The 72089-nt window shown below is 36.7% G+C and overlaps 1 long non-coding RNA gene, 1 other non-coding gene and 2 pseudogenes across 2 annotated transcripts; 2 read left to right on the top strand and 2 right to left on the bottom strand.

The window, feature by feature from the left end:
- Positions 1 to 33829: 33829 nt before the first annotated feature.
- On the bottom strand, positions 33830 to 33974 carry LOC113300661 (annotated as a pseudogene).
- Positions 33975 to 34154: 180 nt separating this feature from the next.
- LOC113293497 lies at positions 34155 to 37416 on the top strand (annotated as a pseudogene).
- LOC113300677 lies at positions 36749 to 36868 on the bottom strand. Its single transcript, XR_003335884.1, has one exon. It is a non-coding gene; the product is annotated as a U5 spliceosomal RNA (small nuclear RNA).
- A 19905-nt stretch (positions 37417 to 57321) lies between the features above and the next one.
- On the top strand, positions 57322 to 58106 carry LOC113293844. Its single transcript, XR_003332609.1, has 3 exons — positions 57322 to 57580; positions 57927 to 57979; positions 58062 to 58106. It is a non-coding gene; the product is annotated as an uncharacterized LOC113293844 (long non-coding RNA).
- Positions 58107 to 72089: the final 13983 nt, after the last annotated feature.

The raw sequence follows: 72089 nt of genomic DNA, 5'->3' as shown, positions 1-72089 counted from the left end.
TTTCCTATTAGACACTTCAATTTGGCCACAAGTTTGTGGGTGGTAAGGTGTAGAAACCTTATGGGTAATGGAGTATTTCTTCATGAGTCTCTCGAAAGAATGGTTGCAAAAATGGGAACCTCCATCACTAATGATTGCTCTAGGCATACCGAATCGAGACAAAATATTGTCTCTAACAAACTTGATCACAACGTGGTGATCATTTGTCTTAGTAGCAATTGCTTCAACCCACTTAGACACATAGTCAACAACTAATAAGATGTAAAAGTTTCCATAAGAATTGACAAAAGGACCCATAAAATCTATACCCCACACATCGAATATTTCTATTATTAATATAGGACTAAGTGGCATCATATTACATCGAGTCATCTTTCCTAACTTTTGGCATCTATCACAACTTTGAAAAAATGGGTGGGAGTCCTTAAACAGTGTTGGCCAATAAATACCGGATTGCAAAACCTTCGCAGCTTTTTTCTTAGAACTAAAGTAACCCCCACAAGCTCTAGAATGATAAAAAGTCAGGCCAATGGAGATCTCGTTGCCAGGAATACAACGATAGATGATATGATCAGGGCAATATTTGAATAAGTACGGATCATCCCAGAAAAAATTATTTTACCTCAGACAAGAATTTAGCTCTATCCTGTTTAGACCAATGGTCGGGCAATTTGACCAGTTACCAAATAATTGACAATATCAGCAAACCAGGGTAACATAGAGATGGAAAATAATTGTTCATCAGGGAACGTGTCATGGATCGGTCTCTCATCATCTCTAGTCTCATCAATGATACGAGATAAATGGTCATCTACTATATTTTCAGACCCTTTCTTATCACGAATATCTAGAGTAAATTCTTGGAACAATAATACCCATCTAATCAACTGTGGTTTTGAGTCCTTCTTTGAAAGGAGATATTTGAGTGCGGCATGATCAGAATAAACTATGACCTTAAGCCCTAGGAGATATGATCTAAATTTCTCCAAAGAAAAAACGATGGCTAACATTTCTTTCTCAGTGGTTGTGTAGTTCAACTGGGCATCGTTTAGGGTCCTACTTGCATAATAAATTACACTAGGTACTTTATCACGTCGTTGGCCAAGGACAGCACCAACCGCATAATCGGACGCATCACAAATGAGTTCAAATGGGAGGTTCCAATCGGGTGGTTGTATGATAGAGGCAGAAGTCAATAATAATTTAAGCTTCTCAAAAGCTAAAACACATGCTTCATCAAACACAAAGGAAGTGTCTTTAGCAAGTAGGTTCGGTAGAGGTAAGGAAATCTTGCTAAAGTCTTTGATGAAACGACGATAAAATACAGCATGGCCAAGGAAATATCTAACATCTGTTACATTCTTAGGTGGTCTTAATTTTGAAATTAGTTCAACCTTGACTTTATCAACTTCTATTCCCTTAGAGGACACCACATGTCCTAACATTATTCCAGATTTAACCCTAAAATGACACTTTTCCCAATTAAGGACTAAGTTCTTTTCTTTACAACGTTCTAGAACTAGTGTAAGGTGGTGCAAGCACTCATCGAATGAGGAACCAAAAACGGAAAAATCGTCCATAAAGACCTAGAGAAATCGCTCGACCATGTCCGAAAAGATACTTAGCGTGCAACATTGGAATGTTGCGGGTGCATTTCACAACCCAAAAGGCATACGCATGTAAGCAAAAGTACCAAATGGACATGTGAAGGTTGTATTCTCTTGGTCTTCCGGTGCTATAGGGATTTGGTTATTACCAGATATCCATCTAGGAAACAATAATGGTTGTGTCCATCTAATCTTTCTAACATATGGTCGATGAATGGTAAAGGAAAGTGGTCTTTCCTGGATACTGAGTTCAACTTACGGTAGTCTATACAAACTCTCCACCCAGTGGTAACACGGGTAGGGATCAATTCATTATTCTCATTGGAAACTATTATACTCCCAGATTTCTTTAGGACAACTTGGACAGGGATGACCCATTTACTATCAAATATGGGGTATATGATACCCGCATCTAATAACTTGAGCACCTCAGTGCGGACAACTTCGTTCATATTAGGATTTAAACGTCTCTGCATTTCTCTTGAGGTTTTGGCAGCTTCTTCTAGGTAAATGTGATTCATACAATCTGCAGGACTAATTCCTTTCAAGTCTGTTATGGTCCACCCTATTGCAGTCTTATGCTCTCGGAGAACACTAACTAGTCTACTTTCCTGATCGGGCTCTAAATCAGAGGAAATTATGGCAGGAATAGTATTTTCATTACCAAGAAATACATATTTCAGTGTATCTGGTAGCGGCTTTAATTCAAGGGTGGGTGCCTTAACTGATGATGGGAGGGGTTTATCTATGATCGGTGGAAGAGGTTCTGGTTTAGGTTTCCATTTTCCATAATTCATTACTGCCGCGGAATCTAATAACGCATTAACCTCTTCGAAATGTTTATCCTCATCATAATAGGCTCCAAAGTGTGCCAAGCACGCCTCTAAAGGATCACTAATACTATTAGTGATAAAGGTATTCTCAACTAGAGAATAATCATGCACATGGACTCATAGTGTTCAGGGTCCGGTGGGGCTTGTAATGCCTTAAAAACGTTCACTGCGATTTTCTGATTCCCAAAGGAAAATTCTACTAGGCCAGTTTGACAATGTATGACTGCATTTGCAGTAGATAGAAACGGACGACCAAGGATGATTGGGATATTGATATCTTGACTAGAAACAGGTTGAGTGTCTAAAATCATAAAGTCAACCGGATAGATAATGTTTTCTACTTGAACCAAAACGTCTTCAACTCCACGTGGGATTTTGACTGACCTATCGTCTAACTGTAGTGTTACCCTAGTTGGTTTCATCTCCCCTAGTCCAAGTTGTTCATATACCGAGAAAGGCAAAATATTCACACTATTCCCAGATCTAATAGAACATTGTCTATGGTTTGTTTACCCATGACACATGTGATAGTAGGACAACCAGGATCTTTAAATTTGACTGGGTACTTTTGTGAGATTATAGAACTAACTTGTTAGGTCAAAAATGCCTTTTTATGGACACTTGCATCTCTTTTGACATTGCACATCTCTTTTAGGAACTTAACCATAGTAGGTACATGTTTAATTGCATCTAACAAGGGCAGGTTGACCTTAACTTGCTTAAAGATGTCTAGGATTTCAGCATATGTACTAGGATTTTTCTTAGCGAGTCTTTCAGGAAATGGTGCAGGCGGTATGTACACTCTCTCAGGAATATCTTCCTCATTTGGACTCTTAGCACTCTCAGGCCCATTAGGGTCCTTAGACAAAGTTTGGTCAACTTCAGTCTTACTTTCAGTTGGAATACTATCCTTGGGTGGTTATACCGAGTTCTCTAGAGTTTTACCACTCCTAAGGGTGATAACTGCTTTGACATGTTCATTGTGGTTAGAACTACCTAATTTATTACCCTGGTTAACTCCTTTAGTGTTTGGAGTCGTTTGGATAGGAAATGTACCATTTTCCCTATCATTTAACCTATTTGACAGTTGACTTATCTGAGTCTCTATGTTGGAAATAGATCGGTCACTGTTTTGTTGGTTACGTTGAACTTCATCGATCCTCTGTCCTAAAAGTTTAAAACTTTGGGTAGTTTCGGCATTATTTCGGGCACTACCTTCAATAAAGAGTCTTAGGGTCTCCTCTAGAGACGACACGTTTTGTTCAATTGGGTTCGGTTCTTGGGCTTGGGGATGGTTCCTAGAAAAACCTGGTGGTGGGTTGCTAGATGGGCCACCCTGATGGGCACCTTTAGACCATGATAAATTCGGGTTATGTATTCAACCAGGGTTATAGGTATTAGAGTATGGATCAAACTTAGGTCGACCCTCATATTTAGAGTTCATACCGCCATGTAGGACACTAACCTGGTCACAGGTAGTTTCTCTATGGTAAAACAGAGGACAATGAGGTCCAATATGAGTTTGATCACCACATATGGTACATGGATAGGTTCTGGGCTCACTGTTACAACTCATAGTCTGGTTTGACCCTTGGTTCGTCTCTAAGGCCTCTAGACGCCTAAGGATATCATACCCATTATCGACTCTATTGACCATATGGATAGGATTTCTAGTTATTTCGGGCTCCCTCATTGAAGCCCATTGACGAGTCTTTTCAGCTAACTCTATGAACTCGTCAAAACATTCATCTGGGTCTTGATGGGTAAATTATCCACCACTAATTGTTTCTACCTGCATTAGGGTTTCACTATCAAGGCCCTCATATAAGATTTGGGCCATGTGGGCTTTATCAAAGCCATGGTGCGGGCATTGGTATAACAATTCATTAAACCTTTCTACATAATCGTGTAGCTGTTCACCTAATTTCTGCCTAAAGGTTTGGATAGACTGTCGAACAACAACAGTCTTATGGTCTGGTTAGAATTTCTTAACGAAAGCCTCTACAAGCCCATCCCAGGTAGTGATTGTTTTAGAAGGAATGATATGATACCACTCACCGGCTCTCTCTTCTAGGGAAAAGGGAAACAAACGCAACCTAACATCGTCTTTGGTGACATTCGGATAACTCATGGTGTCACAAATCATCTCAAAGTCCCGGATATGGGTATATGGGTTCTCATTCTCTATCCCCCTAAACTTACTTAGCATGCCAAATGTCCCAGGTTTAATATCAAATTTAATGATAGTGGCCGGTAAAACAACCCCAGGTTCATGCATCACTCTAGACGAGTTCAAACTGTCCCTAAGGGTTTTAACTGGGACCTCAGCCTCCTTTTCATCATTTTCATTAACCATTTCGGCAAAAATAGAAGTACTGCCTATATCGGTGTAACGGGTCGGTGTCAAATTATAAAGGTCGTTCTCCTCAAGTCTTTCTCCTACCCGTTTCCAACGTCGCATACACAAGCAAGAATACTAGTGAAGCAAGAAAATCGTGCACATGCAAATGCAGGGTTTACTAAATTAGGTAAGCTTGGGATACCTCAGCAAAATATACCTAAAGATACGAGGCTGAGGCTTGTGGAATTTCGGCTGGTAACTCCCAAATGGCCTCAAGCACGGGTTCAACTTACTTTTCCACGGGTTTCCTAAATTCGGTAATCTGATGATGCAATTGGTATGTGCAACGTGTATTTTTTTGATTTGTTTTTTGATTTGAAAGAATATATACAAAAGGAAATAAAATAAAAAAGATAGGGTTTTGTTACTTACCTCTTTTGGTAGGCAACTGCACAATAAATATAGAATATCACCTGCACAATAAAAATAAGACAAATACCCAAGTAAAATCAAAGAAAATAAAAAAAAATACTAAAATAATAAAATAATATACTAAAAAAAAATCTAAACCTAACCTAAAGGCAAGTCCGCATCGGCGGCGCCAAAAACTGATGTAGTTTTAAAGAGTGGTAAGAATAGGGATTCGTTGCTCGGACTTTTTAAAGGATGGGTTTAAGATTAACTAAAAGAAAATACTAAGACAAACTAATTAAAATGGATTGTTGGTTTATCAAGGAGAGATGATTCTAGGGTTTTGGATTCGACTACTTCCAATATTTGCAAACTCAATAACAATTCCTTTGACAAAATACTCATAGTTTACTCAAAACAATTTCGAACCCAATCTCATGCTTTGGAAGATAAAACGTTACAAGCTCTTTTTATGACTCTTGTCACTATTCTAAGGCCTAATTCTCCTTCGCTTATAAAATAACGGTAGAAACTACCCAAAACAATTATCACGAAGCATATAAAGAAGAGAAATTTTTTAAATAATTAAAAAAAACAGTATTGGAGTATTTTTGTCAAAGAAAATAATTACTAAAACTTACGCATTAAAAATAGCTTCTTCCAAAATCCTAGCAAAGAAATTTAGCTACTCATGGATCGAAAATTGGAAAAAATCTCATTAATCATTGTATTCAAAAAGATATAAATATGCTTACAGGTAAAAGAATTTCGTCAGTACGATGAGAAACCCAATCAATAATCTCAAGATTACGATGGATTCTTCACCTTTTTATATCTTGCTCACCAAACAGTGGACCAATTATTGGATAACTCCCAAACGTGAGCAGCTTAACAAACAAAGACTTTGACTAAAGGACAAAGAGTCTAAGAACAATTAATTTCTTCTCCTATTTCGTCTGTAGCTAACACCTCTATTCACTTTTCTCCAAAGACAAAAAAAGTAATCCCGTCCTCCTCTTCTCAAGCGCGCATATATATATATATATATGGGAAAATGATTAACATCCCCGGGTTGAATCCTGATGCCCATCCCGAGAGTGGAATGTGTGAGAGGGAGAGGGTGGATCCCATCCTTAACCCACCCCGCTGCAGTCTATCACTTCCCATATATATATTTAGCCACAATTATCTTTCCTCTTTTAAAAGTTCCCACCACGTCACTAACCAATGAATGGATACCACGTGTTAAATCCTCTTATTTTTATTAGCTTTGTAGCCGTCGACACCAAATACCGTATCAATTCCGCGCCTTCCCAACTCGTTCCAGTTCTTTACATCCCAAGTGAGACCATGAGCTACTGTTTCGTGTTATGACGTACGAGCTTGGCCCAAAAGTGAACATTTTTATCTTTATCAACTCCTCCGAATGCTTTTATCAACTATTCTAGGACATTTCTGGGGGTGCCTTTAACACTTTTCTGGGTGCTTTTAGTAGTTTCTCGACCAACCATCTCTTAACTCTCATATCCGCTCTTTTCCTCAATTTTTATACATCACTAAGGTTGCCATGCTTTTCAGACGTAACTCGCATCACTAACGACGACATGCCTTTCAGATAGAGAAGAAGAAATAAAAGTAAATAATGAGAAATAAGTAGCCTCCAACAACAGTTGCATATGAAATGACACTTTAGCCCCTTTTAAGCGACGTTTCTTCTTCTTTTGCTCCAAAGTACCTAAAACTCAAAATCAAACATAAAATACATAATTTACAAGAAAACATAGCAGAGAAAACATAAACAATAGATAAATATTAAGGTGTTTTAGGCACCTATCAAATATTGTGGGTTCATGACTATATTTCTGACATTAAAGTTTATGCAGGATATACCACTAGTGCAGAATATGGAGAAGCTCTCGCAGTAAAGAGAGCGTTGGAGTGGATGAAGGAACTAAATTTGGACCAAGGTCAACTGCAGACTGATTATAAAAATGTGGTGAATTTTATGATAAATAAACCTTCAGCTTGTGAATGGAGAACGATACATATTCCGAAGGAAGTGAAGGTTCTTTTGGAATTGGGTTAATACTGTACAAAATCGCTGACTCAGATAACAACTCTTGGACGGAAAATGTAATGAGGCAAGATTTCACTAATTTTATCTCTGTAAGGGAGGTAATTTAAATTATGATCTTCGCCAGAAAAGGTAACGCAAATTACCCCATAAGTAGTAGAATAAAATATGTAAATAGAAATCTTCGCTCGGAAGTAGATGAACTAGCAAAATGGGGAAGATATAAGAAAGGTATTTTTGGTTTTTCTAATTCCCTCCACGACAGCCTGAAAAATTATATTAAAGAAGCTTTCGTAAAAGGCTGAGATATTTCAGCGTGTAACTTTCCTTTGCTGGTAATGAAATGGGTGTTTTATTAAAAAAAATTTTTTTTAAAACGCCCATTGATTTGTGGCAGAAAGTAACTTCTCCAACGCAGACCCATTTGGCGCCACAACCTTGTATCCAGAGTTCAACCAAACCCTTGAATGTTGAAAGTCGGACCTTCATAGTGGTTAGCCACTTAGCCTAATAGTTTGGTTGAGTTGGTCAGACAAATGAAGTTGCACCAAGAAGTCTGGGAATATCCATCTTTCATCGTCTCCGGGTGTGTCCCGATGAAAACTTGAAAACTCAACATGGTACACGTGTCGGCTCCAAATCTTTACGGTATTATCAATAAACGTGGCAACAAACCACCAAACCCTACGAATGGAATTCATGAACGTGCGCAAATTTTTTCAAGTATAAAAATAGAATTGGATGTCCCGGTTTTGAGGGGACGCACAACAGCCCCAAGTTTTGATTACAAAAAGTAAATAAAAAATAATTACACTGGGAACTGGTTTTTGATCTTATTGCATTGCCAACTAATTTTTCATCAGGACAAGTGAGTAGTGACAGCAACGTCTAGTGAAATGCTCAAATACAGTAACAGATGGTTCGTTAGTGGGTTCAAGTCACAGTGATAATAACTTATCCATATATTTTACTAGAAAGACATCCTTAATTAGATGGAAGCAGATTCAGCTGTACCTGTAGGGTGTCCTACAATACAAACATATACTCCATTTGTTTCTGAAAGATCGTCCTCTATTCCATTTTTGGTCTGTTTCAAAACTGTGTCCAGTTTCTGTTTATAATCATATTTTTCCAATTAAGTCTCTAACATATCCTTAAATTTTTTTATATTCATAAATTCTTTTTTTAATGGGACCCAATTTAAAATATTAATGAAAATCTGTATAATTAAGGAAAAAAATATATCCTTTAATCTTTTCTGAAGACAATATATGTATGGTTTCAAATTAAATTCTTTATTAAGATTATACTCCATAAGTGTACTATCTTAATTGATAATGTTTCTATAAATCGATATGTTTTAGTTTCTATAAAGTTATAAGCTCTGTAGAAAAGCTCAACATTAGCTATTCATAAATCTAACTATAGGTTTATAATAACATGCCATAAATTTATAAGATACATGCCCACACATAACAAGCAATTTATCTAAGAGGATCATCGCAGTACTCTCAAGTGGTTTGTCCACTCTGTTTAACTTACAGAAGTTGACCTTGAAGTGCTTCCATAATTGACAGTTCACGTTCAAGTACTGCTACATATGACAGTTGCATTTCAATTACTGAAATAAAGAAAGAGGTGCGTCATTCAAAGAAAAGAATGAAATTTGTTATTAAGAAGAAAAGCTTTACTTTCAGTTAAGGTTGTTAAATCGTGATCCATTTCAATAATTATGAGTCCAACAGTACGTTAGATCATCCACTGCGGGTTCCAGGATATATGATAGAGCATAAATATTATATACGCGAATAAAAACAAGATCTTTAGTGAATAATTAATGTTTTTAGATTGCTATGTTGGAATTGCAGCTTCTTAATATCATTACTTGAACATCATAACAATTACTTTAAGCGGAAATGAATTCAACACCCCAGGAATGGAGAAGGATGATAACTTGCTTTTGCAATGCTCGTTCAACTTTTTCGTATATGCAATCTCCCCGAGTACGAAAGTGGTGTAAAAGGAAAGAACTACCTAAACTAGCCTGCAAGTGCACAGGGAAGTTGAAGCAAGAAAAAGTAAATAAGGGTTTGTCCACAGGGACTTGGAGGATTTGCTAAAGTTTTCTAAATTTCTAAGGTTATCTGAGTTCAAAGGAAGATACTAAGGCTTTTGATTCCACTACTTGACCCTAGGCTAAGGAAATTATGATGCAATGTATGTCTTGGTCTTTCCTGAAAGATTACAATGAGGATTCTACTAACTATCCTAGCCAAATTACCCCTAGCATCAGTTGTCTTTAATCAGCACAACTAATCACAGGCATTTAGCTTCTCTAGCTAGTTTGGCTTAAGGCAGTCTCTCTAGTGGATTGAATTCTTGGCCAAAGACCTAGATCCACTCCTAGTATCAGCTGTCTTCTAACAACACAGGTGATCACAAGCAGGTAGCCCATATGACTAAGCATTCATCCTAAGGCAATTCAGCTCAATAAAAGAACATACAAATACATTAACATTCCTAGCATATGATCAAGAGCTTCCTCTAAGCCCTAACAAGTGAATTAGAACATGGACATGCTTGTAATCATGATACTAACAGGTATAAACATGCTCCACATTACACAGCATACAATTCACATTCAACTTTTATGCATAAGAGAGATTCAACATGAATTGAAAATGAATTGCTAATAGTGCTCACTGGCTAGCCCAGAGATGCCCAATTTTACAACCCCTAACACCCTTTTATAGTTACAACAAAATAAATTTAAAAATCCCCAAATCAGTAAAATTATGGTTTCACCAAATACCCAATTCACTCACCTAACTCTCTGATTCCTTCTTCTATTTCGTCGGCCCATGCTTCCTCAACGTCTTCTGCTCCTTCCCATACTTCAATTACAACTCTATTTCAACCTATTCTACCAATTTCACATCTAGGGTTCATGAGATTGGTGAGGCGTGAAATTGGTGGAATAGAAGTCTATAGAGTTGGTGAAAGTGGTAGTGATGATGGGTTTTAGGGTTGGTGTGTTATGATGAAGGATGGTGGTGGTGGCAGAAGGAGCAGGTGGTGGCGATGATGGAGAAGGTGGTGACAGTGGAGTAGTGGTTCTGCAGAGGTGAGGTGGGGGAAGATGGGTTCGATGGGAAAGAAGGAAGGGTGCGTTTGGTTTGGTAGGGGAAGGTGTTAGGTGCTCGTGTGTTTGGCGAGTTTAGCAATTGTTGATGAAAAGTGAGGATGTGACGTTGGATGCGAAGATGATGGATCGATCTAACGGCGAGACAGAAGGAAGCGAGGAGCGACCGTTGGATGCGGAAGTACAACGAAACTGACGGCTCAAGATGGAGTTAGGTGCTGTAGTGTTTGACAGGAGCTTCAGACTTTGATGTACTGGTGATGCTGCGACCATAGGATGCTGAGATGATCCAATCTGACGGCTAGAAAAGGAAACGGGTATGGATATAGGAAATGGATTTGGGTGAGGGTTTTGGGCCTTGGGTATGCCAAGCCCATATCTCCTTTAAGAACAATTCTTCCTCTTCAAGCCCACTTCTAGCCTTTTGGTCTTGTGCACAACATTCTTCGCGGCTTCCTTGCGTGATTCCTCCCGGCTTTTCACTACTTTTCTGCTCTTTTCCGCTCCGCAATTCATCTAACTTTATTTGTTACCTAAAAATGCAAAATTAATTAAGAAAAATATTTATTCTTGAAAACAATGAAAATACAGAATATGGGATAAAATGTAGAATTAACGCACAAAAGATGAATTAAATGCCAAGAAAAATATATAGAAATATGCACTTTTTAGGACTCATCAAATACCCCCAAACCTGAATTTTACTTGTCCTCAAGTAAAACAAAACTAAGGAAATCCTACCTATACCACTGTCGCTGGTCTCTCGAATGCATTTAGCGTATGCACTAAGCCTTTTAAACCACTAAGTGTCCCTAGTGGACGAGTGAAGTCTCGTGAAGGTTTGCTTAGAACGTACCTACAAAGTTCTAGGTCAAAATATAAGCTCAGATTCCATCAAATGTGACATGTGCAAGACAGTTTAAGCTCACAGCAAAATGGAGATGTCAATCTAGCTATCAAAGGCACAATCCTAGCACTGATAACAAAAAAAGACATGTGATAAGAGTGTAAAGTGTATCTACACATGTGTAAAGAAAGATCTGAAGTTATGACTACTAATCACCAAGAGATAGTTTCTCAGGCTAAGAACCAAGGTCGAAATCTAGCTAGCTGTCCGGACTTTACGAGAATTGTGAATGAGTTGGAGGTATTTCACAATTACTCGCGTTGTACATCAATGGCATACACCCTCCTTGCTTATTACAATAAAACACAAAAGATGACTCTTTACATGACTCTTATTTACATTGACTATTCTCTTTTTATTTTTAGAACAAGAGATGATGGAATTGAAAAATACTTGATTTTTTTGTATTTTTCTGAATTTTTTTTTTTTTTTTTTTTTTTTTACACAGAGAAACACTTTTGATACATATACAAAAGGAAACAAAAGATTACATGACACTTTGCAAGAGGTAGCCCTTTTTGATGCACCCAGTTAAATTCGATGGTTGTCTTTCTTAATGTAACCTCCACCTTCTATCCCAACCAACCAAAGAACAAGCTAGTCAAGTTTCGTTCAGTATTCTAAAGTGATTGGCAATCGTAACTTCCTATCCAACACCTTGAAGATCGAGGCCATACATGTATTGGTAGATCGTGCGCGTGCAAATTTCTTATCACTATGTGAATTGTGCTAGAATCAGGGTGCCTAAATATCTAGACTAAGACTCCTAATAATTACATATTTGCACAAGAGTCAACATTTCAAGGTAAATGAGCTCCATTTTTATGTTTTTATCATTTTTCTAATTTTTTTGGAATTTTTATTTTTTCAAAAAGATGGAGTTTTGTTTTTAATTATGGCATATTATCGTGGTATCTACTCTATACCCCCAAACCTAAACTAAACATTGTCCTCAATGTTTCAAAATATGGAAAGAATTATAAAACAATATATGAAGAGGAATATGCTGAGTAGAGTAAAAGGAGAGAGAATACCCGATTGTACGGCGAAAGCTCGATTAAAACTCCGTTATTCGAGGCAAAAATCCATCATATTAGGAGTCACAATGGATGAGCACAAAATATATACAAAAGGAAATTTAACTAACACATTATCTACAAGAAAATTTTGGTTTTTAATGAGATTGGACTTTTTGGGAAAAATTTGGTTTTGATGGGAAAACGAAAATTTTTGGTTTTTAGGGAAAGATTTGGAAAACTTTTTGGTTATTTAGGGAAAGAGTGGACCAGATTAGTCCACATAGACTGGGTCCTCCAGGTTGGTTGTTTCAATGTCGGGTGGAATGGCTCAAGGAATGGCTTTAATCTCTGCCCGTTGACTTTGAAAACGTTCTTGTTGGAGACATCCTCCAGCTCTACAGCTCCATGAGGAAAAACTGTGCGTACTAGGTACGGACCCTTCCATCTGGAACGCAGTTTTCCTGGAAAAAGATGTAATCGGGAGTCATACAGCAAGACTTTCTGACCAGGAGTGAAGGATTTGCGTAGAATACGCTTGTCATGAAATATCTTCATCTTTTGCTTGTACAGCTTGGCACTGTCATAAGCCTCATTTCTCAATTCTTCCAACTCGTTGAGTTGAAGTTTCCGTTGTGCACCGCCTTGTCGAGAGAAAAGTTAAGTTTCTTGATGCCCAGTAGCTCGATGTTCTAATTCCACAGGAAGATGACATGGCTTTCCATACACCAGACGATAGGGGACATGCCAATTGGTGTCTTATAAGCTGTTCTATAGGCCCACAAAGCATCATTCAATCTCAATGACCAATCTTTCCTGACGGGTTGACCGTCTTCTCCAGAATGTGCTTAATTTCCCTATTAGAAACTTCTACTTGTCCACTGTCTGAGGGTGGTACGGAGTGCAACCTTGTGGGTTATGCCATACTTGCGTACTAAAGACTCAAAGTACTTGTTAGAAATGTGAACCACCGTCACTGATATAGCTCTAGGGGTACCAAAACGTGAAAATATGTTTCCTTAGAAATGAAAGTACCACCTTGTGGTCATTGTCTGGTTGCTATGGCTTCTACCCACTTAGAAACGTAATCAACAACTAGGATGTACAATTGCCTTCAGAAATAAATGGACCCATGAAGTCATCCCCCACACAAAAATCTCACAATCAAAATGGGGTTCAATGGCATCATGTTTCTCCTCGAAAGCTTCCTAGCTTTTGACAGCGTTCACAAGCAACACAATAATCATGGCAATCCTTGAACATGATGGCCAATAAATCCACACTGCAAGATCTTTGCAGCGGTTTTCTTGGCACTGAAATGGCCTCCACATGCTTGGTCATGACAGAAAGATATCACATCTTTCTGTTCCATGTCGGGTACACATCTCCTAATGATTTGGTCTCGGCAGTACTTAAACAAATATGGGTCGTCCCAAAGGAAATGTTTAACTTCAGCCAAGAACTTGGAGCGGTCTTGTCTCGACCAATGTGAGGGCATTCTACCTGTAGCAAGGTAGTTAACAATGTCGGCAAACCAAGGAAGGTTTGTCACAGACATCAATTGTTCATCAGGGAATGATTCTCTAATCAGCTCAGATTCATCAATAGACTCACTAGTTAATCGGGACAAGTGATCAGCAACCACATTCTCACAACCTTTCTTATCACGGATTTCGATGTCGAATTCCTGTAATAAGAGTATCCATCGAATAAGGCGAGCTTTAGCATCCTTCTTAGAAAGAAGATACTTCAAAGCCGCATGGTCAGTGTATATGATGATCTTAGATCCTATCAAATAAGATCTAAACTTGTCTAATGCAAATACCACGGCAAGTAACTCCTTCTCGGTAGTCGAATAGTTGAGTTGAGCATCATTAAGAGTTTTACTAGCATAGTATATCACATATGGTAGTCTATCAACACGCTGTCCTAAAACAGCGCCAACGGCGTAATCAGAGGCATCACACATGAGTTCGAACGGTAGTTCCCAGTCGGGTGGTTGGACAATAGGAGCTGAGGTGAGGAGAGTCTTGAGTTCTTCCCACGCCTTCACACACGCAGCATCAAAGTTAAAGACAACATCTTTGGCAAGTAGGTTACACAAAGGGCGAGAGATTTGGCTAAAGTTTTTGATGAATCTCCGGTAGAATCCGGCGTGACCTAAAAATGATCGAATCCCCTTCACAGAGTGGGGTTGGGGTAAATGTTGAATGAGGTCGACTTTAGCTTTATCTACTTCAATTCCTTTTTCCGATACGATGTGTCCTAGAACTATGCCGGATTTCACCATGAAGTGGCATTTTTCCCAGTTTAAAATCAGATTCTTTTGCTTACATCTTGATAGCACAAGGACTAGATGGTCCAAACATTCGTCAAAAGAAGACCAAACACAGAGAAATCATCCATAAAGATCTCGAGAAAACTATCTATCATGTCTGAAAAAATGCTCATCATGCAACGCTGGAAAGTAGCAGGTGCATTACACAGCCCGAAGGGCATACGTCTAAAAGCAAATGTCCCAAATGGACACGTGAATGTAGTTTTTTCCTGATCTTCCGGTGCAATGTGAATTTGGTTATAACCGGAAAAGCCATCTAGAAAACAGTAGTGACTGTGTCCAGACACACGTTCTAGCATTTGGTCTATGAAGGGAAGGGGGAAGTGATCTTTTCTTGTTACTGTGTTCAACTTCCTGTAGTCGATACATACTCGCCATCCTGTGGTTGTACGTGAAGGGACTAACTCATTCTTTTCGTTCCGAACTACAGTAATGCCTGACTTCTTAGGCACAACTTGAATGGGACTAACCCATTTACTATCTGAAATCGGATATATGATACCCGCATCAAGTAGCTTCAAGATCTCACTCTTAACAACGTCTCTCATGTTAGGATTAAGTCTCCTTTGCATTTCCCTAGATGGTTTGGCATTCTCTTCAAGATTAATGTGATGCATGCAAATGGTGGGGCTTATCCCTTTGAGATCTGAGATGGTCCATCCTAAGGCTTCTTTCTGCTCCTCAAGTACTCTCTAAAAGCTTGTTTTCCTGTTCTATGTTTAATCGTGAAGAAATGATAACAGGTAAAGTATCAGAAGGACCTAGAAATGCATACTTCAAAGTATCAGGTAATGGTTTCAATTCCTGTTTGGCCTTAGGAGACTCATCCGAAGATATAACAGACTTCTCAGAAAGTGGGAGTTGTTCCACTGTAGTCTGCCATTTAGTGATGTCCATTTGAGGTACAGATTCGAGCAAAGATTGGACTTCACCAATGTATTCCATCATACAACTCCAAGTTAACATCTTCCAAACATGCTTGCAGGGATCTTTTGACATAATGCCAGTCAATGAATCTTGTATCAAACTCTCAATCATATTGACCTCATGTACATCCTCATCATCAAGATTCACATGCTGTTGACTAACATTAAACACATTCAGCTCGACAGTCATGTTCCCAAAAGACAGCTTCAACACTCCATTACGACAATTGATGATCGCATTAGATGTCGCCAAGAAAGGACGTCCTAAAATGACAGGAATGTGACTATCCGGGTTTTGTACAGGTTGAGTGTCTAAGACAATAAAGTCTACAGGAAAGTAGAACTTATCAACCTTAATTAAACATCCTCAACTACACCTCGAGGGACTTTGACGGATCGGTCCGCCAATTGGAGAGTTATGGGTGTTGGCTTCAATTCTCCAAGACCTAACTGCGCATAAACAGAATATGGCAGGAGGTTCACACTTGCACCTAGATCTAATAAAGCTTTACTGACCATGTGGTTTCCTATAGTGCAAGAAATTGTTGGACAACCTGGGTCCCTAAACTTAGGTGGAGTTTTGTTCAGAATGATGGAACTCACCTGTTCAGCTAAGAAAGCACGTTTGTGCACATTAATCTTGCGCTTTTGAGTGCACAAGTCTTTGAGGAATTTGGCATATGCAGGGATTTGCTTAATTGCCTCAAGAAAAGGAATGTTGATGTTGACTCTTTTGAACAGTTCTAACATCTCATTGTAGTGGGTGCTTATCTGTTGGCGAACTAACCTCTGAGGATATGGAGCAACATGAGCATTAGGAGTTAGAGGGGTATTCACAACAGTGGGATTGTCGGCTTCGCTAATGTACTCAGGTTCCTTTTCTAAGTTGGAGGTGTTCTTTGGTGGTGTAGGCAATGATATGCTTGGCTCAGACTCATTTGATTGTGGTATGCCTACATTGTTCTCAACAATCTTACCACTTCGGAGAGTGGTGATGGAATGGGCTTGATCGGGTGAGGTTTCATTGCAAGATGATGTTCCTGCTTGAAATATCCTCTTTGGATTTTGTTGGGGCTGGCTAGGAAGTTTACCCTTTTCTCTTGTATTCAGTGCATCGCAAATTTGACCCATCTGTAGTTCTAGAGCGGAGACTCGTTGATCAGTTGCTTTCTCATTCTTCATCAGATGTTGGGTCAATTGATTGATACTCTCTTCAATGCTAGACAATTTCTTGTCAGCAGTGTATTGAGGGTACGACTGCTGTTGAGGATTTTTAGGGTATTGATAGCCTTGATTGTTTTGATAGCTTTGAGTGGGTTGAGATGGTCCTCCTTGATGGGTCCTTTAGACCATGAAAAATTGGGGTGGTTCCTCCATCCTGGGTTGTAGGTCTGTGAATAAGGGTTATGCTCTTGTTTTTGAAACATAGCATGTGCCTGTTCTAGCCTAGATTCTTGGAATGCATGCATTTCCGGACAATCACTGACCTGATGGTCAGAACCGTTACATATATCACAGATAGCCATTTCGACATGTTCACAGAAAGCAGTGGTAGAAGGTTTTACGTTTTTCTGAAGTTCTAATGCTTCTATTCTTCTTGCTAGTGCTGCCATTTTTGCATTTTCCTCAAAATTAGACTCAATTCTATGGACCTTATCTACAGGTGTAGTCTTTCTAGGTTCACGAATGGACTCCCATTGTTGAGTTTTTTCAGCAACTTCAATTAGGAAAGCCCAAGAGTCATCAGCACTTTTATCTGTGAAGAGTCCATTGCACATAGACTCTACAATTGTTCGGGTGGAGACATCTAAACCTTCATACAAAATTTGCACAAGTCTCCATTTCTCAAAACCATGATGGGGACACTTAAGCAACAATTCATTGAATCTCTCAAGATATCTAGCTAAGGTTTCACCTTCTAATTGTACAAAGCTGTTCAGATTTTGACGAATTGTCGCAGTCTTGTGATTAGGGAAGAACTTTTTGAAAAACTCTTTTGTGAGGTTGTCCCATGTCCTAATTGACTGTGGATGTAAGGCATACAGCCATGACTTGGCCTTTTCCTTCAAAGAAAAGGGAATAGTCTCAATTTTAGGGTTTCGTCAGACATCTGAGTGAAACGTATAGTTCCACAAATCTCCTCAAATTCTCTCACGTGATGGTAAGGGTTTTCATTTTCAATTCCTCTAAACACGGGAAGCATTTGTATTGTGCTCGATTTTAGCTCATAATGACCAGTAGCTTCTGGTAAAACAATGCACGAGGGTTGGCTTGTCCTTGTGGGGTACATGTAATCCTTGAGGCTACGGGGTTCTTCCATTATCTCAGGTTGGTCCGGTGTGTTTTCCTCAGAGGATGTGGGTATGTCAATTGGGTCTATTGGATTGACTCTAATTAGTCGGTTTGATTGGTCTCTAAAGGTCACAACCATATCCTAATAAGATCATTGATCGATGAAATAACATCTAACAAGCCCACAGTCAATGAAAAACACGACCTAAAATTTGGTTTTGTTGGGTTTTGGTTTCACAATGGGTTTAGAGAAATTTTGGATTAATTGGGACAAAGCCCAAACAACTAAAAAGGCTTTTGGTTCTTGGGTTCTTTGGAGAATTTTGGTGAGAAAAATCTTAACTCACGGCCCAACAAATTTCTCTCTTTTTGTAAGGTTAGGAGCCCAATGGTTGGGATATAAACCTATAGTCCAAAATAAAGTGCAAGCCCACAAAAGAAAAGAAAAATAACAAACAAAAATTACAAGCCATAAAAGAAAAAGAAAAAGAAAAATAAAAATTATTACAAGCCCAAATAGAAAATAAAGAAAAAGAAAAATAAAATTATTACAGGCCCAATATAAACTTAAATACAAGCCCAGATAAATTTAATGAGGCCCAGTTGGGTTAGCTCATGGGTTAGGCTTACTTGATTTTTGGAGGGAGCCCAAATTTGGGCTTTTTATCCCTTTTTGTTGCACTAGCCCAGTTGGGCTTGGATCTTCCTTAGCAACTTTAGCAGAACTGCTCCAACAGCAGCAAGCAGCAGCTCCACAGCAACAACAACTGCAGCAGCAGCTCCACAGCAGCAACAGCAACTGCAGCAGCAGCTTCACAGCAGCAACAGCAATAGCAACAGCAGCTGCGATAACAGTCAGTGCAAGGTAGTGCAAGGCAATGCACTTAGTGAAGCAAGAACAAGATCAATGCAAGAGCAGGAGCAAACAGAAAACAGGAACAAGTTGCAGGTCAGGACAAGTAAGATTAACAAGAAAGAAAACAGAAAACAAGCAAACCGCTACCGAGTCCCCGGCAGCGGCGCCAAAAACTTGGTGTAAAAGGAAAGAACTACCTAAACTAGCCTGCAAGTGCACAGGGAAGTTGAAGCAAGAAAAAGTAAATAAGGGTTTGTCCACAGGGACTTGGAGGATTTGCTAAAGTTTTCTAAATTTCTAAGGTTATCTGAGTTCAAAGGAAGATACTAAGGCTTTTGATTCCACTACTTGACCCTAGGCTAAGGAAATTATGATGCAATGTATGTCGTTCTTTCCTGAAAGATTACAATGAGGATTCTACTAACTATCCTAGCCAAATTACCCCTAGCATCAGTTGTCTTTAATCAGCACAACTAATCACAGGCATTTAGCTTCTAGCTAGTTTGGCTTAAGGCAGTCTCTCTAGTGGATTGAATTCTTGGCCAAAGACCTAGCTCCACTCCTAGTATCAGCTGTCTTCTAACAGCACAGGTGATCACAAGCAGGTAGCCCATATGACTAAGCATTCATCCTAAGGCAATTCAGCTCAATTAAAACTAACATACAATACATTAAATTCCTAGCATATGATCAAGAGCTTCCTCTAAGCCCTAGCAAGTGAATTAGAACATGGACATGCTTGTAATCATGATACTAACAGGTAAACATGCTCCACATTACAGCATACAATTCACATTCAACTTTTATGCATAAGAGATTCAACATGAATTGAAAATGAATTGCTAATAGGCTCACTGGCTAGCCCAGAGCTGCCCAATTTTACAACCCTAACACCCTTTTATAGTTACAACAAAATAAATTAAAAATCCCAAATCAGTAAAAATTAGGGTTTCACCAAATACCCAATTCACTCACTTAAACCTTTGATTCCTTTTCTATTTCGTCGGCCCATGCTTCTCAACGTCTTCTGCTCCTTCCCACTTCAATTACAACTCTATTTCAACCTATTCTACCAATTTCACATCTAGGGTTCATGAGATTGGTGAGGCGTGAAATTGGTGGAATAGAAGTCTCTAGAGTGGTGAAAGTGGTAGTGATGATGGGTTTTAGGGTTGGGTGTTATGATGAAGGATGGTGGTGTGCAGAAGGAGCAGGTGGTGGCGATGATGGAGAAGGTGGTGACAGTGGAGTAGTGGTTCTGCAGAGGTGAGGTGGGGGAAGATGGGTTCGATGGGAAAGAAGGAATGCGTTTGGTTTGGTAGGGGAAGGTGTTAGGTGCTCGTGTGTTTGGCGAGTTTAGCAATTGTTGATGAACAGTGAGGATGCGACGTTGGATGCGAAGATGATGGATCGATCTAACGGCGAGACAGAAGGAAGCGAGGAGCGACCGTTGGATGGAAGTACAACGAAACTGACGGCTCAAGATGGAGTTAGGTGCTGTAGTGTTTGACAGGAGCTTCAGACTTTGATGTACTGGTGATGCTGCGACCATAGGATGCTGAGATGATCCAATCTGACGGCTAGAAAAGGAAACGGGTATGGATATAGGAAATGGATTTGGGTGAGGGTTTTGGGCCTTGGGTATGCCAAGCCCATATCTCCTTTAAGAACAATTCTTCCTCTTCAAGCCCACTTCTAGCCTTTTGGTCTTGTGCACAACATTCTTCGCGGCTTCCTTGCGTGATTCCTCCCGGCTTTTCACTACTTTTCTGCTCTTTTCCGCTCCGCAATTCATCTAACTTTATTTGTTACCTAAAAATGCAAAATTAATTAAGAAAAATATTTATTCTTGAAAACAATGAAAATACAGAATATGGGATAAAATGTAGAATTAACGCACAAAAGATGAGTTAAATGCCAAGAAAAATATATAGAAATATGCACTTTTTAGGACTCATCAGAAAGCAAGCCCCACGCCTGCTGAACATGGTAGAGCAAAATCTCTGAACATATTGCTTGCAATGAGATCCGGTTCTTCATGTAGATGAAGAAGAGAACAAAATAGCAAGTTGGTGAATAACCATTACAGAAAAAACGATGTGATGAAAGGAGAGGGAGAGAGAGAGAGATAAGAAGAAGACCTTGAAATGTTTATAATCGTCAAAGAGTTTGGCAAGCAATATTCCATACTCGTTTCCCACTTCAAGGACTTGTATGCCCTCCTCTATCTTCTTTGGGCATGTCGACTTCTTGACTTCAGCTGTGACTTTGGAAAATTCGTCCTTGGTGAACACAATCAACAACAAGTAATATGATGAGTTTATAGTACAACTTTTCTACGAAAAAAGGAAAAAACAAAATGCAGAGATTTAACTAAGGTTTCAAGAAATTGCGTACATAGTGGGCATCAAATTTCTGTGCGGACTTCAGGATACGCTGGTTGATTGTATGGTATCTCAAGCCGTAGGACACCGTCTTGTATATGTTACTTATACGGCTCATCTATTCCACTACTGCCCTCTTCTCGATCGGTCTTCTGTAAAACAACAAAAAAGAAAATGTATAATCCCGCGTATGTTTAATATATCTTTACATCTATGGATCCGTAAGAACAAAACACCCACAAAAATTGTTTCAAAACAAACCCTAATCTCTAAAAAAGAGGAAAACAACAACTAATAACCGATTAAGAAAGCATACCTGGTTATGGTAAAAAAAGGTTATGGAAGTTTTTTTTGCCCCAATTTTGGAAGAACTACCACCTACCCTTCTACTAAAAGGATAGAAAATTCAAAATGTTTGGTTAGACTTAAATCAACAGATGAAAATATGAAATTTCTCAATTACTTATCATAATTCAAAGTAAACGAAACCAGTTGCTAAATCAAAGAAATGTATGTAAGAATTACTCACAGGTATCATCAACGGACTCGTCATTTTCCTGCGCTGGTGAGTTCACTAGTAAAAATGCTGATGATGCTTTTACCTTCTTAGAAGCTATCGCTGAAAAATCCCAACAGTGGGAGTCTTGTGTTGAACCCCCTAAAAGACTCTTGGTCACTAGAAGTAGCACCAATATGGTAGATACGAGTTTTGCATCAGATGCTAAGTTTGCTGCTTTATCTAGAAGGTTAGAAGCGTTGGAAATGGGCCAATCTAAAAATAAGTCCCTTGTTGAACCTAATAGAGCCTCTCAAGTCTCTAGTTGTGGAATAGAGCCCGATAACTCATTCTGGGAAGGTAAGATTAGTGAAGATCAAGCTCATGTTGTCTATAACAATGCTAGGTTTGAGAACCGTCAGAAGTTTGACCCCTACTCAGAAACCTACAACCCTCGTTGGAGAAACCATCCTAATTTCTCTTGGTCTAAGGGCCAGAATCAAGGCCAGTCTAGTAATTCTCAGCCTCCCCCAGGTTTTGGTTATACTAAGAACTCTTCAGGTCGGACCCAGAACCCACCTGAGAATAGAATAACTAGCTTAGAGGAAACCCTTAGTATATTAAGGAAGAGCCAGGAGATGCTATCACAAAGCCAGGAAATGTTAGTAAAAAAGCCATGGTAATTTTCAAGAGGAAACCAAACAGAATTTTAAGAATAGTGCGCAGTCTTTTGCTAAATTAGAACTTCAAGTCGGCCAAATAGCTAAGTTTATTAATGAGAGAGAAGAACGAAGGTTCCCTAGTCATACTGATCCTAACCCTAGAGGAGAGAAATCGTACAATCATGTGAACTCTGTTACAACCCTTAGGAGTGGAAAGAAAGTTGACAACAAGGTTTCCATACTTGAAAGTGAACATGCTGTAGTTCACCCTTCTGAGCCAGAAAATGAGGAGACTGATAGAATCTCCAAAGAGACCAATGAGGGTCCTGATGAGCCCGGCTTTGTTCCAAGAGCCCCGTTCCCCCAGCTGCTAGTTCCGACTAAGAGGGAATCCAACTTTAATGATATATTGGAGGTTTTTAAGCAGGTTACTATCAACCTACCTTTGTTGGATGCGATTAAGCAGATTCCCGCTTATGCCAAGTTTCTTAAGGACTTGTGTACACGAAAGCGTAAGCTTAGCGTCCAAAAGAAAGCCTTCCTAGCTAGTCACGTGAGTTCCATTATTCAGAATACCACTACTCCTAAGTATAAAGACCCAGGGTCCCATACCATTTCTTTCACAATAGGTAACTACCGTGTTGAGAAAGCTTTGCTTGACTTAGGAGCCAGTGTGAACTTACTGCCATATCATGTGTACCTTAAGCTAGGACTTGGTGAGATGAAACCTACCCAGATGACACTTCAGTTAGCTGATAGGTCCGTTAAAATTCCTCGTGGTGTGATCGAGGATGTTCTCATAGAGGTTGACAAGTTTATTTATCCAGTGGATTTTGTTATCCTAGATACCCAACATGTCCCTGACCCAGAGAACCAAATACCAGTGATTTTAGGTCGCCCGTTTTTAGCTACATCCAATGCGATCATTAACTGTCGAAATGGTATTGTGAATCTGTCTTTTGGTAATATGACTATTGAGCTGAACATTTTTAATATTAGTAAGCTACCCTCTGAACTAGATGACTCGAATATAAAAGAGGTGAACATGATAGTAACATTAGTCGAGGAGTCATTACCAAACACTTTGTTAGAAGATCCATTAGAGAAATGCCTAGCTCACTTTGGGATTGATTTTGATGATGATAATGTGATTAATGAGGTGAATGCTTTGTTAGATTCAACCCCTTTGTTAGATACTAGTAATGGATGGAAACCTAAGTTCGAACCACTACCAGTTTCTAAGTATACCCTAGTTCTTTCTTTAGAAGAGCCTCCTAAGTTGGACCTAAAACCATTGTCAGATACCCTGAAGTATGTGTTTTTAGGACCGTCTAAGACTTTACCTGTGATTGTTTCTTCCAATTTGGATAGAGATCAGGAAAGTAGGATAGTAATCGTCCTTCAAAACAACAAGGAAGCTTTAGGGTGGACCATAGCAGACATTAAGGGTATAAGTCCTACTGTTTGTATGCATCAGATCTATTTAGAGGAAGACACCAAACCTTCTAGGGAGATGCAACGTCGACTAAACCCCAATATGAAAGAAGTAGTTCGAACTGAGGTTCTTAAGCTGTTAGATGCAAGCATTATCTACCCTATTTCAGATAGTAAGTGGGTCAGCCCCGTTCAGGTTGTTCCCAAGAAATCTGGTATTAATGTAGTCCAGAATGATAACAATGAGTTAATCCCAACCAGAGTGACCACGGGTTGGCGTGTTTGTATCGACTATAGGAAATTGAAAAAGGTCACTAGGAAGGACCACTTTCCCCTTCCCTTCATCGACCAGATGCTAGAGAGATTAGCTGGACATAGTCACTACTGCTTTTTAGATGGAAACTCTGGATATAATCAGATCGTTATTGCCCCAGAAGACCAGGAGAAAACCAATTTTACTTGTCCCTTTGGTACCTTTGCGTATAGAAGCATGCCTTTCGGGCTATATAATGCCCCTGCGACTTTTCAGCCTTGCATGATGATCATACTTTCTGACATGGTAGAAAGGTTCTTAGAGGTCTTTGTGGATGTTTTTTCAGTGTTTGGTTCGTCTTTCGATAAATACTTGCATCATTTGTCATTAGTTTTGACTAGGTGTAAGGAAAAGAATTTAGTGCTTAATTGGGAGAAATGTCACTTTATGGTTCGTTCAGGAATTGTTCTAGAGCATATCGTATCTTCAAAGGGTATAAAGGTAGATAGAGCCAAAGTTGACCTTATTAAAACTTTACCGGTCCCAAAAACTGTAAGAGATATTTTTTCATTCTTAGGGCATGCTGGTTTTTATCGTCGTTTCATTAAGGATTTTAGCTTGATGTCTAGACCTCTTTGCAATTTGCTTGCAAAATATGTTAAGTTTGTCTTTGATGATGCTTGTTTAAAGGCTTTTGAGAAGCTTAAGTCATTACTCACTACCTCCCCCATAGTCCTGTCACCCAACTGGAACCTACCCTTTGAGATCATGTGTGATGCTTCAGATTATGCTATTGGTGTTGTGCTAGGTCAGCGAGAAAATAAGTTACTTCATGTGATTTACTATGCTAGCGAAACTCTGAATGATGCCCAGATGAACTATACCACTACCGAGAAGGAACTATTAGCCATTGTGTTTTCCTTAGACAAGTTTAGACCTTATCTCTTAGGTTCTAAGATCATCATATATACTGATCATGCTGCTTTAAAACATCTTTTGTCTAAAAAGGATACGAAACCTAGATTGATTAGGTGGATTCTGTTGTTGCAAGAATTTTCTCCATACATTAGAGACAAAAAGGGTGCCGAAAATGTTGTAGCAGATCACTTGTGTAGGCTAGTTGTTAGTTCCCCGGATGACTCCCTTCCTATAAGGGATAGATTTCCTGATGAACAATTGTTCTTTGTTACCCAATTACCTTGGTATGCGAATATAGTGAACTATCTTGTTACTGGTCGAATGCCCCAACATTGGGGTAAACAAGATCGTTCTAGAATTTTAGCTGAGGTTAAGCACTTCTTTTGGGATGATCCTTATTTATTTAAGTACTGTCCAGACCAGATTATTAGGAGATGTATACCTAAGAGTGACCAGTCCAGTATTATTTCCTTTTGTCATGATCATGCTTTTGGGGGTCACTTTAGTGCTAAGAAAACTGCTGCTAAGATATTGCAGTGTGGATTCTATTGGCCTTCGTTGTTTAAAGACTCCCACAGTTACTGCGTTACTTGTGAACGATGCCAGAAATTAGGAACCATTTCCCATAGGAACATGATTCCCTTGAACCCTATTTTAATTGTTGAGGTCTTTGATGTGTGGGGTATTGACTTTATGGGTCAGTTTCCTAATTCTTTTGGTAACCTATACATCCTTGTCGCGGTAGACTATGTCTCTAAGTGGATTGAGGCAGTTGCGTGTAAAACCAATGACCATAGGATTGTGATTGAGTTCTTGAAAAATAATATACTTACACGTTTTGGTACACCGCGAGCTATAATTAGTGATGGAGGCTCGCACTTTTGTAATGGGCCTTTTAGGCTTCTGATGAAGAAATATGGTATTACACATAAGGTAGCTACCCCGTATCATCCACAGACTAGTGGTCAGGTAGAGGTTTCCAATAGGGAGATAAAACGTATATTAGAGAAAACAGCTAATCCTAATCGGAAAGACTGGTCGTGTAGGCTTACTGATGCCTTATGGGCTTACCGTACTGCGTTTAAGACCCCTATTGGAATGTCGCCTTATCGACTTGTTTATGGCAAGGCATGTCACTTACCTGTTGAGTTAGAACATAGAGCTTATTGGGCTGTTAATCAGCTAAATTTTTTACTTGACACGGCAGGAGCCCATAGGAAACTCCATCTCAATGAGTTGGACGAGATTCGTACAGATGCTTACGATAGTGCGAAGGAGTATAAGAACAAAATGAAACTTGTGCATGATAGAAACATTTTACGGAAGTCATTTTCTCCATGTCAAAAAGTTCTTATGTATGATACCCGCTTGCATCTTTTTCCTGGGAAGTTACGTTCTCGGTGGACGGGTCCTTCTATTGTTCGCACTGTTTTTCCTCATGGAGCTGTTGAGATCGAGACACCGGATGGTAGTAGTTCTTCTAAGGTTAACGGTCAGAGATTGAAACCCTTTTTAGAGCCCTTTCCTACATGTGATGTTGAGGAGGTCCCTCTGGAGGACCCTGTTTACCCTTGATTGACCATCGAGACAGTTGTATGTTGTATATTAGTTTTTGATTTTCTTCACCCAGGTACTATCTTTCCAACTTCTCCTCGTGTTATTTTACTTTTGGTACTGCTCTTTAATTAGAAACATTTAGGACAATGTTAGATTTAAGTTTGGGGGTGGGGAAGAACCTTTTTGTTAGCTTTTAGTTGCAATAAATAAACTCCAGAGCCTAGAGATTTATGCCTATTAAGGTTGGCACTAACCAATCTAAGTGGATGGGAACATCTTGGTTATAGGAGTTGAGGAACCAATCTGATTAGATGGAAACATATAGAAGAGTCTATTCATAAAAGCACAGAGCTCAGGTGTTAGAATTAAACATGGTAGTTTCGCCATATCTCGTGATGGAAACATTGAAAAAATCCTGATCACTTCTTTTTCTTTTTTATCTTTTTACCATTACTAGGGTGAAATAGAGTGACTGAGATACCAAAAAAAAAAAATTGAGACTAGACCATCAGACCAACCGGAATAAATTCAATAAAGTCAACCACTGGAACCCTTGTATATGCCAGTTGGATTGACCTAGAGCTAGGATTATCGACCACTGGTTCCCTTGTATATGTCAGTGTGTTGATATTAGTCCAGACCAGTATCTCAGTCCATTAGGATAGGTTCACCTTAGTTAACATCATCTACGTTTTTCTCTTCTTAATCTATCCATGTGATTGGTTGACTCCGATTTATGATGTCCAGAAACTACCTGAGTAGAGCTCTGTCACTTTATATGAATTTTAGTATGCTTGAGTGCAAACTCGTGTACATCAATTGGAATTTCGCTTCAGGGTACTTCGTCCTATAGTCAATGATTGTATGCCAACCAAGGAGATTTTTTAGTGCACTCCAAGGTTCTACGTAGATATCTAGGGTTTGAAGTATAAAGGTTTTGTGGGTACACCTCTGGTAAACCCTCCGGAGACAACACTCCTCCACTAGGGCCACCTAGTGGTTTAACGGCTTGCTGCACGTGCTAAGTGTAGTCATTTTATTTTCTAGATTAGATTTGCTCGAGGACTAGCAAATAATAAGTTTCGGGGTATTTGATAGACACATTTTTGTGTCTAATTTGTCCTCAAAATCCGTATTGTTGGAACTCTATTTTTGTACTAATATTGTGTTTTTATGTATTTTTAGGAAATAAACATTTTTGGAAAATTCGGCTCGAAAAGTTGTCTAAAACACCCGGAGGACAAGTGTTATTCGGACTCTCGCTTTTGGATAAGGGGTAACCTAATTACTAAGGAGCACCCCCAGGTCACCCCCAAGGCAACTGCTATTCACACCCCTACTCTGGATAGGGGGCTACCAGTTTCTTTCCCATTTGAACCGAGTTTTGGCGGGAAAAACATTTCTTCACCTGCATAATTTTTGAAGCGAATTTTGAACGTGATTTAAGGAGATTGAAGGGCTAGTTTTCATTGGGCTGGACCTGTTATAGCCTAACAGGGATGGTATGGGTGTTCGAATAGAGTTATTTGGGCTGGATAATCGTAGGATGCAAAACAGAGAAGATATTTTCAAAATAGGGAAAGTGTTCTATTCTCGGAAATTTTGGCTGGAAGATACGTGCATGAGTCAATCCTATTGGTTGGAAACAACTTCTACAACTCAGAGATGATGCGTGAAAGAGATAAACCAGGAAATAAGTCCCGAAACAAGTCATAGAAATAAAAAAAAATATATCGAAAATATTTTATTCACTGCCGGATTTTCTTGGAGTTATTACAAAGATTTGGTCGACCTGTTGTGTATAAATAGGTTTCTGGTGTCGATCATAGGAGGCTAGAAAGTTTTGGGAGAGTTTGGGAGAGAGATAGAGCTGTAGAATCGAAGAAAAGGAAGCTGCAGGAAAAGCAGCAGAAACTCAAGAACACGAAAAACAATAGACCTCATAGGAAAGTCGTTGGAAACTGTCGCTTAATTGCGACACTTCCCAATTCCTTTTTCGCGACCGTGTCATAGTGCCAACATCACTAATTCCGTATCGTTCATTCTGGACGCCTTTTGTGCGTCGCAGAATCCTGTTTAAACCATTTTCTTATCTTTCTCTTCATTGTAAAACACTTTTGAGCATCAATGAAATATTTTGAGAGGTTTTTCATCATGAGTAGCTAAACCCAATCCCAGGGGTGACGGAGGAAGCCATTCTCACAAGAATTATGTGGTAATCTCTATTTTATTAATTTATGCAATATTTTTATGTGATTAACTGCATTGATAAAAATGAATTAAATGGTTTTTATTAATCAACTGTATTTTCCCTTGATAATGCATGCTTAGTTTTAGACTCTTGATGCATTATACTTGTGACTAACATTTGATATTTTGGAAATCTGCTTTTGGCAATAATTTAGAATCAAACAAATTATTTAAATTGCATAGTAAAAAAAAATATTAGATCACATAAGTATTGTTGAATGGTGGAATCTTAACCCATATTTCTCCATAAAATTTCACATCACTTTGCTATTTAATTTTGCTACATTCCTAAGTTTTATTTAAATCTATAAATTTTATTCCCTTCACAAATCTGAAAAGGACCCATTTTTACCACTATCACTACAACCATTTGAAAATACATCAACAAGCCAGTGTATGTTGCTACAAAAAGTTACAAATATGCTGAAACGAACATCTGATTTTTGTAGTTAGATGAATAAACTTATCCATACATCACTCGCCCTACTAGCATCACCATTTATGAAAACTAGTTTGGAAAAACTTTTATTTTGATAACCATTATCACATCATTTATTCCCTGTAGTCTAGCTTTTCTTACTAAGGTATCGTACATCATTCGACAATTTTTTTTTCCACTTCAAGTATTCAATAGCCTCAAACTTATATTTTCTTTATGAAGTTTGCACATCTCTATCTTTTGGACCAAAAATATCTCACCTCTGCTTTTGCGCCCTATTGATTTTGGAGTTCCCCTTCCATCTGGGATGAAAGTCGAAACATCTTCCAAGGAATTAAAATGACTACAACCTTGTATTCGTCTGTTGATGAATCAAACCAAAAACACGACATAAATATACGCCTCCCCCCCCCCCCCCCCCCCATCATTAGGATAATTATATGGGAGGATAAGTATTTCCCTCCTTGAATATACGAGGGTACCCAAATACACCACAATCTTTTTGTTTCAACCTATAATTCCTCTACCGAATGTGATCTTTTATGTACAAAGTCGAGACAATACGATAATTTGGTTCATGCTTGTGTGATTGTCTACGGATACGAGATCGAGATAATACAACAACAAGACAACTTGTGTGATTGACTATGGATAGAAGATCGAGACAACTACTAAAGCAAAGAGTGTTACTTGATAATAGGTTTGGTAATAACCAAATTTTATAAGGTCACTATCAAGTAATTCGGAGTTAACATATATGTGTATCTTACTTTATTATAATCAACAATTATAATGCGAAAATCTAAGTAAAAAAGACACATCAATATTTTGTTAATGAGGAAACCGAAAATGCAGAAAACCCCGGGACCCAGTCCAGTTTTGAATACTCACAGAATTAAGACGTTATACAAAATCTAATAACAACTTCTTATAGTTGAGACCAAGCAGACTACCCCTATATACTTAGTTCCCTCGGTATCCCTGCTCCTTCTACTTCTAGAGTCACGCACGTGAATAACGAGTCCTTTGGATCGTATTCCAAACAACAAAGGAATAATCTGTTTGGTAACCACTCTAATCAATCTTGCTAAAATATTTATAGTAGTTGTTTTACAATAAAGGCTCTTCCGTTTAATCTAATAAACTCCTTTATCTGGTTTCATCAATCTAACTTTAACTACCGAAATAGTCAAGTATAAATTCACGCTCAATCAATACAAATCTCAAAGGCAAATATATAGAATGTCGATCTTACGCAACTAATCAATTGAATAAATTCGATTCTAGTTGGATCCCAGCCGATCAAGGTTTGTGCACATAAATTCACAAGATACGAGAACTAATCAGAAATCTTCTCCGTCTTCAGGTTTTCTTTAATCTTCAATAACCCGCACAACATCGCTTGAGTCTCTTGTGATCAATCACACATATAACGGAGTTTGTTAACAATGGATTGTCAAGAGATGTCTTTAGATGTAACAACAGTTCTAAATATCTCGTCGATACTATGATCTAGTTTGATTGGATCTTATATTAGAAGAGAAGATTCTCAAGCATAAACAAACTAGGTGCAATCAAAGTTTCAACAACTGTTAGTCAATGAAATCAATCGAAAACTAATAACACTGCAATTATTTATTTTTCCACCAACGATACTTGTGGAGCCTCTTGATCCCGCAGAAGTCTTTAAACGAGCGGTCGTAAGAGATTTCACGTAATTAGGATACTTTCCTCTCTAAATAGATGGCTCCACCAAAAACAACAAGAAATGAAGTTTTTCTGGCTCTTAGGACAGTTTGCTAGAGATGAAAACTTAGGTATTTAAAGACCAAGGATGTTTGGACACTAAGGAATTTCCAAAATCGAAGATATTCTCAAGATATGCAATGAATGGCAAAATTCGGTTTCCCTAATTCCAATAAGTGCTTGTCCAATATTTCTGAAATCTCTCAATAGAAATTTCCAATGAGTAAATGCACATTACTAATTTTTATTTTCTAGAGATATGCATTAATTGATGGTAATTAAAGCATATAAAATAAAAAACCTTAATTAAAAGATTCTTAGTTTTCGCATAGGATCACCTTGAGTACTAAGGAATCTATCTCTGAACAATAAATGATAAGAGTTACTGCTCTTGTTCAAAGTATGTTGATATCTTTTCACTGCAAATCCTTATTTCATATTTACATGGATTTGCATTCTTGGAATCGTTTATACCGCACTTCCAAACAAGTTTAAAATTGGTTTGCATGTATTCCAAGAATACTATGTGATTGATCAAATACCAAATCACATACATGGGTTTAATCGGTTCTACCAATCACTAGGATCGGTTATACCTAAATATGGAAACACTTGTGATCGGTCACACCAAACACTAGGATCGGTTACACTAGTTACAAGGATCAGTTCCATCTACACGTGGTATTACTTGTGATCTGTCACACTAGTTACCAGGACCGGTTACACCAAATACAAGGATTGGTCACATACACTCATGATCTGTCATACCAATTACAAGGATCGGTCACACCAATTACAAGGATCGATCATACCATCACATGGTGATTACTTAGGATCGGTTGCACCAATTAACAAAAATCGGTCATACCAAATCATAAATCAGGCATTGTGATTAGTTATACCAAGATACATAACCTAAGTTAAGATCGGTCCTACCATCTCACACATATTGGTCATCCAAAGATTTGCAATGAATAGGCGAACCAATATTGATTTCCCTTTCGATTCACGAAACAAGTCCATGAATGTACTTCCTTTAAATAAATGTAAAACGTTGTTTCCTAGGATGAAATCTTCACCATAACATATTCACATAATCATAACAATATATACAAGATTATGTTGATGTCATATCTACGAAGTTAAAAAGATAAGCGTTATACTTCGTAGTCTAATTCCTTAATACTATTATGATCATGTCACATCACTAGAGTATCATACAATATATACAATATATACAAATTCACAATTATGTTTTCAATATAGCACGACTTGAAAGAATCGATTAGCACAACTTACAAGCCTATTTATAATTCATCTCTAGCTGCTACGAGCTATTCAAATCATCATTTACAACTCCAAGTTTATTCTTATTCACGGATGCAACTCTGTGTGTTCCTTGTACTTCAACTGATTTTACAAAAACTGCATACCCAATTCGTCTTCAACTAACGGTCACCAGATCAAACCAAGTTTCAGTCCCTAGCCGTGCCGGTTGTAGATCATTGGTTCTTATAAGAAATCCTTATACATAACAATGGACACTATTTACACAAACATGAACATAATTCAAATTACCAAATCAAAATAAGTTCAACGGTTTATGTAGGTGAGAATATTGATATGTAGCAAATCAGAATAAGTTCAACAATCTGATTCAGATAATATGTTAAAAATTATATTATCACTTTACCAAATCATTGATTCAAAAAGATTAGCAAACCACAATTCTTTGCAAACTTGTAAACGTGATTTTTAGACAAAATTAAAGAAGGATAAAGGAAGAAGAAGATAAAAAGAACTGAACAAATAATTAAACGAAATAATGCGTTGACTTTAAATTTGTACCATTTGAATGAGGTGATTGTTCGCAAAAGTTGTAACCTTTGAATTTGTAACGGTTAGGAACTATAACCGTCACCGTAGGTGTTGTTTCAACAACTATATAAACTCCTCTTCATGTTGAGTTTTGGCACACACAAATTTTGGTATTTCCATTTAGATTTTAAGAGATTATGAAATAGAGCTTGTGCTACATTAATTTACATACGTTTTTGGCATTCATTAAGTATTATTGAATGCTGGAGACATAAACCCGATAGGTCTCCACGATATATTATAAGTTTCTGACACGGATTTATCGTTTTGATTACAGTATCTTCTCCAAATCTTGCCTAACAATTCTCTCTTCATACCTAAGAATAATATCAGAGGACCTTCTCTCTTTCGCAACCAGTCATCAAAGGTCCGAAATGGTTTTGAAACAAAATCACTATAAATTGACTGGATCAAGAAAAGAATTATTGATCATTAAGATTATAATCTGAATTCAACCAAATATTTTCTCCTCTTGTAAATCATCGGTTTGGATAGCTAAAGCAACTGTATACTTGTGTGAATATCTCGTCAATCACGAGTTGCTGCACGCAAGGATCTTATAAAATCATATCTTTGCTTCTATTCAATTATTTTCCTACAAGCCTCCCTGATTCATTATCTATATTCAAACTTTAAGGTTCCAATATTCATATAACTAGGTTGCGGGATGGAAGTAGAGAAAGAGAAGAAATGCATGATTTGCATGTTAGATAATCTGGTTTTGTGGTATGTTTTTCCAATTCCCCATGTAACTTGTTTTGTTTAAATGCCAAAATGTAAACCAACACTCATATAACGCTAAGAGTAAAGGTTTTTAGCCTATAAAATGAGAGGAATGGGCACTGGGGTTAATAGTGGTACCTTAATTGCTTGGTATATCAGTGACCCGCGTATTCAGCTGAACATTGGCTTTATTAATCTACAAGATGTCATTCCTCATTCCTCCAGAAATTGGTGAAATGAAGTGACTGACACAACTATAAACTCTTTGGCATACATTTGAACTATAACCTGTACTGTAGGTGTTGGATGTTTCTATCAACAGAATGTTTAGTTTTAAGTATCGTAGGGCTTTACCCTTGATTAGAGAGAGCCCTTCCAGAAATTCTGGATGGCCAAGGCCATGGAGGGGGTTTGGAAATAGTTTTCAACCACCAATTGACGCGCCTCGGTTATTACCTCATTAGCTGCGTCATTGCCCCAAGCGGAAAGATACTTTTAAACGAGAAGATCAACTAGTTTTAATAACTCCTTTATTTACATCCCTGATTCTGATTTGAAGGATGTGGGACTAAATGCAAGGAGGCACTGTGATAATGTGATAATGTAAATGCAAGGAACCTGGGTGCAGAGTTTCTCTTCCAAGTGTACATGATAGTAGGTATGTTCAAGCAATGCCAAAGAGCAGATGTCTATTAGCGTTAGAAAAATGTATGAACATGAAACAATTTAAGCAAACTCATGCACAGATAATCCTTACAGGTCTTGGAAACAACAGTTTCGCGCTTAGTCGTCTTTTAGCTTTTTGTTCACACCCATTTCATGGAATTCCTGTAAACTACACAACCCTTTTGATCAAATTGTCAAACCCACTATATGTACTTCTAATACTATGCTTAAAGCCTTTTTACTGAAAGGGGAACTCCATAAAACTTTGGAAATGTATAGTCACATAATGCAAATTGGTCTCTACCCTGATAATTACACTCTTCCATGTGTATTGAAAGCCTGTGCTCATTTGCAGGAGTGTCAAGTTGGAGAACAGATTCATGGGGCTGTTTTCAAGCGGGGTTTTGATGGTGATATTTTTGTTGGTAATACGCTGTTACTCATGTATTCGTCTTGTGCTAGAATGGTTGAAGCACGCCTTCTGTTCGAGAAAATTCCGGACAGAACTGCGGTTTCGTGGACAGTTATGATATCTGGGTACTCTAAAATGGGTGATGTTGAGAATGCTCGGTTAATATTCGATGAAGCACCATTCAAGGATAGAGGAATTTGGGGTTCTATGATTTTCGTGTTATGTGCAAAACAATTGCTTCAAGGAGGGATTGCAAATGTTTCGTTTGATGCAGTTGACGGATATAGAACCTGATGAAGGAATTTTTGTTAGCTTACTTAGTGCGTGTGCTCATTTAGGATCTGTGGATATTGGAATATGGATTCACAAGCATTTGAAGGGAATGCAGTTTCCGATGACTGTTCAGCTTAACACTGCACTTATAGATATGTACGCGAAATGTGGGAATTTGGGTTTAGCTAAGAATTTGTTTGATGGGATGCAGGAAAGAGATGTGATTTGTTGGAATGTGATGATTTCTGGACTGACAATGAATGGGGATGCCCAGAATGCACTTGCACTGCTTGAGCAAATGGAGAAAGATGGTTTCAAACCTAACCACATAATCTTCATCACCGTGTTAACTGCGGGTAGCTATTCATGTATGGCTTATAAAGGACTGCAAATTTTTGATAGCATGAAGTCGGTTTATGGAATTGAACCTAAAAGTGAGCATTATGGATGTATGATCAATTTGCTTGGTCGAGCTGGGCATTTTGAGGAGGCAAAAGAAATTATTCTGAGAATGCCAACTTCATGTAGCCCTTCAGACGAAGCAATGGCTTGGAGAGCATTGCTGAGCTCTTGCTGTAGTCTTGGAGAAACCAGTCTCGCAGAGGTTGCTGCTGAGAGACTCATACAGTTAGAACGTCATTGTGGGGTGTATGTTTTACTATTGAATATGTATGCAAGTTCTGGTAAGTATGATGATGCCAGGAGAATAAGGAAAGATATGAAAGAGAAAGGAGTAGAGAAGACACCGGGTTGTAGTTCGATTGAGGTTAATGGGTTTATTCATGAGTTTGTTGCTGGTGAGAAAACACATGCTCAAATGCAAGAGATACATAAAGTTCTGGAGAAGATGAATGATCAGCTGGAGTAATACGAAAGCATGTTAGATTAAGTGAATTAGTTGCATGGAAAATGACCAAGTGAGAAAACCAATTCTACACAGCCAGTGGTACCGTGGCAGGCGACTTAACCTCAAGCAAAGGTTCTAGTTTACTTATCAGAAGTTACAGCTTTCTTTTTTGAAGCATCTCTGTCACTTGAGGTGGTCCGGTTAGGTTAGTTACAGCTGACTGTTAAGTAATACCAGAAGTTGAAGTGGGTATTTCGAAACTGCTCTTTCAAAGAATTATGGTCTTGCAGAGTTAATTGGATACTGTAACATGTTATCAAAGATGGACCTAATGAGGGTTGTGTTTCTAGCCGGTTAAATGTTCCGCTTAACGTTTCGAGTGTACTGAATGGCTCTGTAACATGTCAAACAGAAGCTAATAGAGTGGTTGCAGGCAAGGTATCTGTTGCAGTCAGTTATGGAATTGTGTAAGAGTATCGAGCGGGTCATAGTATCACTGCCGTTGAATGACCAAGCTGAAATCCTTTCTGACTGGATGATGAAGGCCAAGCAGTTAAAGTTTCCTGACTTGAGCGAGGCCATTTGAGGTTTGGTGAGATAGAATTAAGTCCTCAAAGAGAGATTGGTGGCAGGTTTCAGTAACATCAACGATGCCACAATCAGCCTTTGGTCGTGTTTTATATTGTTTGCTCAGGTTGGACCAGACATTGTTCAGTTTCAACCGAACTCAGCTAAGCTTCATTTACAAATGACGTAGCCGAATTGTTCTTGTCAATTAGGGGATACTCTAAGTTTCTTGGCAAAAGAAAACTGGTAAGTGCCTGGAATTTTCAATTAAAATCATTCACCAAAATTCAAAACTTCTGAATCAATTTTAAACTAGAGAGATATAGAGTCATAACTAGTTTGATGAAGGATCAAGGACATGCCCCATGAGTTAGCTCCTTTCAATTGATAGTTCATATTTATTACTGACATGAGTTTCATTACTAGATATACTTTCTAATGCATTTGACATGAGTTTCATGCAGCCGAAACAGAAAAGGTTTGATTTTAGAGTTGTTGGGCTCCTCTTTAGAAAAGAGAAACCCTCCAAAAATAGGCGTATGCCGCTTAGGAACGGCAAGCATACGGTATTCTTTAGTAAAAGGCGAAAGAATAGTTCGCTTTGTGCTTACCGCACGGCTGGGTGATCTGCTAGTTATATACAAAGCGCTTTCAGGACAATTTTCACTTACACATTATGTGGGACTAATAACTTCCTATTTAATCTAACGATGAATGGGATGCCAGATTTCCGTCATGTAAGATACATTTGGCTAGTGTATGGGAGCACAAAACTCAAATGCAGGAGCAAAGCCTAGAATCCAGAAAATGTTACTAGATTTCAAACATTTCAAGTGCGGACACAAAGTTTGAGACTAAAAGCCTTATAGTCTAAAAGCCTTGTGTAAAAACTAGAGTGCAAAATGTTCTTCCAGTGATGTATGTTTACCACATTAGCTGATTGCAAGTAGTTCGTTGTAGAGGTGCAGTTAATCAGTTCAAAATGTCTTACCAAAGAGGTGCATACAAAGATGTCACTCCAGTCTTCTTTTATAGCTGATTTTTTTTTTCACTGTCAATACCAGTCTTTCTTTGCTGTTAATTTTACCACAATCAAAACTAGCGGAGTGTAAATATCAAACCTACTGGCTGCCCCTTTCTCTTTTGGTGTCTAGTCTCCTGAAAGTCATCTAACACGCTAATAAACTGCTGGATTACGCGAACATGGCATAAAGGTAAGTTTGTACACAACTTCTTGGCTCCAATTTCGTACACTGTAGGAGTTTCGTGTTTCGTATCCAGGAATGGAGGGAAACTACTCGGTGGAGATGTTCAACTGATCTCTACTTTTACTTTCTGTTCATATCATCTCTTTGTTGTATGTTTTGAACCTGAGTAGGTCTAAATGTACTTTTTGCAGGCACTTGGAAAAGCAAAGGGAAGTCCTAATTGAAGCGTACAGATTAATGTCACATGAGTTACATAGGCTCCAGGTTTTATTGCTGCTAGCTGGTTCATACTAATATCGATTTTATTGCGTTTTCTTATTCCTTACTTCTTCATTACTTTAGTTTGTTGAAGGTAGAAGAAGAGATGCTGATGAAACTTTTTTATGAAGTTACGTATGGTCAAGGCCTAAATCAAAAGGTAATTTCAGTCTGCAACACTTTTACATTACCCTTCAAGACTGTCAGACATAAATTGTGTCTATATGACCTTGAAGAGAGAACTTTTTATAGTTTTAATGTAAGAAATACAGACCTATAGTATATCTTACGGAAAATGGGTCGTTTGTCCAAATATTTTTAAAACATTAATATGGGTGAAATGGACAAAAAAAATAGCAAGGATGAAACTGGATTCATCCTGGCTTAAACTTAAAAAATAGCAAGGATGAAACTGGATGCATCCTGTGTAAATTAAAAATAAAAAAAAGTATTTGAAAATTGGTAGGATGAAACTGGTTACATCCTGGCTACTTTTAAATTTTTGGCCATTTAAACAGTATCTTTTTCATTTTTGTCCATTTAAACGGTATCAAAATGTACAAGTCTTTTTCACCCATGATTTTGGTCTTTTTAACCAATTTTCTATATATCTTAGGTGCGATACATATGCTTCTTGAATCTGTTGTATAGCGAAGAGGAGACTGTTATACTTATTTACCTTGATTAAATGTCTTCAATGTCTTGGTTGTGTAAATATTTGGAATTTGTTGCCTTGTGCTAAGTTGAAATGCTAAGTACAACTTTCAAAGGTGTAGAGAATGAGTTATTCATACATACGAAATCCAAAATGCTGAGCGAAAACTAGAATCGAAAGTGTTCAGGTTTCATTTTCTTATAAGTGCAGGCACAAGTTTGAGACGTGGTGCCTGACCTTAGAGTCCCAGATTTCATTTTTTGCTAAGCATCTTATCACCATATCCCAGAGTTTTGCTTCAAAACTAAAAAATAAAAAAGAATATCTACTCGGTCTGTTTGCGGCAAATCTCATATAGGACTTCAAACACATGACTCGGGGAAAGCAGCTGCATCGAATGACTATCATGGAAGAGAGTGTCGTCCATACCAACATGTAGCTGTCATTAGAGATATGGTAGTACAAAGTACAAACCTTGTGAAGGGCCATCCGACGCTACATTATTTTAAATCTTCTGCGTCTTTCCTCGTGGCGTAGCAGATCCTCCAGCCAAGTCCTCTATATCCATTATTTGCATCCTGGTCGTTGTAGATTATATTTGGTCATGTATTTTCGAGAATGCTTCATATTAAAAACCATAGCATTATTATTCAATTACCTCGTTCTGGGTCAGCAAGATTCTTGGAAATGTGAAACACCAGCGTTTAGTATGCCCCTTTCTTGGAATCTGCGAGGCAATATGGGCAGAACATACAATACCATTTGTCTGTGAAACCTGTTATTCGTCTAAATGTGGTGAACACATGGTATTCGGTCGTTAGATGATGTATAAAACCTTTAGCAGTTGGGGGTGTTTCAGTCAAAAACACAATGGGGCAACACCAACGAATCTTTTTACCTCAAATTGGGGTTGGCTAAAGCTTTCTAGCAACTCATTAACAGTTTTTTTCTAATTCTGATAGGGACTTGTAATTAAATCAGGCAACGTATCGCACCTGTCAACAAATCAGCTATGTGATTTTGTAACACAGTCATCTGATACATGGTTAGCGAGTTACGTGAAGTTATTTATAATACTTGGAAGAGATGGTGTTGTTCCGCCGAATCCAGCACAAAGGTATGAAATGATGCATTTTGCTGCTCTCCAAATAAATGAGATATTTGTATAGCGTAGTTATAAGTTTACTTGTGGAGGTGCATTCACAGTCTACCTGATATAGTATAGTAGGTAACATGCAATAACACTTTCATATTCCTATTATGGGGTCATTAATAACATGCAATAACATTAATAGGTAACATAACGGAGAGTGATTGTAGGTGCACCGGCATGAAATTTTATGGTGCACCGTACTCTTGCATGAAATTTTATTATCAAATGATCGTATGATGTGTTATCAATGAATCAGGTAAATGTTCAAAGTAACTCATATTAATTTTCTACGCATACGACTTTTTATGGGAGAATATCTGCAATCTATCTTTTCTTCCCAATTTTCTTTCTGATTTTCGTTTGTTTAAAAAATGAGAATTAGAGTTTTTAAATCACTTCTCCTACCGGCAATGACGGAACTACATGTAGACTTGGTTCAGAAATTTTATAGTGGTTTTGAGTTTGCAAAAGATAATCATGCCTAAAACATAGGCTTAAGCCACCCCTACCAATCTAATTAGTTTCTAAGCCACCAACACCCGTGTATTTTAGTTCCGCCACTGCCTACCGGGTGTTAGTTTTATGGGAAGGTAGGTTTGTTATTTTAAGTCGAGCAATTTCTCCATTTTTATTTTGATTATTGATATGGAAAAAAGATAATATGTAATGCATTCCTTCTCAATTAAAGTGTGTATTCATGGAATCGACTATAACCGTAAACTTATCAATTGGGAGGAAAAATCAAGACCGCTTTTTATCTTGTCTAACTTAGTCAACTTCATTTTGTAATAAAGAAACAGGGAGAAACGAATACCTAGCTAGGGTATAACCTGTGCCGTAACGACACAGTAATAAGCTATTTTTTGTGTACTAATTTTTACTCATGCAGTTCATTTATAGCTATTATATCGCGTGACATTCAGGTATTTTTTTTTTCTAAAACCAATACTATTTTATTATTAGGACAATCAACCACATCTTCACAATTTTACAATGTTATATCCTTTGTGGCAAAAAAGAATTAACATAGTATATTACTACTCTTCAACACCCGCTACCACTACAAAACCACTTTCTACCACTCATTTCTCCACCACCAGCGCCACCCATATCCGGTAGGTCCTTCGGCACACTTTTAATTTTAACCACAAACATCATGTATAAAATTTAGGTTGAACAAACTTAAGTCGTCAATTAATTTATCTTTTTTTTTCTTGTTACGTCCTCTTTTATATTACAATCAACTTTATATTACAATCAATTTGATTCTTAATAGTAAAACCACAATTTATACGATCGGGTACTAAAAATAGTAGGGGTAATACATGGGTGATCCATCGGTCATGATTGTTTTTTCTTATATGATATGTTATCATCCTTCAAATATTTGGTATCTGCCTTTGTTAATCGGGCTAAAAACAACTAATTACATTTTTCACAGTACAATATTATTCGCGTTGTAAAGACACTAAACTAATATTGTTCACTACGACTCACCGACACCCACCACCATAAAGACTACTTATCGTCATTATTTCTTCCATCAACACTAATGTTACCTCCCCAACCACTCGGTAACATTTGTCACCTCTTCTGCCACCCATACGTATTCCACTACCACTAATAATGTCTATTGATGTAATTTTTTACTAAATTTATTTATTAGTGAAACTATGCATTTATTAGATTAATTAAGATAAATATTTATTAATGAAATTATTTATTAGATTAATTAAATTAAGGTAAATGAAGAATTAATGAATTATTTATTATGAGCAATTAAGTATTATTATTAATGTAGGCATGCCAGAGTGGTTTGGAGGGGCATAAACATTAATATACATGATGTGAGAAATAACTGCAACTCAATGTCAGAATGGGCTACTAGCTGGTTCTCTTCACCTGATCATGAACAAGATTCTAGATGGTTGCTCACATGTATTATTGGCATGTGAATTCTCTGGAAGGATAGGTGTGATGTTGTCTTCCAGGGAGTTTCTCTAAACCCTCGTACAACAGTGCACAAGATTCAATATCATTTATCTTCGCACATGCATTACATTGACCCAACACAGTCCTTTACATATAAAGATAGTAATAATAAATCTGATTAGAGTCCTCCTTGTATGGATGTGGTTAAGTTTAATATTGATGGTTCTTTTGATAAGGATACTAATCAGTTTGGTACGGGTATTGTTTTACGTGACCATACATGTACATGTCTTGGAATCAAAGGGAGCAATGAAGATGGACCATTAAATCCAGAAGCCGTGGAGTGCATGTCAATCAGGGAAGCATTATCATGGGAAAAGGAGAAGAAGTTTTCACGCATGCAAAACTGGTTATTGGTTTCATTAATGGGAATATTCTTCCCATTCAATGGGAGAATAAAAACTTAATAGAGGAGATCAAATACTTAATCTCTAATTTTTCTTTTTGTGAGTTTAATGATGTCAGTCGAGACGATAATCAAGTTACAGATGATATTGCCAAAAATATCAGGCAAACAACAAGGCCACTTGAATCCTCCGGAAACTATGATTCTGCTATTTGTGGTCTTCTTAAAAATGACCAAAACTTCACCTGAACTTAAATAAAATTTTATTCTTATCAAAAAAAACTGTAAAGAAGTTGTGAGAATATATATGATCCAAGAGTGCAAAATTATTTTTGGAATTTTTCGAGAAAAATATTTTATGATGTTCTCTTGGGTCCCATTTGTAGATTATTGGTCGGGATAATTTTTTATCACGGGTAGATTTTTCAGTCACCAGATATTATGGGTAATCATTGCTTCTTCTTCGATGCACCCAAAAACATTAGCACCAACGAAAACGTCGTTGTTGCGTTGAGACGGTGTTCAATGGTCTTATGTCATCTTATATGTACATAAAAACCCTAGAACTCTTCTCTCCCATCCCAGGTCTAAACTATAATTTTAGGGATTTCATTCGATCCCCTACCCCTGTGCTGGATGAAATCATCATTCCGGCCCATTCCCAACCTCGACGGAGTACTGCGTCCGCGTCTTGAAATAGCAGATGAACTTTACTCATCCTTCCAACGATGATTGGATCAGTGCAATGAAGCTCTGACGAGGATAAACCTGATAGACTAGGAAAGTATGAAGATGCACTTATTTAAATAATCAGTAAGATGGAATATATGAAAATTGTTCACCTAATGTTATATTTTTTTAGAATTTGAATGGATAACTCATGGCGATATTCATGTTATGCATGATGCACAAGCAGCGGATTTCGTTGATTTGTTAGTAAAATACCAAGCCGTAGAAAAGTTTGTTTCATGTTTTTTTAGATTTTCTGAAGATGATGATGTTGTTTATGGAGCCCTTCAAACTATTGCACACATGATTTTTCTAAGAACGGATGTGGCAAAAATTGTTGGTAAGCAAACCGGACTGATTAATTGGGTATTGAAGGTAGTCGAGACTAAAGGATGTGATTATAAAAAACAATATACTGCAGGCTTATTAACTACTATTTTACAATCTACAAGTAAGGAAAATATTATCGAATTAGGAAAAATCGGCATTGTAGATGTTGTTGTAGAGGCTCTTTTACCTTACACCAAAAGTCATGTCAATAAAGAAGGCATGCTGGACCAAGAAGTACTAGACATGCAAAAAAAAATGACTGCAAAAATGATTATTGATTTTCAAGAGTAGTCAATTAATGATATTCCCTTCCTTCTAACATTATTCTTTTGTCTTGTGCATGTATTGACTGCACTAGCTGATAAACTTGGCATGAAATTTTTAATTTTGTGAGTTATCATTGCTGGGCACACATTCCGTGATCCATATTATCATTGCAATTGTATGAGTGAATTCATGGGTCTAATAAATGGGAAATATGAGGTCAAGTGCTACTTGAGCAAGGATAACTGATTTTAATATAGGGACCACCTTTGCCTATAGAATTTCAATCCACCCTCGGGTAGTAGGTGCCTAATTTGACCCGACTATCAAAACATGCTGGGATTACTTCCAAGGCCAACGGTAACCTATAAAGATGTAATAGGAACACAACAACTCGAAGTTGCACCATGACCAATGTAGTCAATTTCGGCCATCTCGGCCGGAATTCCGTTGGAAATTCCGTTTCCGGACCAACGTAACACGAAATGCAACCTTCCGCCGAGACGGAAAATATCTTGGAAGTAACCGAAATTCCGGCCGAGATTGGACAAAATGAATCGGAATTCCGGCCGAGATCATACACAGGGAGAAAGAAAAAAAATTGTTAGAGTTAACAGGTAAAAGACGATCTTTCACTCTTAACGCCACCTTTTTATCTCTTCTGGTTCATTTGTTTGCCGTCTTGAACTCAATAGGTAACCCAACCACCGACTAAACCAACAGCAACACCATCTTATCATCATTTTATGGGGACTCTGTCAGTCATTCATCGACACCGTTATCTACATACACGCAATATCACGTAACTTCTGCGACTAGAGATTCTCTAACTTTCTCTTGTATACATGTATATGTTCTACTAGTATATCCTTGAACAATCAAAAGGGGTTGATGATGAAAAGCAACCATACTTTTTAATTAGAAGCAAGGTTCGAAAAACGGGTCACGGCCCAGGTCACAGGTATTAGGCGTGACCGTTATAACGTGTTTTGACGGGTGTGAGCACGTTTTGGGTCAAAAACGCGTTATATAGGAATAAAACGCGTTTTTTTGACGTTTTTTTAAAATAACGGGTGTGATAACGGTTAAATAAGAAAAATAAATAATTTGTGATCTGAATTTCCTATGTAACGGTAATTACAGCTGTGAAAACGGTTACAACGGGTCTAAATAACGTTGTTACTACGTTTTTTCATTTTTTTTTGGTTTAATTTATTTATTTGATTTTTTATTTATTTGTTTATGGGTTTTTAACATACAAATTTATGGATATCTAGTAAAATTCACAACCCTAAGTCTATGACTTATAACAATGCATTGTAGTTATCGTCTACCGACAATATTTATACACGCATACTATACTATCCACTTGATATGTTCAAGTTGTCACTCGAATAGTTCAATGCATTCCCCAATATTTCAATAATGCATATTCGGATTCAAAAGCAGTCAAAACTTTGTTGTCAAATAATACTCCTAGGCTCTTAGCTACTTGCTACAAGACTAACCAACAAGGAATGCAACAGGAAGAGAGTCAGAGACTAGCTAGAGAAAAAGAGAGTGAGAGAGGGAAGTCAGGGAGTCGATTTATCTTTTTCTTTTGCATTTGGAGGTGTGTACAGTATATGCTACATGTGGTATGTACTTTAGAGTTCAGACTCAAAAGTTAAAGAAATAAAACAAAAAAAAAAGTAAAAAGAGTAGTTGTGATTAACCGACGATGGAAAGATCAGTTGAGTTCTCCTCTTCATGCTGCAGCGCATTTTCTGAATCCATATTATATCTACAACCCAGCAGCCAATCTCATCAACAATGAAATTTCTCAGCCCCAAATTTGTCTCAGTGAAGTTATATCAAAAATGATTAGTATCCCTCAAGAACAAGCGACATGCATGCTAGAGGTGTGAATTTTTATTAACAATTAATTTCGTAATTATATGAATTTCTATTCACAGTTTTTGATATTTTTAGGCGGGAAGAATGCAAATGATGCAAGGCCAATTTGCATCACCATCAGCAAGATTGGCTTCTCTGCAAGGTGATCCTGTAAGCTGGTGGTTGTCATACGGTGCTCAGTTTCCATCACTTCAGAGGATCGCGGTAAAGATACTAAGCCAGACAAACACATCGTCTGGATCCGAGAGGAATTGGAGTGTGTTTGAAAGAATTCACACCAAACTACGCAACCGTTTAGTTTCGTCAAGAATAAACGATTTGGTATATGTTCAGTACAATTTAAGATTGGAGCAGCAAAGAGTTCAAGGTAAAGCAAAGCGACATAACATCGATGTCCACGATGTTCATAGCCTGCTGAAAGATGAAAATATGCTTGATTGGATAGCAGGGGATGATGAAACACCAGTTTTACCTCAGGAAGAACATTAGTTAAATGAATTGGAAGAGGAAGCAGCTAATAATCCAGAGCCTCTCCCTCCACCATACGAATGGCATGATCCAGAAGTTGAAATCTCATATCAAAGGTTGACAGTGAGTAACTTTGTTTATGACTTTGGTAACCTAACATTTGGAGACAATACACAAGGTCATGAAAATGAAAATGCCATATACAATTCTCATTACACTGAAGATCGTCCAGAAGAAGATACCCGAGGAATTAATGAAGAGTATAATTCCAATATTAATATCAATAATGAAGTAGATAATCGTAATGATAATGAGGAAGAAGACTATGGTTATGAAGATGACGATACTGTTAACTACGACAGCCAAATGTATTACGCGAACCAATATGAGGCGGAGGAAGAGGAGGAGGAATCAACTGAGAATCGTCGAGAAAACAGAAAATACTTGAATAAGTCGAAAAAAATGCCGGTACAAGTTGGTTTGTCTAAGTTTAAAATTTCAAGCACTACTGTCACTAGGTTACTTATTGTAAGTTTATAAAATTTGAAGTGTTTAATGATTATTTATGAAATTTTAGTTGTAAGTTTGAAATTAAAAATTGTATAAGAATTTCTCCAACTCAAATTTTTTTTTCTTAAAAACGGGTTTAACCGGTATGGAAACGGAAAATACGGTGTAAAAAACGTGTGTTAAAATGTTATTTAGAAGAAAAAAACTGAAATATTAATTTTAGAAAAACGGTAATCACAGGTGTGAAAACGGTTATAACGGGTCTAAATAACGCCATTTTTTCCTATTTATCGGTGTTATTTAGGTAAGCGTGTTGGTGAGCCTCACGGACACGGTATATGGGCGTGAGCGTTATAACGGACGTTTTTTCGGAAAAAACGGCCGTTTTTCAAACCTTGATTAGAAGGCCATTACTCAAGTAAATTATACTCCAGTTCATATGCATACAGCAGCAACAGGTATCTGAAAACATTGAGGACCTTTTTGGGACCATGGTTTAATTATATATATAAAAGTTGGAACCGAGATTACACCGAGATTTGAAAACGGAATCTCCCCGAGACAACGTTGTACCAGTGTCTCGCTCGGGACCGAGACAAACCGAAATCCGAGATCGATTACATTGACCATGACCTACACGGTAGCACTTGAATTTTGTTGATCTCTATCTCACTTGCCATATACACCTATGGCTATGATGTAACATTTCACATCCTGAATATCCCTTAGTCATTAAAACGTACTGGCAGCAAGCAACGTGGTTTTCTTAATTAATGCATTGATGCAGTAGTTAAGTGTACTATTCATATTAGTGTTATTAAATTGTTGGAGGATGACATTCAATTTTATAATCTAACATAATTTAGCTATTAGAATTATGCTACGGGAGAAAATTAACCCTAGCCTGCCATAACACCAAACATGGTTAATATTGGATTTGCCGGTGAATAAGTTTCTTATATCATCAGATGACCAGTCCACATTTTTATTTGTAGGAAAACTCTTTTGGACAAGCTGGACACATGTGAACTGAATGCTCATCTCAGAGAACCATGTTGTGGTTGTGCCTCACAACCATGGTTGATGGAAGCTAAATATCACAACCGAATGAGGTGATCTTGACTGGAAAAATGGCGTTTATGAACGTGCTAACCAACAAGAAATTTTTATTTTATTTTTGCAGTTGAATTACCTACTTGCTGCTTTACAGCTATCCACTACTACTTTAATTGATAACTCAATGTCATTTTGCAGGTTGCGCAATTATTTTGTAATTCCCACCCTTCCCAAACGTTCAGTTGATTGAGAAAATAGTTTAAAGGTTTAAAGGTAACTACCATTTCATAATTTTAAGAAATTGAGTTTTTATAGATACATGTTACAATGAACAATGAAGATGCAGTCTAACTTATTTTTTAATTAAATTATTGTCAATGTTGCTACATCACTGTATCAATTTCCATGTTTTAGGAATCTAACTAGGTAGTAAAAGCATAGCCTTGGCAGGTGTTAACAAATTGTCGAGTGAATTAGGATCTGTATGTTATCATCTATTAATCTTCGTGAGCAATAATTTTTGGGTTCAGTGACTGTTGATGTAAATCAGAGGTAATAAAGTAGTGTATGGAGGAAACTGCCAAACGTGTTGCTGAAGAAAAATAAGTCAAGAAACGAACTTCCTTGTTTTTTAACACGCATGGGAAGGAATATAGATTACTTATGTAAATGTTCATAGACTTTGTTGCATGAAAATGTATGAACTAGATGGTTATCCAGCTTGTGCGCACTATGTCAAGTATCACCATATATGATTTTAAAATCTAGGCAATACGATTCTAATTCAATTTTGTTACTCATTTTTTATTTTTCTATCATATTTTCACATTATACAGATGCAAGATAAAATTTCACATCGCTGCTGTCATATGTTCGCATTATTTTTATGTGACAACTTAATGTTTGTAAACAAGATTAAGAATCATTTGGGTTCGTCTTTTCTTTGGTTACTTTGGTGATTGCAGCTGTTATTTTATTTTCAGGATTGAATATTTTATCGATTTTTTAAGTATAGGTAAAAGATCAATATTATTGACCCAAGTGCTACGACGGTCATTACTGATTGACGCAAAAGGCTTTTATAAAATACTTACCTCTAATGGCGGGTACCGTTTTGCTCGGAGAGTACCAATATGCTTATAGAACAAAAAAACATTTTCCTTTAGGTTAGCATTTTCCTTTAGGGCTATCAATGGATATCCAATATCCTACTTCTAGATAATTTTGGGGTTCAATCTATACTTAAAAGCTATATATACTCTAGATCCCTGCATAATCACTTAATTTGAATCTTGATTTTTATTGTGCCGAAATTAAACATTTGACTAAACGTACGATGATTATGTAAATAATTAACATGAACGCAATATATTCACGAGTTTAACTTACACATGATGATATAATTCACAAATTTAGCTATATGCTGTATTTATAATTATAATTAGAGATTTATATATGTTATTTTTAATTTATTTTAATTTTGATGATTCCCAAGTGAAAATGTATTTTAGGTTAATGTAGTCGATTGAGCGAAAGGAAACCAAAAGAAGGTCATTTACTAAAGAAATTCATTACTCAATATCCATTTTGACTTTAATAAAAATTAGCAAAATCACATGAATTAATTTTGATAAAGATTTTATATTTGAAAAATGTATTGTATCAATATCATGATCTTGATAATGCTTTTGTTCACGAAGTAAAACCACATAATAATTAGTTAATATCAAGAAAAACAAGAATAATAGAAGAACAAAAGCATGACCTTATAAATAATAAGATTATCGAAATTTGGAAATGGATTTAGGCATAACTTTTGGCCAATCAATTTGTCGCACTAATAAATATTGTTGTGCTTTATGATGTTAACCTCAAACTTATACTATTTTAATATTCTTTCCCAGTTACATTTTTATTAGTTTTCCGGATCATTAACTTCTTGAATGAATTAATTTTCAGGATCATTAACTTCTTGAATGAAAGATTGTAATCGGAAGCGACGCGGAAGAAGTAATTCAGAAGATAAACAAAAGAGACTTTTGTGAAAATTATCGAACTCAATCGATTTTATCGGATATTGCATATCTAAACACCAAATTTAGGAGAGAAAATTTTTGCATATGTTAACCGCACCTGTAATACGGTTGCCTATAATGTAGCCCAATGAGAAAAAAATAAAAAAAATTGTATGGCATGGTCTTCATCGCCAGTTTGGCTAATGCCATATCTTAGTGCTGACTACCGTCCCCCGTATTTGAGTGTAGAAGTTTAATGTATTTTTCATCTTTATGACTTTCCGTATATAAAAATAAAAATAAAAAACTTCTTGAATGATTTATTAGTTTTTAATAATAGTGTTTTGTTGTGAAAGTGAATGAGACATAAAATAAGGAGAAAAAATAAAGAGAATGTGTGCATAGAATACAATGTTTAAGTTTTTATTATATAGATAGAAGACTTGGCGTTCAAGATATGTAAACCCTAATCTTAGACATGAAAGGCATCTTAATAAAGTTTATAATATATATATATATATATATTTATTTTTTTAAACATGACTTAATATTCTGTAACTACGCACGAGTGAAAAACTATTTAATATAAGTATCCCCAATGGTGTATTCTTTCAGAAAGGGGCAGTAGGATTTCATATTTTGTGCCCACCGAAATAACATACTGTTATTTATGCCGAGGAAAGTGAGAGGTCCCCTTACGAAGAAGTGTAAAATTGTTTCACCCATAACTTCTTCATCCGAACTCGGAATGACCTCATTCTCTTTGCGTTGTTTTTCGTAATTAAATTTCCTACAAGATTTAGGTAATTGCAATACTTGATTATATGTTGAACATTTATGGTGTATTGCAAATTGATTTATGAGATGTATGATTTCGGTTTTACTACCTTAATATTCGATCTAATATATTGTGAACCCTTATAGTTTGGGTGACTTTTTGATTTAGCGGGATTAAGTTCTATCCCTAGTAGGTAGGCTTTATCAAAGGATAATGAGGGGTTCTAGTAGAAACAATATGTGAAAAGGTCACAATATGTTGAATCGGTTTTGGTTTAGCATAAACGCATATGTGTTTCGACGGTTTTCAACTTTTGCTTGCAATTGTTAAACCAGTTTTCAACCTTTCTCTGGTAAAGGTTGAGGTGTGTTGTTATTATTTTGTTTATTCATAAGGATGACAACGTGGTGATATTTCGATATCAAGTCTCCCTGGACGAAGATGATATCATAGTGGAGAAGTGGATGCGAAATTTGAGGTAACAATCTTGTTAGTTAATTGTTTTGTTGTTTAAGAAAATCCTAAGTTGATATTATATATATTTGTTGCTTTTGCTTAAAAAAATTTCGGTTCAATTGATATTTATTCCATGATGTGTGTGTGGATGTGTGTTCAAATGGTTCCAGTTAAGAAAAGCTATTGTTATCTTGCTTTATTGTATGGTATCAATTGTTTAGGCTTACAAAATTTCGTTACAATTGATGTGTGTGTGATTCAATTGGTTCCGGTTAAGAAAAACTATTGTTATCTTGCTTTTGTATGGTATCAATTGTTTAGGCTTATAAAATTACGGTGCAATTGCGGTGCTTTTAATGTCTATGTTGTTTCAATTGCATCCGATTGAGGTGAATCATTATGCAAGTTGATTTATTTTGGTTTGTATGAATTATTTATGGCTCAACGAAATAATTTGTGTACGGGATGAGTTGTTTAGTCCAATTCGATTCCGGATAAGAAACTAAGTTAATTCTAATCTTAGTTTGTCTTATCAAAGTGAGGTTTCGGTTATTCAAGTCTAATCGAATGACTAAACAAGGAATGCTAGTTAACTAACCTAGTACTTGGCTTGTTTAAAATTGAAAGGTATAAGTTTATGGATAATTAGAAACTGATGAGAAAAATGGATTTTATCTCTATTTTGGTCTTATCGAATTAAGCGGTTGTTTTTGAACAATCGGTTTAGCAAAGGGACTAATGTGCTTAGTTGTTTTTGATTTGCTAAACTAAATGGGAAAAATTGTTTCGGACAATTGTTTCCTTGGTAACATATAAAAATAAGACTACTTGTAGTTTAGGTTTTGATATAAGTTATCAGAACATGATGTGTGGAACCCTCGTGCCTAACTCTACAGGTTTGAAAGTCTATTCTGAGATTTGTAAGACTCTTTTCGTGTTGTCCTTTATTTTTTCGTTTCTTTGTCATTTTTGTGACAAAAAGGGGATAAATATATGGAGTAAACATGTGATGCTGGTATTGATTTTATATTGATTGGCATCGCTAGGGAAAAGAACATTGGTACTTGAATGTTTTATCTAACGAAAGAGTGAAAACACAGACTAAGAGGAGTAACATATCATATAAATTGGTATAACAAAGACATGCGGATTGAATATCTACCTATCTTCCTTAGGGGGGGTAATAGCTTTGTTATTATAATGTCAACAACCGCATTTTCAAGGATTGAATGTAAGCAGTTTTACTGTGCTGTTGAATCGGGAATCAAGCGGAGTGTAATGAATTCTTGTAATTTGTTTATCCATATGATGTAAGAGTTTTGTCACTAAAATTGACAAAGGGGGAGATTGTTAGAGCATTGGTCGTTTGAACCCACCAAGCGTTGGTATGTCAATTTTGGTTGTCATATTTTAGTGAATCAAAACTCATGTTAAGAGTCGCTTGATTATGTACTAGAGTCAACTTCGTATAGGTTACTTGAAAGTATTAGGATATGAGACATTACAAGTATTGCGAAGTTTTGAAGATGTGAAGAAGCAAGGAGATACAACGACAACAATCATCCTTCCACTTTAGGTTAGTGATATTTGACTTGAACTGTTTCATTTCCTAACATATCTTTCAAGTCGTGCGTATTGAAAACATTACTGCGAAGCATATTTGAACTCTAGATAGACATAGTATTAAGGAATACAATACGAGGTTTATTGCTTAACCATTGAACTTTGTAGATAAGACATCGCCATAATCATTTGAATGCTATTGTGATTATGTATGGGTATGAGGTGAAGATTTCATCATAGGGAACAATGTTTAGATGTGTTCTAAGGAAGTAAGTTCATAAACTTGTTTGTGGACCGAAAAGGAAATTGCCAGGTGTTATTGGTTTTGTTATTCATTGCATATCTTATGAACAGCCAATATGTATGATAGAGTATAACCGCTCACAACTCGTTGTGTTCTTGGTAGAACTATTCACAAAGGCCTGACTTATGTATTGGTATAACTTTTGTTAGTAAAACCGATCTTAAGTAATCACCTGTGGTATGAGCGGATTTTGTTTGTCTGACCTAGTAATGGAAAGGGAACCGATCCTTGTAAGGGAAAGGGAACCGATCCTTGAAAGGAAAAGGGAACCGATCCTTGTAAAGGGTGCAATACATCAAAGGGAACCGATCCTTGTACGGGATGCAGCAAGGTTTATAACATAAAGGGGAACCGATCATATGGACATGTGCAACACATATAAGTTAGATACCATATACATATGGGGAACCGATCCTAGTACCTAGTCAACCGAATATTTGGGAATCTAGTGTGACTATGCACAGTACTCACATGGAGGTAGAACCGAAACTTGTTTTGGTAGAACCGTAAACCCATGATTGTGATTGAATGTTGGTTTGATCAATCACATAGTTCTTGAAAGTCAGATGAACCAATTCCAAACTTGTTTGGAAGTGTGGAAAATCGCTTTCAAGGTTGTAAGTGTGGAAGAGAATTTACACAGTTAAGATGTCGACAAACTTTGAACACGTGCTGTGAATGTTTATTTCTATAATTGTTCAAAGATATTCCTTAACGGATAAGGGAAGAGAATCCCAGGATCGAAACATAAGTAAGTTAACAATCTTTTAATTAAGGTTATTAATTTCATTTTGTACGGAAATTACAGAATTAGTAATGTGCATTTACTAATTAGATTTTCCGAGAGATTTCGATCGTTATTTTTGGACAGAGCATTTCCAGGAGTTATGAAAACCGAATCTGTGCTTTTATGAATATTTTGAGAATATTTTCGGTTTTGGAAATTCCTTGGTGTCCAAACTTCCTTGTCTATAAATACACGAAGTTTTCCTTTCTAGCAAACCAATCCTTCGTAATAACAGATTTACTCTTTTGTTGTTGTTACTGGTGTAGCCGCCTATTCGGAGAGGAGAGTAACCTAATTAGGATAAATCTCTTATGACCGCTCAGTTTAAAGTCTTCTTTGATATTGAGAAGCTCTAGCGCGACCCGTTGGTGGGAAACTAGATAATTGCAGTTTATCTTTGTTTTCGATAGATTTGATTGACTAACGGTGGTTGAAATATGATTGCACCTAGTTTGTTTATTCTTGAGAATCTTATCTTTTTATATAAGATTCACTCAAACTAGTTCAGAGTTTTGACCGGGATCTTTAGACTGTTGTTAGTTCTAAAGACGATCTTGTGATAATCCATTGTTAACAGACTCCGTTCTGTGCGTGATTTATCACAAGAGATTCAAGTGATTGTGTGCTGGTTTTTATTGAAGATTTAAGAAGATTTGAAGATAAAGAAGATATTGAAGATCTGACTTGGGTTTTATAATCTTTTGTGTACACAATACTTGTTTCGGTAAAGAGGATCCAATTAATAATTGGTTTATCCTTGTGGTAGATTGGATTGATTAATTGAGTAGATCGACATCAACACGGTTCTTCATATTAAAGGTGTGTTGGCTTAATCTTAAACGACTTCCTTTGGATGATTGAACATAAGATAGATCTAGACCTGAAGAAGAAGTTTATATTAAGATAAACGGAAGAGCCTTTGTCCGACTCATATCACTTGGTTGTATAGAGTTGATACCAAACATATTTCTTGTTCCTTTACTGTTTGGAATATGAACCAAAGAGATTGATCCAAGTATGTGACTTATTCATAAGTTGGAGGTGTGGGAATACAGACGGAACTAGGTGAACAATAGGGTTAGTTACTTGGTCTCAACTATACGAAGTTAGTGTAATATTGTGTAGAGGCTTAATCCTGGGAGTATTCAATTCTGGACTAGGTCCCGAGGTTTTTATGCATTTGCGGTTTCCTTGTTAACAAAATCTTGTTGTGTCATTTACTTTTATTTTCCGCATTATAATTGTTTTATTATAATTAAAGTAAATTACACAAACGTTAATTCATGTTTACTTGATAAGCAATCCTATTGTGTTTGGTTAAGTCTGAACCTTTGTATCAAGTAAACATACTTCGTTGTTGTATTGTCTGGATCTCGTATCCATAGACGATCACACGAAGTGTGAACCGATTAGTTGTATTGTCTCGACTCAGTCCATAGACAATCACTTTCGGAGAAAGGACTTATAGGTAGGAAAAGTTTTAGCTTGAGGTATATTTGGGTACCCTCTCCTTTTCACATTTCATCAAGAGTTGCAGCAAGACCTTTGTTTTCAGTGTATTTTATACGATTTGGACACTCATTTGTAAAATTACCAAAGCATTTACACTTGAAGCACTGTGGCATATCCTCGTCATCAATATCATCAGTATTCTTGTTTTTAGGAGGAACGCGATTATGAGGTTTAACTGATGACTTAGGTTTGTCTCTGGTGAACCGTTTACTTCTCTTCAAAAGAAGAACTCTAAACTGTCTTGTGATCAAAGAGACCGAGTCCAGATCCTCATCTGATGAATTAGTCTCAGAAGGATCATCTTCAGAGATGCCAACACTCTTACTTTTATCAACTAATTTAATGTTCTTTTGTGCCTTGAAAGAAATATCCTTTCCAGATTTGGATGTATGCTCATGATCAAAGATCTTTAATTTCCCAACCAAGATGTTTCTGGAAAGAGTGTTAAGGTTATTTCCTTCAACGATGGCATGCTTCTTAGAATCATATTTGGCTGGTAACAATCTGATAATTTTTATCATAATGTAATTTTCAGGAATAGTCTTACCCAACGCAAAAGATGGATTAACAATTCAGACACTATGTGATTAAAGTCATCAAAAGAATCATCATCATCCATACGAAGGTTTTCCCAATCAGAATATAGGTTTTGAAGCCTAGCTTCTTTCTCAGAGGAATTTCCTTTGAATACAGTTTTTAAGATATCCCACGCATCTTTAAACCGAGTGCACGTAGTCACATGGTGCTGAAGATCTAGGGTAATTGCATGTATGATAGCATTTAAAACGTCAAAATTTTGATTTGCAGAAAGTATCTCGTTAGGTTCATATATGCCAATATCCTTTGCAATAGATAAACCTTCTATTGTAACCATTGGAGGATCATAACCATTAACCACATAAACCCATGTTTGAAAATCACGCGCTTGAAGAAAGGCACGCATAACAATTTTCCACCATGAGTAATTTGAGTCATCAAAGACTGGTGGTACGTTTATAGAGATAACACCTCTGTCCATATAGTCAGATCGCTACAAACACAAACTTATGAGGTTTTAAATGTATTTCCCTGCTCTGATACCAATTGAGAAAACGAGGGTACAACAACCACACTCAATATTTCGCTTAGCAATCTGTATGGACAACTCCAATATAATTCCAAGAGAATCAACTAGACATTCATACTCAATCAATGGAAATATATCCAAGAATTGTATCTTCGTTTCACAATGTAATCAGCAAATCAAACAGATAGAAGTCCATGAGCCTGATTATTATGTGAAACAACTTGAACGGTACCAAAGACCAATGTTCAAGTGTCAATCAATTTATATCAACAACCAAAGGTTGTATAATCTAATTGATTGAACTACGAACAACCTGTGATATTTCTATTATATAACAAAGTATAATGCGGAAAAGAAATAACATAGACACCAGAAATTTTGTTAACGATGAAACCGCAAATGCAGAAAAACCCTGGGACCTAGTCCCGATTTGAACACCACACTGTATTAAGGCGCTACAGAAACTAGCCTACTCCAGTTAACTTCGGACTGGAATGTAGTTGAGCCCTAACCAATCTCACACTGATCAAGGTACAGTTGCGGTCCTTACGTCTCTGAATTCCAGCAGGACTCTACGCACTTGACTCCCGTAGCTGATCTCACCCATAATTAAGATTTGCTACGACCCAAAGTCGAAAACTTGATATACAAATCCGTCTCACACATAAAAGTCTATTGTATAGATAAATCTGTCTCCCACAGATAAACCTATGAGTTTTGTTCCGTCTTTTGATAAACCAAGGTGATCAAGAACCAATTGATGTAACAGACTTATATTCCGAGAGAACATCCTAGAAATATCAATCACTTCACGATAATCTTAATCGTATGATAGCGAAACAAGATATTGTGGAATCACAAACGATGAGACGAAAATGTTTGTGACTACTTTTTATCTTTCCTATCGGAGAATAAATCTCGAGCCAATCACAAATAAGATAGCACTCAATACGATAGAAACTGCAAGATTAGATCACGCAACTACATAGAAAATAGTTAGGTCTGGATTCACAATCCCAATGAAGTCTTCAAGTCGTTAACCTACAGGGTTTCGTGAAAAACCTAAGGTTAAAAGAGAATCGACTCTAGTTGTACCTAGTATCAAAGAGAAGGTATGGGGATTAGGGTTCCCAGTTGCTAGAGTTCTCCTTTATATAATCTTCAAATTAGGGTTTAAAGCAATCAATGTTACCTTGGTAACAAAGCATTCAATATTCTCCATTAGATGAAAATCTGATTAGACTCAAGCTCATATCTTTTAACCGTTAGATCGAATTTAGCTTGTTATACACAAATGAAATGTACCTTCATTTTGATATGAGTAGACCGTACCTAAACGTGTACACCTTGTTGGCTCAACAATAGTTAACCGAACTTTCATATTTGGGATTAGCAACATCTTTCAGCCGTAGCGAATTTGAACTAAATTCGCAACTGCTCAAAATTTAGCAATTGCTGAATGCTGTTGCGAAATTTTGCGCCATGTTGCAATTCGTTACGGCTGACCATTCCACATGTTTTCTGCTTGTGTGCAATTAGGTAACACAAGAATTCCACATGTGCGACGAGTTTGGGTGGATGGCAACACTACCTTATATGGTTAGGATTTGCTCTAAAAAATTTGGACGGTTTGATCAAATATCTCACGTCAACCCTATCCTTTATCCCAAAGAAGAGAACACTTCGCCTCTACCACTTTCTTCTATCTTTCTGCTTCAAAACAAATTCACGACTCTCACTTCTGTTATCCCCAAAACACCAGCACTATGAGCAAACCATTAAACACAAACTATTTTCTCTTCAGTCTTTCCCTGAAAACCATTTTCTCTTCAATCTTTCTCTTGAAAACCTACCTCCATTAAACCTTCGAGAGAAGTCTTTCTCCGGATTATATTTTTCTTAAATCCTTCTCTTCAAAACCCACCACTATTTTCTCTTCAATAGTACTTGTGCTTGATTTTCTGTGGTGATTCATTACGAAGTTAGGTTTGTAATTTTTTGTGGTGATTCATTACGAAGTTAGGGTTTACAATTGTTTGGGGTGATTCATTACGAAGATCATGTTGTATGTGGTTTCTAATTGTTTTAGTTGATTCGCCAAATCATGTTTAGTTGTTATCAGAATTTTATGATTTTGGTTTTGATTGGTCTAGATCCAGTGAACTTTGAGGATTGATTAGGTTGTTCATGAATTATTTATTTTTGGGCATTTTTGATGAATCTGAGCATTGGTTTGTATTTTTATGTATTCATTTTGATTTGAGTTGTTGGTTTGTTTTAGTTTTGAATTTTAATTGGGGTTCAACTTTTTCTTTTCTTATCTGTTCAACAGGCAATAATTGAGCTTCATAATTTGAATGACAGCATTATCTGATCTTCAAGAAGGTAACATAACCTCATTTAGCACTTGTTTTTCACCCCTCTGTGTGTTATTGGACTTACAATATGGTTTATTTCTATTCTAAAGGTTCTGAAGAATAGATCTAATGGAGCTCAACTGGTTATTTAGTGCATTTGTTACTGACATGTAGTAAGTATTTCTCATAGCTTAACTGGGTGGAAAAGTTGTCCAAGTCTAGATTTTAGTTTATGTTTTTTTTCTTCAATTTTTTAAAAGAAGAATTCACAAGGAACAGATTGAGAAATGGCAGGAAGAGATGAAGAAGCTGAGGTCACTGCATGCGATGAATGAAGAAGAAAATATGCATCTTCATATGACTCTCTGTTCCGGGATGTTTGGATTTGATCCTTCTTGATAAGGTAACAGTAGCAACGTTTACTGATTTTAATCAATTATGAAATGTAGAGTTTGACTATCAATATAACAACTTAAATTATATGGTGTGTCCGAGTTATACAGTGAGAAAGAAAGAGAGAAATAGGTTACAAGGTGGGGAAAGTTAAGTTGCCCGAATTGACATAGAAACATTATAGAATGACCAAGTCATCTGTTTCTGTAATCATTTTTTCTTAATATTCTTGCATCATTGTTTGTCGGTTTGGGAACTCGTAACACCGTGAGGTTTTATTCGAAGAAGTCTCAATCATATTAGCTAGCAGGTTGTGTTAAATTTAGACTGCAACATTTGACGTTTCAGTTATCTACTTTAATCCCCGGACCTTGCTCTTTGCTTGTGGTTAGACTTCAGGGAAGAAAATGCCATTAGTATATTACTTCAATAGTTCAATTTGGTATATGTTATATGGTGTATCTATGAACATCACTCAGCTCCTGACGGTTAGGGACTTCATTTGTTGCTTATAGGATGTTTATTCGAGGTAACAACTAACTTCAGCACTTGTGTTTCTTTTGCTGTGCTCATAGGACATGAGCATTTAGTAGGTTTGGTACCAGAATTGGTTAGAGGGTCGTCATTATCCGTCATGTACTCTCTTTTGGTATCCATTAGCTATTGCAATTGCTCACTGAAATGGCATGCTTATGTATTTATAGGTTTTTGGATGTTTACGGGGTGAGCAAGATTGTTGTTCTGAATCCTAAATAAGAGAAACTCCTTGATGATTTAGAACTTTGGAATTTCATTTATAGATTTTAGCTTCCTTTTAATTATTTTCCTTTTTCTTACAGAATTCACATGGCAGGGTGGTATTATTAACGAACTGAGATCACTCCTCTCTACTTCAGAATGGTCAGATGTCATCCTTGATAAGGTAGTAGTAGCATTAGACTAGTATTAGCAACAAACAAACAATAAGAAATCCAAAATTAGCTGCAAGTTGCTCATTGCATCGAAATTATTAAAATTCTTTCTTAAGGATCTATAAATAATCAGTATTAACTATCAAGTAGTATCTGAATCACATGATCATGTATCCAAGTTGTGCAGTTAGTCGTCGTTAATAATAATACTGCTTCCAGTTTAGTTAATGTATAATGTATGCAGAATTGCAGTGGCCAGTGGGCATCTCATGTTATTGTAGCTGTTTAATGTTGTTGGAGTTATACTGAGAGAGATAAAGAAAGAGAGAAATAGGTTACAAATTGGGGAAAGTTAAGTTAAAAGAATTGACATGGAAACATTATAGATATTTGATGACTAAGAAACCTGGTTTTGTAGTGAATTCGTTAACACTCCGCGAATGACCTTCAGTTTATATATCCCTAGAGCCTATTTAGGTTAGTCCGTCGTCCCATTGACCAATTTAAATGGTAAGGAAGACTAGGTTGCTTTCACTGATTTTACTGGTGAGATTAATATATTTCATTTTGCACTTCTTTGATTCACTAAGTTTCTTGCAAATGATCATTGTTGAAAGCTTAAACTGAATCTATGATAAGTGGAGTTATGTATTTGCAGTGCTTGTGGTGTAGCGAACCAACTTTTTAGCCTACGAGTGACAAATGCAAATGAGCAAGATTTGAAGTGGCAAAGTGCTCAGGCGACACCATCAATGAATCAACAATGATGCATCACCATCGTCATGCTCTGTAAGCCATATGAATTGGTTTGATGGAGCAGCTAGACGAGGTGGCTACTGCTTGTACATGCTATAGCGATTACTGATATAGGTGAATACCTAGTCCTTAGTATTAAGGTCCTTGTCCTCCTATTTTTTTTACAATTAGTCATATATGAACTGAAAGACATTTTTGCGTGAGGATTTGGATCAACTTATGCCCCAGTGTGCATTATTCAGTTAATGCACACTGGAAACCCTAGCTAATGCAGCAGCAGCCGTTGGGAAGAGAAGAAGAAGAAGAAATCATCCATGGGTAGAAGTTTTCCCCAAAATCTTTTTTCTATTCTTATGTATGATTATTGCTTGATAATCTGTTTTTATTATTAGATTTTCCGCTGGTTCCATAATCTTTAGTAGTTACTATGTTGACCAGCTTAAATGCCCCAATTAGCTGACAACTATTTTGACTGAGGAATATTGTTGTCCTTTGATCTATTTAGAACAAGCCGTACCCAAAGTCAAGGTAAAAACAAGCCTTACCCCGAAGATTAGGATTTATGATGTTGGCATGAAAAGAAAGGAATTGATGAGTTTCTTTCTGTGTCCATTTTGTGAGTTCCCTTTCTGTGTCCATTAGAATTTATGATGTTGGAAACAATTACATGACCAAATTTGCTGGGAAGGATGCTTTCCATTTGAGAGTCAGGGTACGTCCTTACTATGTCTTGCGCATCATCAATCTCTTGTTCAGTAATATCATCTCTTTATATACAGGTGATACGTTACGAGCTTCCTAGCACTTAAGAGATCTTTCTCATAGGTCTGGTAGAACAGGACGTGCTGGAAAGATGGTGAAATTCATACCCCCTGTTGACAGGTATGTTTTATACTGAAATTCTGTTCATACACAGTACTGGAAACATAAAATTAAAACCTATAATACCATTTATAACACATCAGGAGAAACCAAAAAAAAAATGTTACGACCTATGTGATATGATTCTAAAGTAGTAGTTAGTGTATGCCTTGGAGGTTCTAATTTTCCTTTATGTTAGCTTATATCATTTCTGAAATTTGAACTCATATGTGAACTCTTAACTGAACTTGAGAAATGGAAGACTTTGTTGTTCAGTGTGGCACTCAATGTGTCTCTCATTGGAATTCTGCCTGGATTTGGCCCGAGTTTAGAAACTGAACTTAATTGAGAATATTGATTGTATTTTATTGGCGTGAATAAATTGTTCAAATGGAAGACTTTGTTGTTTAGTGCGCATTCAATGTGTGTCTCAGTAGTGTTTGTATGGCCTGGAATTGGCCTGAAAATGTTACAGGAAACTCTGGAATAAGTCAACGACATGTTGACTTGACTTTTTTTATGTTGCAAAATATTAGCAATTGCCAGGAACTGTTGCTAAATTTAGAACCAGAATAACAAATTCCGGTCCGGCTAAGTTTAGCCATTCTAAGTTTTTCTGGTTCTAAATTCCGCAACCGCTTCAAGTTGTTGCGACAATAATATAGCAACAACAGCCAACAGTTGCTAAACCTTTTCGCAATATCCAAAAAAAGTTGCAAAGACGAAAAAAACACCTGGGTGAATCGAAAACCGTTGCGAAAAAATTCGCAGCGGCTGATGGGCCGTTGCAAAAAATATGCAACGCCCCGTTTCGCAACGGCTCGCTGCTGTTGCAAGTCTCTTTTGAAACTGCATGCACCTGTTGCTATTCCGGAAAAATGGTGTAGCGGCAACCATATTCATCTTGACCATAACTAGTTCAAATGACTCAAATGAAACTAGTTTTAGAGTTATTCAATTGTTTATATTTTCATAGAAGTATATACGAGACAATTGAAGGAAAATTGATTTTGATTCACTCGTATCAAGTCATGAACATTATATCCACGGTTTGCAAAAGATTGCATTCCTTATTATATAAATGTAATAATTCATGAACAAACCGATATTAGAACATCATCCACTTAGGTACGCATACGGGTACGCGTACCTAAGTAACCGGATTAAGCTTGGGTTTCGCCAATATGCGAAATTGTATGCATACCATCCAAACTCAGCAGAAAATCCCAGGACCGAACCTTACGCCAGTACGCGTACCGGTACGCATACAAGGTTCCCGGACATCACAAAGCCAACAAGTAAGCATATATACGGGTATGCATACCATGGTTCCCGGACATGGATTACATATATGAAAGTACGCACACTATTCTTAAATACAATTGTTTCTAAAGTCTCATTTCAACTATTGAAACATTCTTGGAAGACGGGAATAGCTGTCTCACACAAACTATTAGCTTCAAAACAATTTTCAAGTGATCGAATGATCAATACGAAACATTCCGAGTCTACATTAAATGAATGTCTCACACAAATCATGTAAGATGTTACCGGGCGATTTTCACATGATCATCTTTTGACTTTCGTCAAGATTATAATATGAACTTGGTTAAAGTGAAATCTTACCAACACATATTTCGAGAAATATGTAAGCGAGTTAAAATTCAGCTCGAAATATCAAATGTGCACAATTGAAGTCTATATAGCTTTACGACTTTTGTCTCAAATAAGAGATAGAGTAGATATACTTTTGAGTGACAGATGAGTTCAAATCTAGACATACCTTTTGTTGATAGAGTTCCACAAGCTCCCCTTAGTAGTTCTTCGTCTTCAATCGATGAACGCCGTGAAGTCTAATGCTCAACTATACTTTCTATCCTAATCCGAGACTTAGCTATAAGTAGACTAAAAATCAAGACTTATAGTTTTGGCAGCAAAACTTGACAAACAAGCTTGAGATAGAAACGCTTGCGAGTTAGATCGAGCAGTGCTCTAACATAAAGTTTTACATGAAGGCCAGCTGAAGTTGAACGTATAAAAGTGTGAGTTTGGGAAAGAGGAGTCGGTGTATCTAGGATTCATTGTTGGTGGTGGACAATGGAAGATTGATCCAAGGAAGGTTGAAGTGATCACTAAGTGGCCTAGACCTAGTACTGTAACTGAAATCAGGAGTTTCGTAGGGCTTGCACATACTTGCGTAAGTTTATCCGGTATTTTTTTATTATTGCAGGACCATTACATGATTTGACGGGAGCTACGGAAAAGTTTGAATGGAAGCAAACCCATGAAGACGCTTTTCAGTTACTAAAAGGAAGATTTCAGAAGCACCAGTTTTGGCATTGCCCAACTTACATCGTACTTTTGAAGTTAATACCGACGCTTCTAACGATGCGATATGAGGAGTGTTGTTACAGGATGGTAAACAAGTGGAGTACCATTCAGAATTATTTTCAGGTGCTATAAAGAACAACACAACTTATGACAAAAAAATTTAAGCTTTATATCAATGTATCAAGCATTGGTGAGTGTATCTCTTAGGTAAAGAAGTAGTGGTACATTCAGATCACAAACCGTTGAAGTATCTACATGCACAGAGGAAACTACAACAAGCCCGACACATGAAGTGGATGTCTTACTTGGTGACTTTCAACATTGTCATTAATTACAAGAAGAGAGTAACAAACAAGTTGGCATATATGTTGTCTCATCCACCAGTCCAAGCATTAATAGTGGCCATGAGAATTCAGCCGATTGTTCCTCAAGATTATGCAGAGTCATACGCATCTAGCAAATACTTCAAGAAGGTGTAGAAGGTGTAAAGAGTGGTTTCAAAGGCGAGTTTGAACTCCGGGATGGATTGTTATACAATGGAAATTTACTTTGCATTCCAGAAGATGAAGATCGTTTACAATGATTGAGAGAGGCACACACATCCCGAGTTGTGGACACTTAGGGATAAACAAAATTCTTCTTAACCTTCGTCATTATGTTTTTTGGAAAAAGATGCAAGATGATATGGCTAAGTTGGTTGGAAGGTGTAAGTTGTGCAGCACATCTAAACCCTCCAACAAGAAACGTGGGTTATATCTACCATTACCGGTACCATCAGGGCCTTGGAGAGTATTTCTATGGATTTTCTTGGTGGGTTACCGAAGACCAAGTCTTTTTATGATTACTTGTTCATTGTGGTCGACTAATTCAGCAAGATGATTGCATCAATTCCATGTACAAAGACGGTAACGGGAGCCGGTGCAGCAAAACTCATCTTTGAGCATGTGTGGAAACATTTTAGTTTACCTACTTCAATTATTTATGATAGGGATAGTCGATTCCTTAGTCACTTTTAGGGATTTTTTATGGAAGATGATGGAAACTAGGTTGAAGAAGAGTACAACTTTTCATCCACAAACAGACACACAAACAAAAGTGATTAACAGGACTATGGTTACATGTTAATGGGATATAATTCTAAGCATCCTAAAACTTGGGATGAGAGTTTACCGTATCTACAGTTTGCTTTCAATAAAGAAGTTCACAGTTCTTCGGGAAAATCTCCTTTCGAGACGTGCTATGGTTACTTACCACCTAGCCCTTTCGATCTAGTATTTTCTAGTGACACCATAATGGGGTGGGGGGAAGAAATTGAACGACAAAAGGCACATAAGTTCTTGGAGAAGATATATCAAATTCATGCGACTGTTGAAGCACAATTAAAGAAGTCACAAGCCAAATACAAATAAAAACATGACAAGCATCTTGTGCCTTGTAATTATGGTATTGGTGACTTGATATGGTTAAAATTAAAGTAAGGAATGACTGAAGAGGGAAAGTAAGAAGTTTAATCCATTGAGGTATGGACCATTTCATATTCTCGATCAGATTGGTGACAATGCCTTTCGTCTGGATTTACCACCTTATAGGAATGTACTCGGTTATAAATGCTGAATACTTGAAACTGTTTGAACCACCATTACTAGATGATGATGGTGAAGACACTGTGATCTTACCACGAGTACAAGACTTATGGTTTGGTAAAGAGGAACCACTCAAGGAATATTGCATATTGGATCGAAGAGTGACCAAAACACGACAATGAGAGAAAAAGATTTTCTAATTGGATTTAAATGTCAAGTTCCTAGCCACGTGGTTTAACAAGGAAAAAGGGACTCATGAGTTCCATAACCTTCATTTTTAACTTTCACAGGAGTTCAAGTTCTTAAAAGAGGGACCCATGATACAAGTGTATCCTTACTCCTCTTAGGAACTTAGTTAACCTCAAGCTAAGTTGAGGGAAGAATCCTACATCAGGAAAGGAAACCTTATTTGGGCAGAATTCCTAGTTAGGAAGAGTTTTGTTTTAGGAAACACTCTTAGTTTAGGAAATCGATTCCTAATAGAAGACATGGTCGGCTGAGTACGATGAAGTCTATAAATAGAGAGGATTGGTTGTTTACTAAACATACATGAAACCTATAGATAGCTTGGAACAATATTTGTGCAATCTTAGAAAACATTTTAAGGTTGATCCACTGTTTAGAGAGATTGTGAGCGTAACAAAGTGAGAATTGTAATCGTTTTCTTGTTCATAATCTAGAGAAGATATATTTCTTCGAATTACTACTTTGTGTTATGTTTTCTAAGTGTCCGTCTATTATTATTCTGAATTTCGCCTCTATAATAATAACTACCAAGGTACAGAGATCATACGTATCATTAGGGATTGTGTTGTAAAAGTTATGATTACCTGTAACATCCGCATTTTTCGCGTGGCGCATGCTCAAAGGTATGTCTTTGGCATGAGGTAAAACTTTACCTCAAGTATATATTGTATGTTTAGGGCATCTTGGCCAGGACAAAAGTTGCAGTATAAACAGCTAGAGATCGAGGAAGTACAATATTCAAGTTGGTCTTCAGGCAGAGAGGGAAATACCACATCATGTTGCGTTATTCATAGATACATGGCAAACTGCCATGAATAGTGAAGCAAGCATATCAAAGTGCTCACCAACTTTGAGTTGTAGAAATGTCAATAAGACATATATAAGGAAGGGTGGTTGGTTGAAGGTGAATATAGCGTGGATACTCCTTAAATTTTATACCTTAACCAGCAAAGCATATATGATACCGGGACATCATTGTGGTGCCCGTCCTAGTCAACAGAGCTTCACGATGTTTAGGCATCATTTTTGCAATGTAACGAGTGGTGGTGCAACACGAAGAAAAGCCAATAATGCACATTCTTGCTCATCATTTGCAGATGACCCTTTGGCTTATACTGACTAGGCATTTGCTTGGTGTTTGGCCTTGCAAAAAGAGTTGGATTTAGTTTTTTGTACTGACGTGAATGAACTAATGTTAGTGCATGATCTCTTCAATTTACTGAGGAGGGTACGTACGCAATCTCAATGAGTTGCAGCCTTGGTGGTCCAGCATCTTGTTGCTCATATCATCTAATTGAGAGATGATTGCGACATTATGGTAACTCATATCATATGGCTCGGCAACGCGATTCAAGAGATGATTGTTGTCATACTTGATAAGACAAGTCGCAGTACATTACATGTGGTGGGTGCTCATATCATCTAAATGCGTAACTCTGGAATTTTAGAAACTATTGAACATGTTATGTTACATTGTTTTTCCGAAAGATCTATTGGAGCTGCCTTTCCAGCTGGTCAATATGTGTTACCAGACATAAACTCCAATATTAGTATTAAAGACTGTATGTTTAAAATGGGTTACTACTAGTCATCTAAGGGATCGTGTTACAAAAATTCTGACTGTTGCTTGGTGTTAATGAAAGGAAATACAATCTAAATATTTCCTGGAGAAACATTTATATACTCATTATGTCGTTTTGCATACTCAATAAAGCTTCATGATGCATAAGCTTTATTGTTTATGTGTTGCTTACCAATAATGTATAATGTTGATGCACTTCGATAGAAAGGTTAGTCTTGTACCATTTTCCATAACTCGAATAGACGTTACATAGCTGCAAACTAAGTGACATCAACTACGCACAATCTTGTGCATATTTTATGAAACTTCCTTGGTCTATACAAACTAGGATTTTCTTGGATTGTGTCCTTGATGATCAACTACAATCTATGTCTGATACATGTCATGGTACAAGTTGGGTCCGTCGAAAGCTGCAATGCACCATATTTGTGGTATATCACCTTGTTTCTCATACAATCTAGGCTCGACATGCGAGCAAGAGATGGTTTCAACATCACTTGATGAGGTATTTGTATCTCATTGCTGGATGCTCATACTTCCTATCAAGTTATTCGATGTCGGCTTGCACCAATTGCAATTGGGCATAACCCAAAAATAAAGCATAAGCCACTAGTGGAAAATACAAAAAAAAATCTGCCAAAAAAACACTTAATATTGTTAAAAACGACTATTCTTATTTTCCCTATAATTGTAGTCTTATTTCTCAGAGAATGATTCAATGAAACTACGACATGAATATAGATGACGAACCTTTGGTACGGGTAAGATCAGTGCATGTATCCATCTCAATGTCGAAGCTAAGTAAGAAAGATGAAAATAGGCTTGCGATGTACTAAGTCCAAGTCCAAGTCCAAGGCATATACCCCATACATGGACGGTACTTGCGGGATTATGATGCATGCCAAATGCATCACCATTGGCCTTTATGGCCTTGGACCCTTTGTAGTATAAGCTAGAGTAATTTTGAACAGTGTGGAGTTATGTATGGAAACCACATTTCGAGTATCATGCTTGTAAAACATATTTGGAAAGGAAATGCATTTTCCTATTGAGAAGTGGGTCTTTACATCCCGCCCATTGCATCATAGTGGCACGCTAGGGAGTTTTTCATGCACAATGCGACACCAATGGAGATATTTTCGGTCCGTCACACTTGTGAAAAGGAGAGGTATCAAGTACACCACCAATTTTCGTTTGTGAACCTATAAGACAAATTTCTTTGACGATATAAAAACTCAACATCCAAGGACAACCTAAAATGATCTCTTTTGAGATCTGAATCCCAACAAGAACAAATCTTAGTAGTTATATTTTCAAGGACATAATTCAGCAAGGTTGATTATCATGTCACTTGCTTTTACTTTAATTATAAAAAACAAGATTATAACGTGGAAGTAAAAGGTAAAGCAAGACACGAAGAATTTTGTTAACGAGGAAAACTGCAATATAACATGAAAACCCTGAGACCTCATTTATATTGAACTTTGAACTGCGCATTGTACTAAGATGCTACGTACATACACTAGCCTATTATAAGACTTCGAACTGAAATGTATTTGAGAGTGAATTAATCCTCCAAGAAATTCAGCTTCAGTTGTGCTCCTTACATCCCTTGGATCTCGCAAGAACCTAAACACATGATTCCTCTAGATGACGTCCTTTACGGGCCTAGGAGTTGCTTCAACCGCATTAAAGACTTTTAAATATTCTTCCTCTAACATATAGCTTGTTGATTTTTTTTAGAAAGATATTCAATCAAGGTAATGGAAATCTATTTGCTTAATTATGAGGGATCTTCAAGGATAAAGAAGATATATATCAAGTAAACGTAAACAATTAAGATAAGTTACTCTCTTCAAAAGGTTATTGTTAGAGAATTGCTCGGTCAAAATCACAAGATTTGTGTCTCAACTTGTTATTAATGTTAGATGTACAACATTATATCTTGATTTCTAGTTTACTAAATTCAAGTTGATCTCAGACTAGGATTAAATCTTGGTAACTATATATCGGATATCACGGAATACCCTCGAAGGTTGAAGACTGAAGAAAAAACAGACATATTCACGAGAATTTCATCAACAAGAGGTATGTGAATACTGATTTATCATATTTACTCATTGTAGCTATTATTATTCATATGACACTATGTCGTATATATTATCACTCGGTCGAACTCGCAGGTTTTCCTATCTTAAGCTTGTTGTCAATGTTAGATGTACAAAATCATACCCGATTTATAGTATACTAAAGTCATGTCCGGACTAGGATTAGAGCATGGTAGTTGAGTATCAGATATCACCAAAAAAACCCTTGAAGATTGAATACTTAAGATACAAACGAAGACATTTGCGAGAACTTCATCAACAAAGAGATATGTGAAGATTAACATATCCTATTTATATATATCATTATATATTATGAGAAGTTGTCGCATAATTTTAGTAGATTTCATATTGCAAAGAAGAAATTTCGAGTTTAAGCTTGTCTTGTTTAAAATCTCGAAATATGATCCAGGTAATGGATTTTCATATATCTCTAGCAAATTGAGTTAAAATAATTTAATTTTTTACAAACTATTTTTGTTAAAGTTGATCTTTTCGAAACTTCCCAAGCAAAATGTTTGAAATTTGATTGTGAGAGAAATACATGAATTACTTGGAGGTACGCATACCTAGCACGCATGTGAATTTCGCGAATAGGATAGGTACGCATACTTAAAACACGGGGGTACCAAATACACCAACAACTCTTTCGTTTGGACCTATAAGACAAAACCTAATACAATTGCAAATAAACCGACTTAATGATCCTCAAACAATATATACAAACGTTTTATCTTTCTTGTACAATTGTAATTTATATCAGAGATCCGTGAACCTGATTGAGTACAAAAACTCTTGGGAGATCTAAAAAATCAATACCCAAGATAACCTAGTATGTACGGTAACAGTATATGAACCAAATTCCAATTAGAACAAGTCTTGTAATCTATATTTCAAGATATGAATTCTTGAGAATAAGCCTTGTAGGTTCTATACAATTTTAGTTAAAAACTATCTAAGTTATTATCAGATCACTTGATTTTACTTTAATTATATCAAAAACAAATATAATGCGGAAGTAAAAAGTAAAGCAAGACGCAAAGAAATTTTTTTAACGAGGAAAACTACACCCGCAGAAAAACCCTGGGACCTCGTCCAGTTTTAACACCGAGTCTTATTAAACCGCTACAGATACAAGCCTACTATCAGACTTTGGAGTGGAATTTAGTTGAGACCGAATCCACCATCCAAGAAATTCAGTTACGCCGTGCTCCTTACGTCTCTTGAACTTCACAAGGATTTACGTGCTTGATTCCCTTAGATGACGTCCTTTATAGCCTAAGAGTTGCTTAATCTGCAGTGAATACTTTTTGGGTTTTGAATCCACATACCCCGATTTTAATTTCCGTCTTAGGTGTAAACCAAGGTTTTGGAAATCTTGTGTTTGTTTTGAATAATTACAAAAGGTAAATGTTATATCAAAACAACTTGTAGATTACAAATTATTATACTCCTCAAAATAGGAAGAGAAACCTAATTACTCTGCAACAAGAACAACTAGAATAAATCTAGAGATATCTTTTTAAAACTTCTTAAGGAATTTATAAAACGCCTTAATTGACGTTTTCTTACTAGTTCATATTTAGACCAACTAGTGTCGATATTGAAATCCATCAAACCTAGGATTTATGATCAACAATTAATGGTCTTATATCAGAAGAGAAGGACCTTAGAATAGATATGAATTATTGAATTGACGGAGATTACAAGTTACGTAACTATCAAGAATATTATTAGCAACTCGTGCTTTGTGATACCCAAAACAAAGTCTTATTGTCTCACTCCTGTTCACGGAGATTATAAGTATTGGAAAACAACCTTATCAAGCTTACACCAATTATCCAAGGGATAATTTGTGTAGCTTACATGAACCCTTTATTTATAGTGAACAGTTGCTTGAAATCTAAGCAAGTTCGTGAGCTATTTCCTTTTACAAAGACTCTCCTTATTTTGATAGTCTTTCCTAAGTCAGAACTCTTGCATAAATAATTACTTTAGCATAAATTGTATTTTTGTAAAATAAATTACAATGTAACTTAGGAAGGATTTTAAAATATCATACACACTTTAATACGGTAATAAATTGTGTGTGGAAGAATATTCATCTTTCCTAGATAAGGAAACATCAAAAACTTGACCAGAAAAGGCATCTAGTCATGTTTTCACGCTCAAGTCCGTAAACCGTTAGAAACAGTTCATGAAGTGCTTCTGATACAGGTGTATCTTTCCTCTTGTGGGAACTTATCAATCCTTAAGTTATATTGAGGATATACTTCTACTTTGGGATGGAATACTGATTTTTAGGCACTATTCTTAGATAAGAAAATATTCCTAGACAAGGTAATCCTAGATTAGGAAATATACCTAGAAAAATAATATTTACTAGACAAGGCATTTCTAGATATGGAAAAATATACTTAAAAAATGAATTATTCCTAGACAAGTTAAGATTTCTAGATAAGGAAATATACCTAGAAAATGAATTATTCCTAGATAAGGAAATAGATTCCTAGAAGGTTTGATAAGCCAAACCAAAAACTATAAACAGAAATGTTTAGCTCATAGCTAAGGACATCTAGAGAATGTAGTTTGACACCTAGAAAAGGAGGCTTAACACACATACCTAGAGAAATATTATAGACAAACACCTTAAGTTATTATCTAAATAAGCTTAGCAAACAATTTAAGGTTATCTACTGTTTAGAGAGATTGTGAGCGTAACAAAGAGAGACTTGTAATAGTTTTCTTGATCATAAACTAGAGAAGATAATTTCTTCAAATATGATTTTTAGTGTGTTATGTTTCCAGTTTTCGTCTATTATTATTCTGAATTCTTCCTCTATAATAATAGTTACCAAGGTACAGAGATCATACGCATCAAGTTGGTATCAAAGCAAGTTTTGTTTCTTTTAGAGAAGATTTTTGTGGTTTATGGTCTTCACTATATTTCTCTACAAACAACTTGGTGAGTTACTAAAAAAGAAAGAATATATTAAAAGAACAAGAAAATCAAGGATGAAAAAATCAGACGATGAGTCTAAGACTGATCAACCAAAAACTATCGACGGTATGGTGGTTGTGTTAGAAAAAAATATAAAAACATTACAAACTACCCTGAAAGGGTTGGTTATTTGTATTCGTTCCAATACACCATATTTAAAACCCACGAAAAATACTGAATCTCCATTTTGGGATTCGGAAGAAGAGGATGAGGAAGAAGAAGAAGAATACGAAGAGGGAGAAGAAGATGATCTTCCTAAACGAACAAAAGCAAAATAAACTCGTGGTAAGTTTATGAATCATGGTAAGAATCTGAAAATTGATTTTCATGTTGATATTCCACTTTATGATGGAAGTGTCGATATAGAGA

This window comes from Papaver somniferum, chromosome 7 (assembly GCF_003573695.1).
Source record: "Papaver somniferum cultivar HN1 chromosome 7, ASM357369v1, whole genome shotgun sequence".
Taxonomy (NCBI): Eukaryota; Viridiplantae; Streptophyta; class Magnoliopsida; order Ranunculales; family Papaveraceae; genus Papaver; species Papaver somniferum.
This window is presented reverse-complemented; position numbering and strand designations above follow the sequence as displayed.